This window comes from Talpa occidentalis, unplaced genomic scaffold, assembly GCF_014898055.3.
Source record: "Talpa occidentalis isolate TD23 unplaced genomic scaffold, MPIMG_talOcc4v2.1 talOcc4.13, whole genome shotgun sequence".
NCBI classification, from domain to species: Eukaryota; Metazoa; Chordata; class Mammalia; order Eulipotyphla; family Talpidae; genus Talpa; species Talpa occidentalis.
Window position 1 is genome coordinate 58,589,020 of NW_023601322.1, and position 69,431 is coordinate 58,658,450.

General features: G+C 51.2%; 2 protein-coding genes across 7 annotated transcripts; one reads left to right on the forward strand and one right to left on the reverse strand.

The window, feature by feature from the left end:
- The first annotated feature begins 2,562 nt into the window (after window positions 1-2,562).
- CD74 (CD74 molecule) lies at window positions 2,563-11,483 on the forward strand. 2 transcript variants are annotated; one of them, XM_037508943.2, is made up of 9 exons: window positions 2,563-2,832; window positions 6,774-6,946; window positions 7,122-7,201; window positions 7,676-7,738; window positions 8,505-8,600; window positions 8,846-8,933; window positions 10,095-10,286; window positions 10,728-10,790; window positions 11,083-11,483. In XM_037508943.2, exons 1-9 carry the CDS (start codon window positions 2,756-2,758, stop codon window positions 11,091-11,093), a joined length of 843 nt encoding a protein of 280 aa, XP_037364840.1. In that variant the 5' UTR covers window positions 2,563-2,755; the 3' UTR covers window positions 11,094-11,483. The 2 variants fall into 2 exon arrangements, with proteins under 2 accessions (XP_037364840.1, XP_037364841.1); XM_037508944.2 differs by lacking the exon at window positions 10,095-10,286.
- Window positions 11,484-12,587: 1,104 nt separating this feature from the next.
- Window positions 12,588-50,835, reverse strand: TCOF1 (treacle ribosome biogenesis factor 1). Of its 5 annotated transcripts, none has more exons than XM_037508941.2 (26): window positions 50,682-50,835; window positions 48,032-48,087; window positions 45,825-45,967; window positions 42,693-42,766; window positions 41,826-42,006; window positions 41,129-41,202; window positions 39,325-39,417; window positions 37,416-37,601; window positions 36,997-37,212; window positions 36,663-36,872; window positions 36,346-36,531; window positions 35,982-36,236; window positions 35,711-35,896; window positions 30,707-30,844; window positions 30,022-30,228; window positions 27,692-27,805; window positions 23,291-23,477; window positions 22,104-22,240; window positions 19,528-19,641; window positions 19,095-19,233; window positions 18,450-18,532; window positions 17,927-18,107; window positions 15,072-15,620; window positions 14,360-14,457; window positions 13,722-13,763; window positions 12,588-13,056 (listed from the first exon to the last, which is right to left on the reverse strand). In XM_037508941.2, the coding sequence occupies exons 1-25, from the start codon at window positions 50,787-50,789 to the stop codon at window positions 13,737-13,739; spliced, it is 3,942 nt and encodes a 1,313-aa protein (XP_037364838.2). In that variant the 5' UTR covers window positions 50,790-50,835; the 3' UTR covers window positions 12,588-13,056; window positions 13,722-13,736. The 5 variants fall into 5 exon arrangements, with proteins under 5 accessions (XP_037364838.2, XP_054550237.1, XP_037364837.2 ...); XM_054694262.1 differs by having other exon boundaries at window positions 12,588-12,970; window positions 18,993-19,233; XM_037508940.2 differs by having other exon boundaries at window positions 18,993-19,233.
- Window positions 50,836-69,431: the final 18,596 nt, after the last annotated feature.

The window sequence follows — 69,431 nt, forward strand, 5'->3', positions numbered from 1 at the left end:
GGGGCTAATGAGGATCCATCAAAATTCCTTGAAAAGATTATTCAGACGTATACAAACCACACGGATTTAAATCCAGATGCCCCAAAAAATGCTCGTGTGCTCACTGTGGCGTTCATCACAAATAGTGCTCCAGACATAAGGAAAAAGTTAGCAAAAATAGACGGCGTCACAAAAATGAGTCCGTCCCAGGTAGTGGACTTAACATTTAAGGTTTATAATAATAAAGAAAACAGAAAAAAGGACAGGAGACCAAAACCTGCGACTGTTTTTGTACAAAAAGAGCACAGGCCAGGGTATCGGGAAAACAGTAATGGACAGAGACGTGAACCCCTAGGAAGAAATCAGTGTGCTTTCTGTAGAGAAGAGGGACATTGGAAGTACAGTTGTCCCAGGTTACAGGGCAGAGGCAGACGCAGTAATTCCAGAGGGCAAAATAAAAGACCGAGGACACCACGACAGAATGATTCACGTAGGGGTTACAGGAGAGAATATAGGAGGAGTACACAGAACCAGGAACCAAGGAAAGAAAAAAAAAAACAAATGTCAGCACAGACTAGAGGCTCAGATAATAATAGGGAATACAAACGGGGAAGAAATCAAAAGCCCAACACAGAGGACAGGAGACCAGTGATAGCACAAAATAGGGTCTCAGGTGAAAATAGAAGGAAATATAGACAGAGTAAAAAAAATCGGGAGCCAAGTGTGGAGAAAAGGAGACAAATAATAGTTCATGGAGAAGGTTCAGATGAAAAATAGGGGTGCCCAGGGGTTCCACTAGATCTTAAACCCATCAAAATAACCCCCTCGGAGCCCCGGGTAACCCTCGCTGTGGGGGATCGCCTGATTGATTGTTAGGGGAAAAATTGTTAGGGGAAAAAGGCTGTCCCAAAGCTAATTCCATACAGGCTTTGTGGACTCCACCCCCACCCCAGTGTTAGGGGGAAAAGGCTGCCCCAAAGCAAATTCCATACAGGCTTTGTGGACTCCACCCCCACCCCAGGCCAAAGCCAAAGACACTGGGAACTCTACATCCCATCACCACCCAAGGGAAGGTGGCTGGGACCTGAGGGTGGGGTTAAGCAGCCAGGTGGATACAAAAGGCAGACATGTGGGCTTTGGGGCTCTCTCCATTTTGGGGCCCTCGGCCAGCTCGCGGCGTCCGTCTAGCTCTGAGAGTGACTTTGGGTTTCCAGGTCGTCGGATCGGGTAGGACGCATTAAAGACTTTATTTCCCTATTTTCTCCCTGAGTTGTACATTTTCCTTATTTCTTTTTCTCTTGTAAATAAACTTTTTATTAACCCTTTTGCGTGTGTCTGTAGTAGAGTATTCATAAGTCCCTTTAAAGCGCGCGGGTGAGGACCCACAGCCAGGAACCCGTTTAATATCGGGGTTGCTCTATAACATATGGATATATGATTTCATTTGTCTTGATTATCCAAAGTATCTTATAGTAAATATTTGAAAAAACTCTTTCATTACTTGAGCATCTCCTATGCTACCAGAGTCTGTGCTAGATGCTTATTTAATGTAACAGCCTTTTCAGGTTAGTATTGCTGTCCTTACTTTACGAAGGTGAAAGCCAGTTCAGAAAAGTTGAGGGACTGATTGAGGTCATATAGATAGGATGATTCCAACTTGGATTTGACTCAGGACTGATTGCATCAAAGGCCATGTCTGCCCTTCCTCCCCCCAAAACTCTTCAATTTTGAAATCTGGAACTCACTGAATTTTAGAACCACAAATCTTTAACTTTAAAAAAGTGAATGAATGTAAAATTTAAAGCAGACAAAAGCTATAAAGTATAATAAAAACAAATATGGTCTACGAGCCACAGTGAGAAATAAAACCCTGCCAATGCTGTCAGAGCTCTGCTGATTAGTCTTTCCTTGCCCCTTTCTCCCTCTCTTAGAAGAACACTTTCTCCTGCCTTTGAATCATTCAATTTGGGAATCAAAAGGCAGAAGATCAGAGTGGTAAAAACAGGCCACATCACTTCCTGGATGTATAAATCTGGGCAAGCGTGTAGCCTCTCAAAGGCTTGGTGTCCTTATCTGTAAATGGAGTTAAAACAGTCCTCAATGCACTGCCGGAAAGGTGAAATGAAACAAATCCTGTAAAACGGCGCACACACTGCCTGGCACAATGGTGGCAGATAGTACTACCAGCACCTCAGAAGGTGGACTTCAGAAATTCTCGCCTTGGAAGGGAGCAGAGCGAACAGTGACTTCAACTTTCCTCCTTGATTTTGAGATGACCTAACAGACTAGAGAGAAGGAGTTGGACTTGGCTAAGCTCACCTAGGTGAGCAGCCCCTTTTGACACCCACTTAACCCTGGGTGAGCAGGAGGACAAACAAAGGAATTTTCTACTTCAAAGTGATTTCCTGTCTGGAGTGTGAACACACTGGTCTGTTTCTCCAAACATCCAAAGAGCCTTATGAATCCAAAGGTCTGCCTGGGAACAAGTGATGAGGACCCTGGGCAGCCAATGGGAGTGTGCTGGCCTTTCTACCTGCCGGGGGTGCTCCCCCTCCTCAGCCTCCCTATTAAAGGCAGCTTTGCCCAAGTGGGGGTATTTCCAGCTTCGTGGCTTTCACTTCCACTTCTACCAAGTGGGTGGAGTGGCCTCCTGTGGACCAATCAGATTCTTTCTGAGACCCATCTTCAAAAGTGAACCTCGGGTCCAGGATCCCAGATACACAGGGAGCAGCCACAGCAGCAGAAGGTGTGGGCAAGACCAGAGGCCAGACAGACCATGGAGGACCAGCGCGACCTCATCTCCAACCACGAGCAGCTGCCCATGCTGGGCCAGCGCCCCGGAGTCCAGGAGAGGTATGCTGAGCAGCAGGCAGGTGCCGGGGCCCGGACCATGCAGACAGACCAGGGAGGCGCGCTAGCCCAGAGAAGGGGGACAGGTCAGGGGCTGGTTCTAACACGGCTGGTGATTTAAGCCAGTCTCTCGCCCATGCTGGGCTTCACTTCTTCCCCCTGTAAAATGAGGGAACTCCTCCAGGGTCGGGGTTCGGACTCCCTTTGCATCATGTACTTGCCTTCTGAAAATACGGAGAGCGTCCCAGGGGCTCCCTCGTTTCACTTACTCTGGGGCTTCCAGACCCCTCTGAAGCTGGACCATGAACCCACATCAGACACCTCGGACCAGATTGGGAAGGCTGTATGGATCCTAGACAGAGAGACAGAGTTCCTCAAAGGGAAGCACCTCATCACAGAGGAGCTTCTGCCGGGGGTGGGCGCATGGGTTGGTATCAAAGGTACTGGTGTTGCAGGTGTCTGGAGAGTGCCGGAGCTCTCTGCTGTTACAGTGTGCATGGAAAGAGGTTGAAGGGAGTCAGGAAAGTGTGGAAGGTGTTCTGCCTGAATTCCTACAAGGGGTTGAGGGCTGATGTGGGGGATGCCCTGCCTGTGCCTCCTTCTCTTGAAGCAAGAGCTCAGTCCCATCCAGAGACTCTGGGCCCCTTCACAGCCCCAAGATGGCCTCACCCATGTGTTTCCCTGAAAAAAGAGGGGGGAGAGCTAGAATGCGCTACCCCTGAGGCCCCCAATCTCCAACAAGTAATGTGCAAGTTACAGAGGCTTAGAGCTGTGATGTGAGCTCTTGGCAGGCAGAAGGGGGCTTGGGAGAGACGCTCAGAGATGTGAGGTGGAGCTGTGCCTGGGGCACTGGGGCACGGGTAACCAAGTGTAGACCATAGGCACAATGGCCTGTGAAAACCCTGGGGAACCCCATGGCTGGAAGGGCCACCCTCATGAGGCCCGGATTCTGGTTCGGTTCTGCAGTTGTCTCCTGTGACTTGGGTAAATCACTGTTTCTTCTCTCCCAGTAACAGAACATTCACAACAGTGGTTCCCATTTGCTGTGCTGTGCCCTTGTAGCTAGTTATTAGCTGGACACAACGAAATGCTGAACTCCATACTGTTCTCATGATAGCCCTATGAGTCTCATAGGTAGCCCTTTTGTTACTCCCATTTGACAGGAGACTCAGTGGTAAGAGATGATCCTGTTATCACAGCTAGTGAATTTGAAGCCAGGACTTGTCTGATTTCAGTTTGAGCTCACTGTACCACCTGGCCCTTTTAGAGGCACAATTTGAAGGGAGGGGAGGTAGGAGCCCTCTGAGCTCAGGCTACCAGTGAGCAGCAGACCCAGCCCCGGTGCCCGGAGAACATACCCCTCAGCACATCCCTGTCGGCTTTCCCTTTATTCAGTTCCTTCTCTAAAACTGCTCCCACCTGTTCTCAAGCCATTCCAGACTGGAGCCTGTTTTGAACCCTCTCCTAAACACTTCTACCCGGCAACACATGTGTCAAGATTCCCCTAGTTCTGGTTGGCTCCTGACTTTGAGCAACTGCTTTTTTTTTTTAAATTCAAGAAGGAGGCGGGGTAAGGAGGAAGTGAAGAGGGGTGATAAGGGTTGGCTCTCATCCAGAGCCAGGGGACAGGATTCAAGATGCATAAAGAGGAAGGAAGCCAGATGTTAAAGCTAATTATTAACTCCCCTGAGAACAGCAGCGTGACCTGTGGAGTGCTAAGCACACGGAGGAGGAGTTCCCGGACGGTGTGGAGCCAAGTGCTGTGCCCTTGTGAGCTTCGGCAACATAGCTGGCCTTCAAGTGGACAGTCTTACCCAGTGACCCAGAGAGGCTAGGTGACTTTGACTTGTCCTGGCCCAGCTAAGGAGGTGGCAGGACCAGGATTCCAGGGTGTTCAGTCACCTTCACAGTGAATCTAGACTCGTTGTCCTTATAAGAAACTGAGGTTCAGAGAAGGTGAGACACAGGGCAAGCTAGAAATTAGGCAGTTTTAGGGACAGTGCAGGAGGGGACCTCTGAAGAATTTAGGGAGGCTTCAAAGATAAGGACAACCAAGGGAAAGTAACCCATTCCACTAGGAAAAACAAACATGCCAGGACCAAGGACAACTTTGTTAACGCTGGTCCTGGTTTCCTTCAGGTGGTAAAGGGAGGCGGAGATTGGAGAAATGGAGAGTGGTTTAATTTATGGACACATTAGAAGGGCAGCTGTTTAACTTCAATGCAGGGATGCCCATCCAGAAGACTGGGCCATAAATTTAAAGATGCAACAAATGGGGAAAGAGAAAGCTGTTAGATAAGGAATGTGAAGATCCCCCACTCAGTAGCAAATTAAGTGAGACAGCCGAAAACTAACCAATCACAGAGAGACTGGTGGAGCTTTAGAATAATGAGGGAAAAAAGGTCTATATTCCCTGAGACACGACTCCACTTTGGCTTCCTTGCCCCTCCCAGGCCTGGTTCCCTGGCCTGGTTCCCTGGCCTGGGAGTCCCACTTTATTTCTGCTCTTTTTCTCCTCAATAAACTTTTTCTTTCTCTAAACAAACCTGCCTCTTCTCGCTTGCTTGCCTGAGCGTCTGCGAAGTTCCTGCTGCAGCTTCGTGAGACACCAACCCGTGGGGGTCTAGCGGCTGGGACTCAGCGCTGCCCCTGCAGCCTGAGATCCGTTCCTGGCTGGGAGACTAGGCCTGACAATTCCGGTATCAAAGGGATGCTCTCCCCCAAGTCCTGGTGGGAAGAGGTAGAACTGGTACTAGACAGGGCACAGGGATGTGGCTAGAGGTAGCAGATTAAAGAGCTTGAACCCAGGCAAGACCAGGCTTGGGTAGACTCTGCACTACCTTACAGGCCAGGCTACCTCTGTTCCCCCCGAAGGCCAAAAGTGGGATTTCTTCCTCTTCCTGTCTGTCCTCTTTTCTCCACACAGGGTTTAGCCTTCTCCCAGAATAACAGTCCCTTAGTGGGGCCTGGCGTGCAGAGAACAGGGGAGAGTGAGCTGTGCCTGTTCTGTCATGAGCCCTGAGGCAGAGTGGAGCCCTCGCAGCTGATGGTTTTGGGGAGGTTTGGGGAGCATGTGGACAGGTAACAGTATGAGGGATGGAAGTAGCCTGTCCCAGGATGCTGAGTTCCTGACCTGTTCCCTCCCATCTCAGTTCAGGGGTGGGTCTATTTGGACCCCTTGGAAATGATTAGGAAGAGAGACTGCAAGTTTAGGAAGCTCCAGGAGATCCTTTTGCCTAGGAACTCATGACATCACAGACATGGCTTATTCTCATTGGCGCTCCACTCAAGCTAAGGAAGGGATTTGCTCATAGAGGCAGAGTCTGGGGAGAGGATGTGCCCCCAGAAGGGGTGGTGCCTGGTCTTGCTCCAGCCTAAGGTTGTCCAGGGCCCCCAACCCACTTCTAAAATGTCTAGCCCTCACTTCTCTTTTTTCAAGTAGGTTGCAGGCTCTGTGGTCCTGTTCTCACTTCCTTTTCTCCTCAAATCTGATTTCACTGCTGAGGGAGAAGTCAGAGAAGAGACTACTAGTTGGAGGGTTGAGGATGGGCAGGGGGATTAAGAACTCCTTTCTCCCTAAGGGCAGCCCTCAGCTTCGGAAATTCCACGGCAAAGGGAACCCTAGGTAGACCTTCCACTGAGCCCCTCATTGCACAGGCGATGAGGTCCAAGAGGACAAAGCCTGACTTCTCCATGCAGCATGAACCCGGGGTAGCTCCAGATTCCTACTAAGGAGAGAGATTTAGGGGCGGCAGGAGGGAGCCAGGGCCAAGTCATTGAGTGGCTTGTTGACAGGCATTTACTGTTTGCACACAAATGTGTTTGTTAGGGGTAACTTGGGGAAGGTTGCTAGAAATGGGGAGTCACACTCATGCACTCCCAGATGCCCTTGGGGCAGCCACCTCTGTGGACCCTCCTCTGACCTCTCTCCCCTCCCCCTGCAGCAAGTGTAGCCGTGGAGCCCTCTACACAAGCTTTTCTGTGCTGGTGGCTCTGCTCTTGGCTGGCCAGGCCACCACGGCCTACTTCCTGTACCACCAGCAGGGCCAGCTGGACAAGCTGACAGTCACGTCACAGAACCTGCAGCTGGAGAACCTGCGCATGAAGCTTCCCAAGTGTGAGTGCCCCACTCCACTCTGTCCTGACGTCCCCACTCCACCATCTCCCCACTCACCCAGCTGGGTCCACTGTCCTCTCCCTCTGCTCTGGAATTGCAGCCTCTCCTCAGGCCCGGGATCTGAGTACCCTCTCCTGGCCCTGGGCCACACTCACGCTGTACCCCTCCCCCACAGCTGCCAAGCCTGTGAGCAAGATGCGGATGGCTACCCCCATGCTGATGCGGGCACTGCCCATGGAAGGCCTGCTCCAGGAGGTAAGGACTGCCCCAGCGGCATGTAATCTGGAAGGGAGATGTTGAGTGGAGGGGCAGGGAGGACAGAGGAACCTGGAGAAAACCAGCTGGGGCAGAGGCCCTGCCTGCTGGGGAGGACAGGGCCCACCACAGAAAGAGAGGGCTCCCAGGGCTGGTGGTGGGGTAGGGGTGGAAAATAATTTTTTGGTGGCCTCTTCCCATTCTCAAAGCCTTTGATATCATATATGGATGACATTTATGTTCACAAAAGCCATCCACAAAGCCCTGGGCAGGAAGTTTATGCAGATTTGATCACTAAGGACACTGAGGCAGGGAGGTGAAGTGACTCAGTTGAGCTCTCCAGTGTGGAGGTGGCAGAGATGGGCCTATGGAATCCTCAGGGCGCCAAACTCACCCAGCCCCCAGCTCCTGGCTCCAGTCTAGGGTCTGTTCTCTGAGGGCCAGTGTTGGTAACCTTGCTCCTTCCCTCCACAGCCCATGAAGAATGCCACCAAATATGGGAACACCACACAGGACCATGTGATGCACCTGCTGCTGGTGAGTAGGACCTGCCGAATGACCTTCCTACCCTTACAGGCCCCGCGAAGCTGTGCTCCCAGGCCATCTCATGTGGAGAGTCAGTACAGGCTCATTGGAATAGCGAAGGAACACAAGTGTGGCCTGAAACAGTACCTGTTCAGCCCATGGCCTCACCTTACCCGCCTTTTTGAGCACTTGAGATGGAGAAATGAAAGCCCAAAGCCTGGAAATGACTTGTTAAATGAGCTCTGTTTTTTCTCTCCATTTTTTTTTTTAACTGTATGTCCACTGTGCCAGGCACTGTGCAAGGCTCTGGGCTCACAATGGGGAGTGATCAGACCCAACTCCCAATCCCATGAGAGTCCCAGGTCAGCCTGAGGGGACAAATAAGTGACCAGGTGATGAGAGACATGAAGGGGACTTTGTGAGGAGAGAGGCAGAAGACCCAACCTACGTGTGTGTGTGTGTGTGTGTGTGTGTGTGTGAAGGAAGTCTTCCTGGGGGAGTGGAAACTGAAAGATAAGAAGTCTGTGGGGAGAAGACTGGGGGTGACTAGCAGAGCTGGGCCTGGAACCTGGTCTCCTGACTCCTTACTTGGAATCCTGCAGCAGGACAGCTGAAATGCCTCCCCTACCATCTCTGCCCCCAATTCCATTGTGGCTCAGGTCTGGGGCCTAAGATTGGTGCATCTTGGGTCACCCCTCAAAATGGGAGACCAGGGGAACATTTCATCTTGCCTTCCAGGTTGCTCTTTTTTAAACCTTGCTGTTCTGCTACCCCACAGAGGTCTGACCCCCTGAAGGTATACCCGCAGCTGAAGGGGAACTTCCCAGAGAACCTGAAACACCTTAAGAACACCATGGAGGGCCTGGATTGGAAGGTTTGCTGTTTTTCCTGTACTGTGCCCTCCTGATGTCTAGGGCTGGGTTGAGGGAGGTGGGGTGTACTCACAAAGCCGTGACTACAGAGGGTGCTTGGAGTTGAGGGACTACCTTAACCAAGCACTGGGTGATGAGATGGAGAACCAGGCTGCAGTTGGACCCCAAGATGCTGGGCCTGCCTGGACCTCCTGTCTGTCCCCAGGGCCAGGGCTAGAGCCTGATGCCCTGCGTCTGTCCCAGTCAGATCTTTGAGAGCTGGATGCAGCAGTGGCTGTTGTTTGAAATGAGCAAGAACTCGCTGGAGGAGACACCCACTGAGGCTCCTACCAAAGGTACCGGGAGTGGGGGCCTTGGGGTTCAGGGCTTCTGGGAGCTCCCTCCGTGCCTCCTGGAGGTGGAGAACCCCCTGATCCAAGTGCCAAACTCTCCCAGTCTTTTTCTCATTATCTCTCCTACCTGTTCCTCCTGGGTTAGCTGCCCCCTCTCCCTGTTTCCCTCCTGCCTGTGTGCGCCCAGGGTATAGCGGTTGCCTGTCGGGAGGCGGTCTCCCTTTGGAGGATACCACTCTGCAAGTGGGCCTGGTGCAAAAGCCTTGAAACATCCCAGACCTGAAACATCCCAGAATCATCACAATGACCTTCCCCAGCCCTGCACTCTGCAGGCTCAGGGAGGTGGCTCGAGGCCCCATCCTGCAAAGGCTCTGGGGTCACAAGCCACCATGTGGTGCCAGTCTCAGTGGCCTTCAGGTTTTTCCATCTTATGAATAATGTATATTAGAATTTTTTTTCTTTTATTTCCTTTCATATATTTTTAACATCATTTTTCATTTTTATACAATGTGTGTATTTTCATCTCAGGTATAGTCCCCCGTGAAATTCCCACCACCCATTCACCCATGTATCACCCCCATAGTCCCTCGTGCTCCTCCCACCCCTCTTTTGATCCTACTCCCTTATACTAGGATTTTCACTCCTATAATATGTGTTCTCATCCTGGTACTAAGGTGCCAGGTGACTTTGGGCATCTCTTCCCTCAGGGCTTGTCTTAGAGAATCAAGAACTTACCCCGCTGCCCCGCTGTGGGCCTTAAGTTTCTCCACCACTACTTCATAGACAGCATCTTCTCCACCAATTCCCAGAATCCCCTCTACAGCACCCCATTTCTATAGCGATACCCCTGGTAATGGGAGCTCAGACTTACCAGGTACAAGTTGATTTTCTCTAGAAATCAGAATAATAGGTGCCATTCCAAACTTCATTGGACATTTGAGTGTCACAAGAAATCAAGTTCTGGGGTGAAGTGGTCACACAGCCACTCACCTCCTCTTAGATTTTGGGCCTTGTTGGTCCAGGCCTCAGTTTCCATATGTAGAGCGAGTCTAGCCAGTTGGGCGTAGGCATCGGCAGGCCAGAATGGTGGTGGCTCCCTGCTCCTGCCGAGAGCCTAGCCTAGAGCGTGCTCACTCACTGTCTTCACCGTGCCTGTCGCTGCAGCACTGACCAAGTGCCAGGAAGAGGTCAGCCACGTCCCGGCCGTCCACCCGGGCTTGTTCCGTCCCCGGTGCGATGAGAACGGCAACTATATGCCGCTCCAGTGCTATGGCAGCATCGGCTACTGCTGGTGCGTCTTCCCCAACGGCACCGAGGTCCCCCACACCAGGAGCCGCGGGCGCCGTAACTGCAGTGGTAAGCAGTGGTGTGGTGCAGGGAACGAGGAGCAGGCAGGCTCAGGGACGAGGTCCCTTGTGGTGCACCCAGGTCACTCTGGCGGCAGTTCCTGGGGAGCAGCCACTCCATCCTCCTGTATCCATCCAGCACTCCTCTGTGTGTCTGTTTTCTCACACCCACCCTCGTCTCCTCACTCATCCTCCAGTCCTTTCATCTGACTCCCCCATGCGTAGACCATCCACTTAGGCATCCAGTCCACAGACCCCCACTTCATTTTATCCCCCTTCCCTGGTCTGCCCAGCCAGTGCCCCCAGCAGATGCACTGCAGTAGGCACCGTCCCCTGGGGCCACTGTACCAGGACTAGGCTGTGCTAGGTGGGGAGTCCTGGCTCCAGCACCTTGCTGTTGTGAGCCAGGGGCTGAACTACAAGTAACACGTGGGCTTGTGCTCCTGTGCAGACCCGCTGGAGATGGAGGAACCGTGGTCTGGGCAGGGAGTGACCAAGCAGGAGCTGGGACTAGGTAAGGGCCCCCGTAAAGGGATGTTCCCCAGCAGTGCCTAAAAGGGGGCTGCGCGGGGCCTGGGGGAGGCTGATTCCCTCATGGGCGGACACCCAGAGAGCCAGGCTTTACTCCAGCCTCCCTGGGAAGCCCCCTTCACAGATTAAGGACCAGTGTTGGGGTACAGTGAGGCCACGCTCTACGATGGTCAGTGCTTGCTCCTGGACAGTGGGCAGCGGAGGGTGGAAGTCCTGGGATGCTGGGAAGTGGGACAACAGAGGACTCCAATCCTAACTGCTGCCTCTCTCTACAGGCCCCATGTGAGAACCGCAGCCAGAGATTAGCTTCCAGCCAGCCGGGCATGACCACAGCTTCTTCGCTCCCTTAACCTGACACCACAGCAGACCCCCACTCTGCATACACACATGTCATGGACATGCACAAATGCTAAACATGTGCACACTTGTGTGCTTACATACACACACATACACATACACACACACACACACACACACACACAGAGCTTTGAGCTCCAGGTCCTCAGCTTTTCACCCAGTTTAACTGGAGTAAGAGCCACCTTCTTCCTCCCTCAGGAACCACCAGCCTCCCTCCATCTCCTTCTTCTGTCAAACCCCAGTTCCCCCCACCCCTTCACCAAGCTTGTCGCCAGCGCTGAGGGCCTCAGCTTGTGTGAGAATAAAAGGTAGTAAGTAGAAACACCGTCTGTTTCTTTACAAGGTGACTGAAGACCCTGAATCCGTGAGTCTGAGAACATAGCCCAGGGAGCCAGACTCACTGGGTTTCCAGTATAACATGCAGGACTCCTTACTTCTAATAAGACTCAGGCTCTGGCCTACAGTTCTTTAAGCACCAGCTCGTGTCGGTGACTTTCAGCAACCCCCGCCACCCCATTTCTACATTAGGAACAGCATGAGCAGGATGTCAGATGGCACACAGCCCTGGTGTTGGGGCTGCTGGGAGGTAGGGCTGTGGGGCTGCAGCCATGTCCTGAGGGATGACTGTGCTAGGAAGGAGCCTCTCTGACTGCTTCCTTAAATTTTTGAAGAGCCCCAAATCAAGTTTAGTGAAATTTCTCCATTTCTAACTGAAGATTTACGGTGGGTCACTGAAGCCATTGGGCCCCCTCCTCTGTGGCCTCTGTTCTGACCAACATGCTTACTAAGGAGGGGAGCTCTGGGAACATAGCCCAGGGTTAAGGCACAGATGGATGCCAAATTGGCCCGCAAGGCCTCAGCCCAGCTTGCTCTTCCTGCACAGCCTCTTGCTGTCTCCAGCAGAAGCTCACGGCCTTGGAGAGAAATCTATCTCCATGACCCCAGATGCTCTTCCCTGGCCTGGGCCAATGGAGGCCTATTCATTGTCACCAGATGTATCTTTCAAGTGCATCTGCTTTTTGTTTTCATTATCACAGACTCTTCCTCCCCTGGACATGAGGGCAACTCAATCCAAAGTGGTTTTCCTATTCCTGCTAAACCTGCCTCAGCTTTATCCACCATGTGCCTCAAGAGGGCTGCCCCCCAGTTCAAGTCCTAACTCCAACAGGCTGGGAAGGCCTCTGGGTATTTGCACAGCCCACCCCAGGATCGGACAACAATCACAACCATGTTTGAGCTTAGAGGAGACCTTCTGCAGGAAGCCTCCCTCACCCCAATTCAACACCAGGGCACTTCGCTGAGCGAGCGCTTCCATTCACACAGCACCCCAGAGTCTGCATGGTCACACAAGCAAATCCCGAGCTGTGGTTTGTCCACCTCCAAGTGTCAGCCATATTCCCTTCCAAGGAGAAGTCAACAGCAAAACTTTTGCCCCAGATGCACTGGGAACTTGCACTTTTCCTTAACAGTCTTTTATTTTCTGAGTTCTTACAAAAAGCCCACAAACAACATGGGGAAAAACTGACAAAAGGAGGACAGAGCCTCAGCTGGAGAGAGGGGCAGGGACGGAGCTGCAGGACACAGGCGGAGAGCCCGAGGCCAATGGGCACGGAGGTTCTGTTGGGAGAGGGGCAGGTCACTTAAAAAAATATATATACTGTACACATCTCTATGAAGTGTCCTGTGCTGGGACAGAGGTCAGGTGCGGGTTGGCAAGCAGGATGAGAGAGCTGGGCGTCCTCCTCTGACCAGCCCCCCGCAGGGCTCCTCGCTCTCTGCTTGTGCATCGAAGCTGGCCATCTTCTTCTGGGGAGGGACGGAAGGTTAAAAATTCAATTCCAACTCATAGTCAGCAGAGGCAGGGGGCTGGACACCACTTAGCTAAGAAATCCCTGGGGAAGGAAACAGCCAGATATGATTTCCTGACCTTTTTCTCCAAGGAGAATGGAATCAAATCAAATCAAAATCTGATGTCCTGGATGCAGGGAAGGGCATTAACTGACCACAGTGGACACTTAAGCGCCGACTGTGTTCTGGGAAACGGGCCGAGTGCTCTGGTGCTGAGCTTCACTTGACCCTCATGGCAGGCTGTGTCACCCCCACTCACAGGGGTGGTGAAACAGGGTCGTGTTCAGTGAGGCAGAGCACCTAACCCCATCACACAGCCCCTCATCCCCCAGCACAGATGTGCTGGAATGGCTTATCTTGAATGAATCATCTTCTTTTCTGTGAGTAAATGTCCTCAAGTTACACCTCACAAGGAAGCACAAGTCACAAACACGAAGGAACAAGCTGAACCCGACAGCTCAGGGCTCACCTCATCTAGGAGACACAACTGCGGTGCCCACTCAGGGATGGCCACTGCCATGACCGTTCTGGACCCTGACTGCCACCCTAGTCCCGGGTCTCGTCCCACTGACCTCAAAGAGCCAGGAACAACGGCAGCACCCCCTCCCTTGGGGTCCTCTACTAGCACCTGGCTGGTGCCCTGGGAACTGCCCTCCCATCCTCACCAGGGAGGGGCGGTCAGCAAGGGTTCCCAGACCAGGACGCATACCTGATGCTTGTGCCCTCAGAGAGCCTGCTCTGCCATCTTCTTCTGTGAAGAGAGAAGAGAGGTTCATATAGAGAGGTGTCTCCCCCAGGACAGATGTGGGGTATACAGGGAACCCCTGAGGGAGGAATAGTGCTTACACGCCCTGGAGGAAGGAGCCAGGATGTGGCAGCCATAGCTGTTCAGCTTCTCTGAACACAGCCAAGGCCCTCCGCCATGCAGGAGCATCACCTGTGCACGCGGGGCTGGGCCCCACTCAGAGGGCAACACTTGGACGCCTTAGGGCAGACAGTGTGCCACGTTTGCAATGAAGTTCTTGCCAGGAGGGCAGCAGGAATGTTTCCACTTGCCTTGTTCCCAGGGTCTCCCCTTCTTTCACCTACCCCCACTACATCCTTCCACCTCACAGGCCAGACAGGCCACCTCCTGGCTTCCATGACAGACGTCATCCCTCCTCATGGTGGTACATGCCTGCTCTTGTCATGAGCAACAATTCACGCTCCCTCCCAGCTGGACCCGGGGACTGGCGACGGGTAGGGAAGCAGCTCTGGCTTGCCTGGCTGCAGGCTGATGTGTGTGGGATGAGCCAAGAGGTCGGGGTTCCTGTTTTTGGTCTCAGATCCCTCAAAAACTCACTATACCTTTTTCTTCTTTTTTTTCTGCAATAGTGAATCAGTGTCTTTACTTGAGGCCTTTTTTGCCTTCTTCTTCTTTTCCTTTTTTTCCTTGTCTTTTTTTTCTGTGGGAACAAAGTCAACTTCCTAAACAACAGATGTTAACTTTAAGGGGCTGGGGTCAATGTCAGGAGACACAGGGCATGTCTCTAGGGGTCAAACTCACTCCTCCCAAGGTTGGGCCCCTGACTCTCCCCATACCCTGAGGCCTGCAGGTGCCTGTACTACTTCTCTTGGCCTGAGAGTCTCTGGGAGCCAGAGGGATTTCTGCCCCATTCATGCACAAGCTGGCCTGGTACTATTTTCTTTAATTCACTTTTTAAAAACTTCTATATATTATATATTAAAAAAAAGACTTCTACCTTTAAAAAGGTAGTATCACCCACTGCATGCAGCTGGGTGAGGGCTAGGCCAGCCCCCTGCACACAGAGCTCGCAAAGGGAAGCTTCCACTACTGACGGACCCTAGTGGCTAAGGGCTGGGTCCAAGAAGCCTAGCAGTGCTGGCCATGGGCCTGGGACACAGTCCTGGCTGTGTGAGACCTGCCCCTCCATGACCCTGCACAAACTGCCTCTCAGCCTCTCCCTTCTGTGTGGGCCAAGGGTCACCCCTGCGCGATGGGCCAACAGTCCTCAGCATGGCCTGGGACTCATGCTCTGGGCTGCAGCAGGCTACTTACTCTTGTCAGATTTCTTTTTTTCCTTCTTGTTCTTTGAATCACCTGCGTCTCCACCCTCCACCGTCACCACCCCCAGTTTTCCTTCTGGCTTCTCTTTGGCCCCTTGGGAGCCAGGAGACTCCTTCCCCTTCTTCTCCTTGATGTCACCACGTGCTCTGTCTCTCTTGGGTTTCTCTTTGGGAGTCCCTGGGGTCTTTTCTGGGACAGTGGTCCCCTCTCCACCTTCCCTGGACACCAGCTGCTTTTTCTTCTTGCTCCCAGGGGCCCTGGTTGCCGTCTGGTCTCCTGAAAGTTTCCGCTTGCGGCCCGCTCGGCCCTTCTTGCCACTCTCTTTGGTGGCATCCATGGCTTTCTTCCTTTCCTGCTCCAGCAGCTCTGTCAGGAACTTCACCACTGAGGCCTGTATCTGAGCCTCACTCAGGGGCCAGGGCTCACTCAGGAGGCGCTGGGCAATGTCACTCTGCAGGGCCAACGTGGAGGCCTGGAGGTTCCCTGCTCCCTTCTTGGGCTTCTGGGGCTTCTGAGGGGTGGTGCTAACCTCTCTTCTGCCTATGGAGAGAACTTGTAGTCACAGATCTGGGAAAGTAGGGGGACAGACCTCTTATGGTTTAAGAGCCCAGGGGATCCAAGGACAGAAATGACAGGAGCCTCCCTGGTGGCACAGGTGTTAAGCTATCAGCAGCCACTGTAACATGAGTTCGATCCCAGGCCAGGGAGCTGACCCACATGGTACGGCAGACCTCTCCTATCTCACCTGCTGCTCCCATCAGCAGTTTATTTCAGTAGATCTGCCTGTTCTGCTCCCCACTGTCTCTGGTGAATCCCTGCCCCCACCGCTGGCCTGTATGCCAGTTCTTGTATGCATAAATAAATCTTGAAAAAAAAAGAAAAAGAGAACTCACAAGGGACAGAAAGGAAAGTGAGGCCCAGCAGTCACTTTGCGCGTCCCCCCAGCCCCACCTCCTTGCTCACACCTTTCCACCACCTTCTAACAGAGCTCTGTCCCCTCATTCAAAACTCAAGTTTGAGTTGGTGGTAGAAAATGACTCCAGCAAGTTAACAAAAAGGCTGGAAATCTAGCAATGAAATGCAAAGGTCAGATAGGAGCAAAGTGGTATTGTGTAATCATAAGCTGGGAGACAGAGGGCCTGGGGGCAGGTCTGACCACCACCAAGATGCTCTGTGACTTAGCTCTTCCGCTTCTGTTTGTAAAACAAGGTGTTACAGCAGGGAGATCCCCTCACGGTGTACAACTCCTTGATACAAGCAAAGGCCAGGCAACCGCTTAACGCACGCCCAACTACACACAGTGGGCCCAGCCCTGCCTTCTGGGGGTCCAGGTGGCTAGGGGAGCGCTGGGTGTGGAGTACATGCATGTCACAGCTGACTAAGCAGGTTTGCCACCTGCCAGAGTGACTTCTGTGCAGCCTTTGTTTAGAATATTCCCCAGGGCCTCCCCTGGTGGAGCAGGCGGTTGAGCGCAGTGCTGTGAAGCTATCTGCAGGGTTTGATTCCGGCCTGCTGGCGAGGGTCCACATGGTGCAGCAGACCTCTCCTGTCGCGCCTCTGCTCCCCTCAGCAGTGTATTTCGTCAGTCTGCCTGTTCTGTTTCTGCTCCGTCTCTGGTGAATCCTCTCTCCCTCTCACGAATCTGGCCTGTATCCTGGTTCTTGTATAAATAAATCTTTAAAAAAAAAAAAATATTCCCCACCTCTGTCTGTGCTCCTTTGATTACTGTGTGCTGACTACATGTATAAAAATTCCCTCCATTCTAAGAGATGTCCCTCTTAGACATCTCCCCGGGGACCTGCCTCTCACAGAGCATACTAGGAGCAAAGTGGGCAAAGATGTCTTACTGACTGGCACCAGCAGGTAGCAACTGAAGCCGAGGATGGGGAGTATGGGTTGTCAGCATGTGTCCATGCCACCCTGACCTGCCCCAGAGACTTGGGCAGAAAGGGCCCAACTCTACCCTGGGCTCACAGGAACCGAGCGTCATACCAGACCCTGCTCTACCTCATAAGTTGGGGCTGCTCCCTGCAGTGGGAAGTGGCTAAGGCAGACAGGCAGGGCACATGGCGGCGGGGGGGAGGGGCGAGGTGTCCTAGGACAGGGAGAAGCCCAGTCTAGTCCTCTGGGATTCCTGGCAAGGTCAGAGGTTGGCTGGAGAGGAAAACCAAGGAGGGCACAGTCTGCCCTGGCAACCTCTCTCCCCAAAGCTCACCTCTCAGCTTCTTGCCTGCAAATACCCTAGAACATCAAGGCTGGGAAGCCCTAGAGCTTTCCTGGGGTGCCTGTCTGATAGCTGAGCTAGCACCAGCAGAGTAGGGGTGCCTGTGGCCCCAGGCAGTGATCTGAGCACACCAAGTCAACCTTTCAAAAACTCATGGCCACCATCTCCACGTGCCACCCCTCAACATCCACTGCCTCAACCACTGTGAGCATGGCTGAGACACAGAGGCCAGAGTTCATCAGGTTTTAGAGCAAATCAGACCATCGCTGGGTCTTTTATAAGATATGAAGATTCTCAACTTGGCCCCCACCCTTTTTCTGTGCTATCCTGCCCCACCATAATCGCATTTGCTGGGAAGAAAAGCTGCAGGGAAAGCTAGAGAGCCAAGGCCTACTATACAAACCAAAATGCATTTCCTTTAGGAAAGTGGTCACCCAACCAAAAGCCAGACAAAGCCACCTGGTGAGAGGTCCCCAGCCACCTCTGAGGAGGCCTTGTGGCAGACAGGAGTAGATTCACAGGACTATTTCTGTGGGAGGAAAAGAGGCCTAGTATCTCTGGGTCACTGACTTGCCCTTTTGTGTCCTGTCTGGCTGTGTCCTTGCTGTGGACCCTGACTTACCTGTTTTAGGGGATATGGTGCTTGCTGCTTGTTGGGGCTCCAATCTCCACTTGCCATCAGGGGCATCTCTAGTGGTTGGAGTAGAGGAAACCGAGGGGTTGGAATTGGGCCTGGAAGTGGCCTTTGAAGCCTGGGAATTGGCCGGAGTCTGTCCAGGGGTCACAGAACCTGAGAGGAGAGACTGAAGAAGCCCTTGTGAAGAGGGGGGGATGTGGTCCTACCCAGCCCAAGCACATGGTCCATTGAGCGCTGTCCAGGGACCCAAGAGGGGGTCAGAACTTCAGCGTGGAGCAGGGGGCACAGAGGCCCAAAGTGGGCAACCAGCTCTGGATGTGTACCTCCTGTGCTGTTTTATTCATACACAGTTTAGATAGGCCCATTTAAAGAGGGCATTTCTTACTCTGAATACAAACAGTGAGTTATAAGCACCCTCCATATACAGAGGGTAACTTGGACGTGGGAGGTGGGTGAGAGCCTGGTCCCGGCCCAAGCCCCGAGTTGCCAGCTGCTACCCTGCAGTTACCTGGGAAGGTTCCACCACCTCATCATCACTGGACTCTGATGAGGTTTCCTCCACCAAGGTCTCCTTCCTGGAGGGGGCTGGGCCTACGGAGAAGCACAGGGGTCCTGCTAGGGCCCAGTTCCTCCACATGCTCCTCACCCTGTTCTCCCGCCCAAGGCATCACCTGCTTCCTGATCTTCCCCCGACCACTATTCACAGCATTGCAGGCGAGACTCACAAACACCAAAATTTGTTACAGTCCCCAAGGTCCCACGAACATATACCTGCTTTCCCATGCAGTGGGGGGCACAGCCCTGGGATTCTGGGGGACAGTTATGGAAGTCTGATACCAGGAAGCTGGGAGTGGTCATACATCAGAGTCAGGTCTCTGATGTCATCTGGACAGACTTCCTTGTGGGGTGGTGATAGTGGGGAGAATGAGGCCAAGCATGGGATAACTAGGCCAAGTTGCAAAACAAGTGGAGATACAGAGGGAGGCTGGTGCCACTGGGCCATCTCTTCCCACCTCCAGGCCCACCCAGACTTTTCCTGTGGGACACTCACCTAGCCTCTGGGTCAAAGGGGGTGCCTGCCCTGCCTCAGCATTCGCCTCACTCCCTGAAGAGCTGCTGTCCTCACTGTCTTCTGAGGTCCCAGAAGCCTTGCCTTTGGCGTGTCCTGAAGGAGCAGCCGTGGCCTTCTGGACTGCAGGAATCTCAGGCTTCCTGAGCTTGCTGGTGCTTCGGTCCTGCACAGGCGTTCTCTGGGGACTGGTCACAGGGTGCACACCCACAGCACTGTTCATCTAATTGGGCAAAAGGAGAAAGAGTAGAAGGAAAAATTAGGGGAGATAAGATCTGCTTACTGAACACCTGAGTCACACAGGCACTTGTCAGGTGCATCACACACGTGACCTGCTTAACCTTCCCAGGACTCTTAGATGGGGTCACCGAGGCTGGGGAGGTAAGTCCATGAGCCGAGGTCATGGGCAGGTAGTGTGACACCCAGCTTGGCCTTACCTGGGCCCTCCCTACCCTCTGTGCTCTCTGACCATAATTCCCTCCGGGGTGAGGCCTGGCTCCTTTGGCTCCCTCCTCACCCCATTTGAAGATGGGGTCGTGGAAGCTGAAAGCTGGGTCTCACTGGCTTTCTGGGCAAGGACCTTCAGGGCAGCCTGGGTCAGCGGGAGGTTGGCTGGGTTCCTCTTTGTCACCTGTGGACAGTCAAAGGCAGCCCTGAGATGCTGGGCTCTTGGGATACCCCGGTGCCATGCCCTGGCCACAGCCTGTCTGGCTGGAGAAGAAAGGGACCTGTATCTACAAAAGAAGCCTCGGGGCTGGAATGGTGAGTGACCAAAGGGCCGGAGCCGCCATTTGGGTAGAAAATGCCAGGCTTTGGGTTTATGAGCTAATCACATGGTTCCCAGAGGGCCCAACACAGCTCCCAGGTTCAGGAAGGAAGCCCCACCACTCAGTCTGTGCTGACTCCGGGGACAAGTCTCTAGCCTGGGGAGCCGCAACAACCTCAAGTCTCCCTGGTATCGCTCCCGCTTCCCACACCAGCAGCGGGGGAGAGAGAACTCAAAGAACTGGGCTTAGATTCCATGAAAACCACCTGCTCCCTTCCCCCCCCACTGGCCCCTTATCCCGGCCCCTGGCTGCTTCTTCCAGCCCCCCGAACCCCAAACACTTTCATGGAGGGTCCCTGCTCTAGCCCCCTGCTTCTCCTGCTTCAAAGCTGCCTCCAGAGGCCAGTTCCACTAGTCCTTTCTAAAGCAGGTCACCTTTTTATTCTCTAGTTTATATGGTTTCCTTCAAAGCACCCACCAGTTGGTGAGTACTTGTGATGCTGTGATTTATATAAGAAATATATATTTGGTCTTTGTCCTGTTTCTGGTACAGTGATCCTAAAACTCTGGGAATTTTTAGGTGTTGTGAGTGATAAGGAACCTCTTGCTATGGGAATGAGGTGCCTTCGGGAAGTACCTAAGGATGGGGACTAGTTCCCAGAGGAACCAACCATGGGATTGGAGGGTTGGAACTTCCTGCTCTGCCCATAGCATCTGGGGAGGGAGGAGGGGCTGAAGGCTGAATCAAGTGCCAATGTCCAGCGAGGTCACCAGTCATGTCTAGTGAAGCATCTGTAAAAACCCCAAAGGAGGGGCTTTTCTGAGAGCCTCTGGGTTGGTGAACATGTACTAGGAGAGGGGGTTCATGAAAGCCCTGCCCCCCAGCCTCGCCTGTTACGAGCCTCCCATCTGGCTGTTCCCGTGTCTCCTCTAGCATCCCCTTTTATAATTAAGCAGTAATCCAGTAAGTAAAACGTTTCTCTGTATTCTGTCAGCTGCTCTACCAAACTAATTAAACCCAATGAGGAGGGTCTTGGGAATCTTGGTTTACAGCCATCTGGTGAGAAGCACAGGTTGCTGCCTGGGCTTGTGCCTCTAGTCTGAAGCTTGCTGGTGTGGGCACGTTCCCCTGACACACATGCTGCCCTTCTAGTACTTTGTGTAGTTTTGGTTTCCTTGTGTAATGGCTGCCTCCTCACTTGCTCAGGAACTTCACAAGGGCAGGGGCCCTCCCTGTACCTTCCATGCCTGGCACAGAGGCTCAGTGCTGTCTGCTGGCCGAATGGCCACGGAGACCAGTCTAGCTGCCCTTGGCACCCGCGTTCCCAGCAAGCTCTTGCTGGGTTGTAGCTGGTGATCAGCCCCACTGTGCTGGGGGGGACCCAACTCCAGGCAGGCTCCAGGTCTCTCCTGCTCCCTCAGATTGAAGGGGTGGGAGCCATGGGCACGACACAAACTGCTATGGTCCAAGGAGCCATGGTGGGGGATGAGGGGACTTGGGTTCTGGCCCTGCCTCCTCCTGGACAAGTCTTGGTCCTCTTATTGAGCTTAATAGAGCTGATATGCTCTTGTTTCATCTTCTGAACAATGAGTCAGTAACTATCTGACCAGCTTTTAGATTTAGCCAAGGACCAAAATGAAAGTGCACAGAAAACAGCAGGATAGGGCCTCCCTGGAGGCGCAGCAGTTGAGTGCTGGGTTGTGAAGCTCCCCGTAGCCTCTGCAGTGCCAGTTCAATCCCCGGTTGCTGGCCAAGGGTGCCACATGGCGCGCAGACTTCTCCTGCCATGCCTGCTGCTCCCTTCAGCAGTGTACTTTGTCAGTCTGCCTGCTCTGCTCTCCCCTCTGGCTCTGGTGAATTCTCTCACCCTCCTGCGCTTCTGACTGTACCCAGTGCTTGTATAAATAAATAAATAAATCTTAAAAAAAAAAAAAAAAAAAAAAAAAGCTTAAAAAAAAAAAAAGAAAAATGGCAAGATAGGCTAAGACTGCAGTCGCTACTGTGAATGCCACAAGGGGGCAATTTGGGTGTGTGGCATTTCAAAATTGGGAGAGAACCAAAAACCTAAACAAAAGCCCAATACAGTTGAAAGTTGACCAGGGATTTGGAGAAGCCAGGTTCCTAGGTGACTTCTGACAACTCGAAAGTTGGGAGCCCAGCACCAGAGCTGTGCCCAGAGGCCACGATCAGCTCTGGAGGAGGGGCAGCTACCTCTGGGGAGTGGCTGAGAGGAATGACTTCCAACCCACAGTTCTCATCAGCAGGGGTCAGCCAGAGAGACCCTCACACCGGCTGGCCTACACAGCCCTACTGGTACGCCAGGTACCTGAGCAGATGGTGTCTCCAGCTTCTTGCCTTCCAAGGCTTGACCAGATGCCTTACTGCTGCTGGCCCCGCCAACTCCGGCTCCGAGGACGTTCCTTGGGTGGGCTGTGGGCACCGTCACCACATTGGTTCTAACAGCTAAAATGGAGTGAGATGGGGGCACGTCAGGGCCTCTGCAGTTATTTCTTCAGTGTCCTGTCTGAGCCAAGCAGCCACTGCTTCCATGTTACAGAGACCAGAGGGGCTGTGGCAGTCCAGACTTCCACCTTGCCCCCCCAGCCCAAAGGCCTCCATGATATTCCCCTGCCCAAGCTGGCCAGACAGTTACTCCTGAGCAATGGACCACAAGAGGCTCATTTACACCATGTTCAATGCAGCAGGCCTAACAGCCAAGACCCCGCCTCCAACAAAACCCCAGGTTCCTCCAACATGCACCAGCCTAAGGAAGCCAAGGGGTGTCCACCCAAAGGATTCCTGGTGGCCAGCAGGAACCATGCCGTAAACACACAGGTCAAAGATCACCAAGTACATGGACAGCATGGTCTCATTCAAAACACACAGGTAGTATCTTAGGTTTCCATAACATTAAATTATGGCAATGAGATTACAGGTGGTATTTTTTCTTTTGTGCTAATCTAAATTTCTTGATTAGTCTACCAAGATCAAGCATTATTAACATCCTAATGAAGAGTCTTACAGTCACAATAGTGGTACTATTAGCCGTATTTTTTTTTCTGTTGTCACTGGTAGAATCACATATTCTCATACATCAAAGAAATTCCAGATCTGGTCCTCTTCTCCTGTTGATAGATGGACCCTTCCCTACAGGATCAGTTTAGGGATGACCTAACCCCCTTTCTATGCCTACAGAAACAGGAGCCCAGAACTTCAGCACTCCCCAAATTAAGGTAGTTATTACAAAGCTCTTTCCTAGATTGTAAAATCTCATGCAGCAAAAGAAACCCCGGCGAATGTTGCCCTGGGACAAGAGCTGAGCCAGCTCCCCACAGGGATGAACAAATGCGGGCCCTGAGCCCTTCTGACCACAGCTTGCTGTGTGACATGGCCAGCAACCTCTCCCACCTGGAACTCCATGGAGAGGGGGTGGCTGGTAGTCCCCTCAATCCAAGCCTGGCAATCTGGCAGTTGCCAAGGGGGAGTCGGTCCTGCCTCAGGGCCCACGCTCACCGGGAGTGGAGAGCTGCGTGGCGGGGATCACGTCCTCATCCTCGCTCTCTGAGGAGGAGCTCCTGGCTGTATTCTCTGAGGCCCGGGCCTTCCTCGGGGTGCTCGCAGCCTGGGCTTGCGTAGAGGTAGCCGCCGGGCCAGCTGGACTACGATTAGGGTCGACAAAAATCAGAGGGGGTTTAATCACCTTGAAAAACAAAAACAAAACATACCCCCCCAGTGATTAAAGGTTTGGCCAGGGGAGGGGAGACAGGCTGGGGTAGGGCTTTTAAGGCAAAGGGTCCAGAGTTCAGGATAGTCAGATAGCCAGAGGCCATTCCAGCTGCTCAGGGCGCTCTCAGCTCACCCCCAGCCCATGGCCTCTAAGAACGTGCACAGCACTTCACAGCTCACAGGAGCCCTTCTGACCCTCCCCCCACCCCAAATCCCTGAAGACAGTGGTATGATCCTCATGGTACAGATGGGAAAACCCACACATCCAGAGAGGGGAAGATTGTGGCCTGAGGTCACACAGCCTGAGAGAGTGTAACTCAGCCTCCTGCCTCTGGCCAACTTCAGAGACAGATGACTGGTGAGTGTGGTGCTAGAGAGGTCGCCTGGAGAGGGGTTCACTATCCAGGTGCCCTACCCCCAGATCTTGGTGCCACCTTCTAAGATGGAACCCAGGACACAGACACTCAGATCCATCGACCAGTATAACAAAGTGTATGGCAAAGATGCAAGGCACTAATGATCCTGGGAAGGGTGTGGCCCTTATGTGAACATACCAAATACAAAAATGACCATTAATGAGATAATCACAGAATCGGCACACTGACTAGGAAGGTTCCTGTTTTAGGTGTGATATATGTTGTGGTTGTGCTTTTTTAAAAAGAAAAGCTCTTATCATTCAGAATTGCAAAGCAAGATCTGGTGGAGATGAGACATGTAAGTCAGGCTTCTAAGTGGCCAGGAATGTCGGGGAACTCAGTGGAGGGCTTGGATGCAAGGGTCACGAGTCTGTCATTGCCCAGCAGGGGTTCTTTATGTGATTCATCTGGGAGACTCTCAATAAGACATTGCAAGAAAGACAAGAGCAGCAGCAGTGCCCCCTGGTACTTCCTGGACCCGGTCATGCTGGGAATACAGCCCCAGCACCAGAACAGGCTGAGGCACCGAAGGGTACCTGAGCGCAGTGTGGCCACAAGCCAGAGAATGCTGGGTCTAGTTCCTATTCCCAAGGTCAGATCCTGACCAAGTTCTGCTCCCTTTCTGGCTAGTATGAGCAGACATAGGGCAGTAGTGGGGAGCTGACTGAGGTCACTGTCTGGTACCCGGGTCTTTCCCAGCACAGCACCCTGCCTACCTCCTGAGCCCTACTCCAGCCTGGCCCCCAGGGTCTATGAGAACACAGGGAAAAGCAAAAGAAAGGGGGCCCTGAGGCTGAAGCTCTGCCCTTCCTACCCCTGCCAAACAGCCTCCCCCGCGGCCGCTCTGATCTGCCACTTCCAGAGCGTTCCTTCCCACGTGATGAAACAGAGAAGGATGCAAAGTGGGAGAAAGCTTACAGTTGAGGGAGGGGGGGGATCTATATATATGTGAGAAGACAGAGGAACAGATTGTCGGGGACAGAGAGAAGCAACGAACCCACTGAGGCAAACAATAGCGTCTGGGATGTTAAAAGCAGCTCAGCAGCAAAAGGCGCCACCTCCTCATTCCACCAGCCCACGCTGGCCCACCGGCCTCTGGGCTGTGGGGGTGCAGGAGCCTGGCTGTGGAGGGCAGAGCACAAGGAACCCTGGCTGTGCCCCGGGCGTGGAGTGTGCAAAGGTGGGCCAAACCATCTAAGGGCGTGGGGACACTTGCTTCTGAACGCTGTCTGCCACTGTGGCTGAACCCCTGAGCTTTGGAAGCCTTTTCCCACCTGTTGAACAGGCCCTTAATTATCCCAGCTTGGGCTCACTCATTGGGGCGGCTGTTGCCACTGCACAAGGTCACGAGGCAGAGTACATGCAGGGTGACAAGGGCCTCCTTCTGGGATTGGTTAGAGAAGACCCATCAATAGCTGACATGGCGGAACGATTATGACTGAACCTTGGCTGAGTTCCCAGGAGGTACTGGGCAGTGAGGCCCTCCAGGAATGCAGGGTGGCTCTAAGCACCTCCTCAGGACTGCCTGGGGCTGGTGAATGGACCCCAGGCCAGGCCCATCCCGGAATACCCAGCAAATTGGTGCCAGAGCCAGGACTAGAAGTTGGTCCTGCATGCACTAGCTGGGAGAGCCTTCTGGGAGCGCCTTCCATGGCTAAGCATGCCAGGCCTCTTGATTTAATGCTCCATTTAGCTTCTTATAGGTCTTCTTTTCTCTCTTGGAGGGTGGAGCCCAAGTCTTTTTAATTTGGTGCCTAGCCAGGGCCAGCAAACAGGGCTAAGCCACAAACCATTGCCCTGAAATATCTCTTAGGTGGGGAGACTGAGGCACAGTAAGGGGGCCTGGGAACAGAGTCAGTATCCACTCTGCCTCCCAGTTCTGCCATGACCCTGGCATCCGTCCCTTCCCCGACTGAGGGGTTAACAATAAAAACATAGCGAAACTTGTCAATAGAGAAGAGCCTGATAAATGCATAATGATAATAATCATAATTAGTGGGCTGGGGATTAGGAGCTAAACCCCCCGTTAGGAGGAGGCTGCAGCTTCCCCAGGCTGTGCGTCTTCCCTGAATCCTCCCAGGGAAAGCATAAACTGCTGACTTTTTTCCTCTTTCTTTTTTAATAGGGATCCAGAATCTTGGGGACTAACGTACCAATTATATGGTTCAGTTTAAGCATGATGTTCATTTTAATTGTGTTAGTCCGCCCCCGCAGAGAAGGGGGAAGCGCCCCCTCCCTCCCAGCTGTTTAGCTCCTGCACAGTGAAGAATGCAGTCTCCTAAAGTCTCCAGAGAGCCATGGCAAGGCCGCTTTCCTTTAAGAAGGGGTCAAGTCAGAGCAGAGGTGGCGTGGGCTCAAACCCCAGGTCAGTCCAGTGCTGGCAGTGTTGTGATACAGGCCTCACTCCCTCCTCAAAATGGGAATAAATGAGCTGCCCTCAAGGGGATGTTACAGGGATTAAACAGAATGCTTAGGACCCCCCCACAACCAAAGAAAGGGACCCCTAATATCAAATGGAGCTGTTCCTCACTTCTTCAGACTTGTGTTATTGAGAAGGGACCAGCAGGCACACTCATTGCTGGAGTGGGCACACAGCATCTGACCCACTGAGAGCAGATCAACACCAGTGTGACATGTAGGGGGAGATGGCTGAAGTGACTCCACACCGCTCTTCTAGCCACAGGACCCAGTGTCACAATGAATTGAATGAGAGGGCTTCCCTGCACCCCTGATGGTGCAACGGGTTAAGTTGCAGTTTTGTATCCAGGCATCCTTGTGAAGCCCAGGCATTTCTGGCAGATGGCACTGCCCTGGGTCCTCCGGCACCAAGCTCCTGGAAGCATTTTTTTCTTTCCTTTTTAAAGATTTATTTATTTATGCATATAAGAACTGGGGTCTAGGCCAGGGGAGTGGGGAGTGAGAGGATTCATCAGAGACAGAGTGGGGAACAGAACAGGCAGGTCTACTGAAATACACTGCTGAGGGGAGCAGTGGGCAAGACAGGAGAGTTCTGCTGCACCATATGGGTAACTTACTGGCCCTGGAATTAAGACAGCTGTAATAGGCCCTGGTCTTAGGGCAGCAGTCTGGGGAGATGACCAGGGCAGGTAAGCAGTGCCGTGATGTGCCACAGGTGCTGGAGTGAGGGCCTTGGGTCAGGCCCGGGGGATTCTGACCAGCCCTGCAAAAAGGCTCCTGATGCCCAATTGAAGGAGAGACCTAGAGGGAGTCAGAGGCTGGCACCTGCCCCTTCTGCTCCTTATAGGTCATGGGAATTTGGGGAGATCCCTTCAAACCACAGGGCTTGATCCCTAGCACTGAAGGGGCAATGCTACTTGCCCTCCCACAATGGCAGCACTCCGGCCAGGCTGCTGGAGGGCAAGGTGGAAGGGTGCCTTAGGTTTGCACAAGGAGACCAGAGCAGGGGAGCTGGTAGTGGGAATTTCTTAGCTCTTTAGATGCTGCTGCAGCTCTGGTGTGCGTGCATGGTGGGAGGACCACCACCCTGCCTGCTCCACAGACATATCCAGGCCTCGGCATAGGGAAGGGCTGTGTTGCAGAGCCATGAGTGAAAGAGCCCAGCGCTGACCCTACACTATCGAGCTCTGGCGCCATCCTCACAGTAGGTGAGGATGAACGTGTCCAAATATGCAGAACGCGCTCTGGAAACTGGGAAGTGCTGTTTACACAGGAAAGATCTGCCTTTGTGCCCCAGGCCCACTGGCCCTGCTGTGTGTCTACAGGGTCCTCAGAGAGAAGAGGAACCACCCACCTGGCTCGCCGGAAGCTCCTCGTCACTGCTTTCGGAGGATCCCTCTGTGTTGTTCTTCTCTGGAGGTGCAGAAGCCAGAGTCTTGCTTCTTGAAGTCTTAGAGTTTTTCTCCTTCTGAGGGGACAAGCACGTGGAGGGGCATCAGATGAGAGGGACCAGGACTGGGGAAGTCATGGCTGGTAGGAATGACCCCACACATGCTGGCTCTCCAGGGAAGGCCTCCTATATGTCCACAGGAGAGCTGCTTCCTGCCAGAGCTGACTCTGAACTTGAAAGAGATGTAGGAGTCAGACACCACAAAACCCTGCTGTTGAGTGCTGTCAGCCAGGCTTCTGATGGAGGGTGCAATGGCCCAGGACATCTCACACCCGGCAGTAAGATTCCCAGCTAAAAGTGGGAACTGCCAGCCGCTCCTGCCACACCGGCCATAAACAAGTAGGTAGGCTGGCCAGGTGGGAACTACAATCAGGGGTCAGAAGAGAGCAGTGAGCAGCAGCTTGGGGGAAGCCAGGGCTGAGGTGGGGGGGGGGGGCAGCACCTTGCGTCTCACTGGCTTGAGAGTCCCACCTGTCACTGCTCAGCCCAGCCCAAAGAAAGGGACCCAGGTTGCCGGAGCACCCAACTTCTCCAAAGAAGGTTGAAACTAGATCCTAAGTGGTGTTATTTCCCAATTTTTAAATGGGTCAACTAAAATGTACATTATAGTCTTCCTTGCTAATAGGACCAACTCTGTTTTGGCCCCCCCCCCCCCCCAGGATGTGGGGAAAGTGGTCTCTTCTCCCAGTCAATCACGGGAACTGTGCGTCCTCATGATTGAGTGGCGTTGGGGGAAGGTGGAAGGAAGCCTTAGGTTTGGACAAGGAGACCAGGGCAGGGGAATTGGCAGTGGGAATTTCTTTAGGAGCTGCCACAGCTCTGCTGTGACAATGAGGCAGGAAGAACATGGGGTCCCTAATGATGCTGAGCTGAAGGAACCCTCTTGCTATACCCTTCCCCTGAGACTTCATGAACTATGAGATAATCCAGCCTCTTACAGTCTAAACCCTTGCAGACTGGGTTTTCTCCTGCAGATGAGGACATGGTGACCGACACACGCTACCCATTCAAAACTTATACAACAAAAGAGTCGCACAGTCCAAGGCATGGCTAGGCCTCGAGCCCCAGTCTAGCATTTAGGCCTCCATAAATGTCACTAGGAATAAGCAACCAGAAATGACTGGTGAGACTGGTCTTCCTTCAAGCTCAGCTCCTTGATCTCCCCTCTTGAACTGCACAGTCCAGTCACCTCATCTCACCCCATATAGTATAAGCTCTGTGAGGGCAGGGTTATCTTTAACCCTTCATCTCTCTCAACAAGACAGAGTTGGCCTGATACAGCAAAGGCAGAGGTTAGTGTACGAAGTATTTAATAGATACATTGGTGTCTGTTTTACACATGAGGAAAACAGAAACCTAAGCAGGTTGGAGCTTAGCCTGGGAAAGACTTCCAGCTTCCTTAGGACATGGAAGATGTGGCAATATGAGGTAATGGGTCACTAGGCCACACTGGCTAGAACCAACAGGGGCTCTCTCTCTATATGGGGCAGGGATGCTCCAGTTTGCTCTCCTGACACCAAGGCTCAATGTCAGTGTATTTACCCCGGTGTGTGAATCACTTCCATTACAAGTCTGGGCCTGCAAGAACTAGAGTCTGTACCTAGACCCCTGCAGGACATAGACACCTCTACTGCCTTCTGCGAGCAGAGACAATCATCCAGCTGAAAGTGGGCTCCTCATTCCTTCTCTCTCCCCACTCCCCATGCTGAGCTTGCCATGGGGGGAGGGGGGCACACTGTGAGGATCCCAGGCCTGGGTGAGGGACTGACTCCCTCTAGTGCTCCAGGGGCTTGTGGGACCTGTACCACAGCTCACAGCTCTTCAAGAAACTGTTTCTACAGTGTCTTTGCATTCTTGGTCTCATCTGGCCTGGTGGGAATGGCTGAACTAGTCCCGCATGGGGTTGGTATGTCCATTTGTCCTGGGGAGGCCTCGGTGGTAAGTGCCTTATGATACGTCCTCAGGGAGGACTTGGTTTGGCAGCTTCTTACAGTGCTCTTAGGTAAAACCTTAGGAGACATGTAGATGGTGTTGTCTTGTATTGGTCACCATGTAGATTCTGTTCTACTTCAGCCTGGTGCCCCCTCAGGGATAGAAGCTGGGGGCAGGGTTCTTGAATTAATCCTTAATGTGGTCTTTCTTTTCCACCTGGCCCCGAAACCATATTCTGACTGATAAGTGGGTGGCAGTGACTGGGAGCCCAGGTCTGTAGCTTCTTCCTCACTAGTCCTCACCTGGGCTGGGGGTACAGCAGCTGGTGTCTCCCCTTCGCTGTCTGATGACTCCTCGCTGCTGCTCTCTGAGTCTTTCTCTTGTTTCCCAGTCTGGGCAGCTGCAGGTCCTGTCTTCTGAGGAGGTGCTGGGCCAGCCTCTTTTCTAGGGGACCCTTTGGCAGGGGCTGAGGCAATTCTGACTTGCGGGGTATTCCCTGAGGGCTTTGCCTGGATTGAGAAAAACAGAATCAGGACAAGGAATCCAGAAGGATGCTGGAGACGTCTGGGCACACGCAGAACAATGTGTTGGGCAGCTCCTGGCACTCAGGGGAAGCATCCCCACCCTCCTCAGGCCTCACTTGAGCAGGCAGTGTCCCTTCACTGCTCTGAATCCTCCTCTGGGCCCCTGACTGGCCCTAGCTGGGCCTGGGTTGCTGCCTTTCCCGCAGCTGGTATGGGCACTTGGCCTCACTTAGATGGCACTGCTCTGGGGGGTTATGGCTGGCGGCTTTACCTGAATGGTGAGGAGGTTAAGCACTGGGGATGGAATAGACAGCATGCTTCCTTTTAGGTTAAGCTCCCACCTGTGGTGTGATGGTGGGGAGATTTGCCTGCTCATGCAGGGTCCTTCTCCAGGCTGGGGTCACTGTTTAGTTCTTTTCTCTCCCCCATTCCTGGCACCTCCCATGGCTTCTACCCCACTTGCCTTGGCTGGAGACCGCCAACTGGCTTGAGTGGCTGCAGTGACCACTTTTCCGGCAGCTGCCACGGCCTCTTTGACTGAAGCCGCTTTGGTGGAAGCTGGGCTGGCTTTGATCTGAGGAGTTTTCAGGGAGGCCTTCATCTGGAAGGAGAAAAGGAGTTATGGAAGGAGGTGGAATGGTTAGTTAAGAATGCTGGTTCTGGTGTCAGATGCCTAAGTTTGGATTCTGGCTCCTCCATTTACTATGTGAACCTGGGCAAATCATTTGACCCTACTGTAACTCAATTCCCTGCTCTGTAAAATGGGGATAATAATAAGGCCCATCCACAGGTTTACTGTGAGGAGTAAGTGGGAGAGTCTCTCTCTCTCTCTTTTTTTTTTTCAAAGATTTATTTGTGTGAGGTTTCCTTCTGCTTATTCTAATCTCAAAAGATATCCAGGGAGGGCCTCCCTGGTGGCGCAGTGGTTGAGCGCTGGGTTGCGAAGCTGCCCGCAGTCTCTGCAGTGCCAGTTCGATCCCTGGCTGCTCCCCGGCCACCGGAGGAGGGTCCCGCATGGCGCGCAGACCTCTCCTGCCGCCCGCTGCTCCCCTCAGCAGTGTACTTCGGTCCTTCTGCCTGCTCTGCTCCCCACTCTGGCTCTGGTGAATTCTCTCACCCTCCCGCACTTCTGACTGTACCCCAGTTCTTGTATAAATAAATAAATAAATCTTAAAAAAAAAAAAAGATATCCAAGGAATCCCCAAAATGCCTGCAAAATCTAACGCAGACTTTGAGAGAAAAGAGTAGTAGGGTAAAATTCTTGACAGAATGAGATTCTTGATGGGAATGTGAAAGTGAGTTCTGCGAATATGAAAGAGAACAAGGAATTTGGCAGCATCTCAAGGTTCTTGCCTCATTCCGGGAAGTCATCTGATCAGTGTCAGAAGATAACCACCAGAGCTGGATTCCCTCATCCATGTAAGTCCAAGTGAAAATAAGAGTCATTACTTCAAGAAAGAGAACTGCCTATAAAGCATAATGTGTGTGTGACTAAGAGGAAGGTACTACCAGGATAGCATTTAAGTTCCCTAGAGAGGAGTCATGGTTTTTTTTTTTTTTTTTTTTTTGTGGGACCCTTGCCGGCGGCCAGGGAACGAACCGGCGCAGCAGAGGCTGCAGGCAGCCTCACAGCCCAGTGCTCAACTGCTGCGCCACCAGGGGAGGCCCGGAGTAATGTATTTTATATACAAACACAAACCAAAGACACCAAGTCTAACTTCACTTAATAAATATTAATATATTTAAATCAGAATCAAAGCTGAAATCATAAAAAATGTTTTCTAGTCAGAACAGGGTTAAAGTAGAAGTCAACATAAATAATCCTCCACATCTAGAAATGAACCTACTTCTAAATAGCCCATGTTTCAAAACCCAACCCAACCCAGCCCAGACTCAAATAATAAAAATTAAAAATACATTTTAAAATTCAGGGTTGACACTAATGCAGTGTTAAGGAAATTCACAATTTAAAATACTTATATAAGGGCTAAAATAAAAAATTTAAGATTCCACCTTAAGCTAAAGGTGGAATCAAACCCCAAAGTAAAGGAACATAACAGACTATTACGAACAAATTTATGGACAACTGAGATGAAAACAGACAAGTTTCTAGAAAAGCACAAATTAACTACACAAAATTATTAAAAGGCACAAAATACAAACAAACTCAAGAAGAAAAAGTGTGAGTAGATCAGTATCAATAAAAAGAAATAGATTTTAGTAATTATTTTATTTATTTGTTTGTTTGTTTTTTTGTTTATACATGCACTGGGTACAGTCAGAAGCGCGGGAGGGTGAGAGAATTCACCAGAGCCAGAGCGGGGAGCAGAGCAGGCAGAAGGACCGAAGTACACTGCTGAGGGGAGCAGCGGGCGGCAGGAGAGGTCTGCGCGCCATGTGGGACCCTCCTCCGGTGGCCGGGGAGCAGCCGGAGATCGAACCCGCGCCTCAGAGGCTGCGGGCAGCTTCGCAACCCAGCACTCAACCGCTGCGCCACCGGGGAGGCCCTAGATTTTAGTAATTAAAGCCCTCTTCCCCTCCCCCCAACAAAAGCCCAGACCCAGATAGCTTCATGTTCAATTCTATCAAGAATTCTATCAATCCAATACAAACTCTTTCAGAAAATAGGGAATACTACTACTGAGCTCATTTTATGAGGCCAGTATCACCCCGCCACCAAAGCCAGACCAAGACATCACAAGAAAATTACTGACCAGTATTCCTTATGAACACAGATACAAAAGTTTTGAAGAAATGATTACCAAATTGAATCTGGCAACAAATAAAAGGGAGTATATATCATGACCAAGTGCAATTTATCCCAAGAATGAAAGGCTGATTTAATACCTGAGAATCAATTAATATGTGATATTAATAAAACAAAACAAAAAACTGTAAGATTATTTTGGTAGAGAAAAGTATTTGACAAATATCTAACTACCATTCTTAATAAAAGTTCTCAACAAACTGGAAGATGAGCACTTCCTCAATCTGATAAAGGGAATCTATAAAAAACGTACAGCTACCATCATATGTAATAGTCAAAGACTGAATGCTTTATCCTAAGATTAGAAACAGGCAAGGATATCTGCTCTCACCATTACTATTCAACACTGTACTAGAGATTTTAGCCAATGCAATAATGCAAGAAAAAGAAACAAGTTACTCAGAAAGAAAAGGAAAGCCACTAAAACTGACAAATATAACAAAGTCACAGGATATAAAATCAACATACAATAGAAGGTCAGGTTCAGAAGGCACCCCAGTTTCCTAGGCCACTGGTCAAACACTGATAGAACATCTTTCCATTCTTCTCACACAAGGGTTGCCATCCTAGGGCATTTAAATTCTGAATAGTCTTTTTCTTGAGTCTGGCACATTGGTTTTCCAGAATGAATATTTTGTCTTTGCTACTTTTAAATTTATTTCAAACTTTATCTCCTAAATTGATGGTTTGAGTTAGCTGGGTGCCTCTGAGCAGATCAGACTATTTGACTCCTATCAGATCCTGGCAATGCTGAACAATAGGGGATCCAAGTGTGTATACTTTTGAGGGTGAGGCCATATAAGTTTTCTCATTTAATCATCATAAAAACCCCATAATGGAGGCATAGTTATTATCCTCATCCTTCCATGAAGGCAAGGAAAAGGAGGTGTCAAACCAGACTCCCGTAAGCCCTGCCTATCTCAGCAAAGGTGTGTCAAACCTCCTGAAGCGAGGAAAGTACCATCTTCTGAGACAGTAGGCTATAAGGTAGGTCCCTAGAAAGGGATCAGTGGCTCTATTTTTTTTTTTTTTAACACTTTGAAAGGAAAGGTTTATTAGGAAAAAGGGATAGAAAAAGAGGTGCCTGCATAAATTCTATTTTTCATGCCAAGAAGGTAAAACCTTAAAACAACCATTTCTGTGCCTGGAGGAAGTAGAAAAGGTAGAAGCTCCAGAGGCAGGCCACCTCATTGGCAGACTGTGCTGGAACAAGTCACCAACATCTCCTCTAAGGCCAACCTTCTTCCTCCAGAAACCAAAGGAAATGAACACCCAGCTCATGGTACAGGTGGGATGCTCAGAGAGGAAGGCAAATATTTAAATGCTTGGCACAATGAAGCACTGTCAGGCACTGGTCTGGAATGTGTACGCATTCTGGAAAAAGGATAGGGGCCTGCTGGACTAAGACTCAGTAAGGGCCCAAAGTTCAAAACCTCAGTGAAGGAATCACAGGATTGTGAATCCACTAGCCAAGAAAGAGGGGGGGACAAAAACAAAACAAAACAAAAATCCATAAAAATGTGTGCTCAGGGCCTCCCTTGGTGGTGCAGCAGTTGAGCGCTGGGCTGCTAAGCTGCCCACAGCCTCTGCAGTGCTGGTTCGATCCCGGGCCACCAGCAAGGGTCCCACATGGCACGCAGACCTCTCCTGCTGCACTTGCTGCTCCCTCCAGCAGTGTATTTCGTCAGTCTGCCTGTTCTGTTCCCCATTCTATCTCTGGTGAATTCTCTCACCCTCCCACGCTTCTGACTGTACCCAGTGCTTATATAAATAAATAAATAAATCTTAAAAAAAAAAAAAAAAAAAAAAGCGTGCTCAGGTACAGGGGGAAAAATAACTAACTTCTGAGTGGTTACTGAAAAACCAGCGACAATTAAAAATAGTAACAGTGGGTAGGTGAGTGCAGGGAGTGAGCTCCTCTAGGCTGGGAGATTACTTTGATTCTGTTCTACTTCAGCATGGTGCCCCCTGAGGGTAAGAGTTTGCCATGTGCAGGCCCTTGCTGGATGTGGGGGGTTTACATTCTCCACCCTGTTGAGTGTTCATTTCTGATTCACAGAAGAGTGAACAGGCCCTGAGGGATCGCATCTCTTGCTAGGACACAGTGCTGGGACCTGAAACCCCTGCCACTCTCCCTACCCTATTGCCCCCATTCATCCTACCAGAATGCTCTGCTTGGGGCAATTAAGCAGGTCTCTGAATAGGTGGGCTTCTCTGCCCGGAATGCTGTCCATAGTCAATTCTTATAGCCCACACTAGATGCTACTTCCTCCAAGAGGGCTTCCCTCCCAAATGCCTCCTAAATGCTATCCCTAGCCATACGCCATATAACCCTATTCACACAGTCTGGAATCACCTATGTACATGTCCATACTACCCACTGAGGTGAGGGTCTCCCCAAAAGCCACCGCCACAGGAGACCCAGACAGGGCCCATCTCCCAGCACCAAAGACGGTGAAAAAGAGCTGGAGGAGAGCATGAAGACTCTCAGTGGGAGCTCAAAAGGCCATCCAGGAGACCCGACAGTGCTGATGGGCAGAGAAGACAGAGTGGGAAGTCTGGAAGAAGGTTGGGTGGAGGGAGCCCTGGATGCTTTTGCACATCCCGGGGTAAGAGCAATCCTCGACAAACCCATCCTTGGGGTTGCCACACCTGTCGGGGAATTGATGTGGCGTGGTAAACTGGTGACCCGAGCCTCACCTGGGCTGGAGTCTCAGTCTCCTCTTCACTGTCCGATTCCTCCTCACTGCTTGTAGATTCTTCATGTCTTTTAGCCACTGAAGGCCCTGCCTTCCCAGGAGGTACTGAGGCTGTCCCTTGCCCCAAGGGCCCCTTGGTGGGCACTGAGGCAGCTTTCACAGGGAGGCCTCTCCCTGCAGTCTTTACCTGGAACAACCCAGAAGTGTGCAGGTAATGGAGAGTTCAAAAAACGATGGGGGGCCAGCCCTGAGTCAAGCATGCTGTGCCTCACCTGTCCCACGGCTGTGGCAGGAGTTGTTTCTTCCTCGCTCTCTGACTCCTCACTGCTCGAAGAGTCCTCCTCTACTCTCTGGGTGGCCCTGATCACGGCTGGGGATGACGAGCAGGCTGGAGCAGTTGCTGCTCCAGCTTTCCAGGGGGCTGGAGTGCCCAGTCGCACTGGTGCAACCTTGGCAGAAGTGGGGGTGATGGGTGTGCCCTTCTTTGGGGAGGCCTTGGTCTGAGGAGTTTTCATAGCTGGTTTTGCCTGAGGGGACACAGAAGTCAGACACTGGAGAAGGATAAGACCCCTGCCCTGGGGTCTTATCCCACAGGTTCAGGATCAGACCGGGCAACAGCCCCTCCCAACACCTCACCTGGGCTGGAGTCACAGCTGTGGAGGCTTCCTCCTCACTGTCTGAAGACTCTTCCTCACTGCTCTCCAAGTCTTCTTTGGACTTTTTTGCTTTAAGCTGTGTGGCTATAGGCACTGCCTTCTGCAGGGGCCCCTTGGTAGGACCTGAGGCAGGTCTGACTGGGAGGATTTTTCCCAAGGAGTTTGCCTGAGTGAGATATAAGGGGTCAGGGAGGGAACCCAAAGCATGGCTGTGTGCAGAGATGCAAGGGACTGAGAGGTCAACAACCACAGAGGGCAGATGTGAGGGAGAGAGTGCCCTCCTGGCAGGGGCCTTACCTGGGTTGTGGCCACAGCTGCTGGCGCCTCCCCCTCGCTTTCTGACTCCTCACTGCTACTCTCTGAGTCTTCCTTCTGCTTTCCAGTCTGGGTCAAGGATGCCACAGACCCTGCCTTCCCAGGGGGTGCCGGAATATGGCCCTTCCCTGAGGGCCCCGCGTCAGTGGTTGAGGCAACTCTGGCTTGGGGGTTCTTCCCCAAGGGCTTTGCCTGGGAGTAACAAAGAACAGATCAGAGAGGGCCCACAGGGGAGCATGTGTGAAGATAGGAGGTGAGGAGGGCAATTGGAGGGCAAGGTGCACAGTGGCTCGTGTATCACATGTTCCAGCCTCACCTGAGTTGGGCTCGTGGTTGGGGGCACAGCTACCGGAGACTCCCCCTCACTATCTGACTCCTCAACACTGCTGTCTGAGTCCTCTTTCTGCTTCGTGGCCTGGGCAGCTGCAGGCCTTGTCTTGCCAAGTGGCATTGGAGGGGCTCCTTTCCTAGGGGACGCCTTGGTAGGGGTAGAGGTTGCTTTAACCTGGGGGGTCTTTGCCGAGGGCCTTGCCTAGAGTAAGAAAAACAGAATAGGGGGTAGGGGTGGAGGATGTCCTGAAGGTGGATTTGAGGAGACATAGGACACCAGACGAGAGCTGATGCCACCACACAGCAAGAAGGGGCGGGAGTCTCAGCACACAGGAATGGAGAACAAATCCTCGGCAGGCCTCTGGGGCAGGGGGTTAGGCTTGCGTGGCCCCCCCCAGACCTCACCTGAAGAGGGGTTTTGGCAACTGGTGTCTCTTCCTCACTGTCTGACGACTCCTCACTGGTGCTATCAGAGTCTTCCTGTGGCTTCCCTGCCTTGGCCTGGGTGGGTGCAGGTCCTGCCTTCCCAGGGGTTCCCTTCGTAGGACCCAAGGCAGCTCTGACCTGGACAATTTTCTCCGAGGTCTTCACCTAATAAAAGAAAAAGGGCAGTGTGCTCCCCGGTTACTCCTATTCACCTTCCTGTGATGCCTTTAGGTTTATAAGACCCACCAGCTTCTCTCCTTACCCACACTTTGAATGGTATTCAGGACAGGAGGCTCAGCTTCACACTCTATCCTGGGCCCTCGCATCCCCTGCCATTCCATCTGTCCACCACCCCTCAACAGCCCTTATCCTCTGGTCCCAGACAGAGAGCACTTCCTTAGTAGCTCTCTTGGGCCCTGCACTGTCCACCTGGCTATGCCTGCACAGGGATCGGAGGAAGTGAATGTGACATGGAGAGGAAGTCCCAAGTGAGGAGGGAACAGAGGAAGGTCTGTGGGACAGCAGGACTCCTAGGAAGTTTGACCTGGCCTCATGGGCAAGGTCCCCAGGGCTTGGTCTCAGCCTCTGGTCCTGGCCTGAGGGCTTTGGCAGGGTGGCTGAAGGTCCTGTCTGCTCTGGGAAGGTCACCAACTACTCAGCCCTATGCAAAAATCAGCGCTCTGGTCACTTGCCTTCCAAAAATCTGCCTGTATGGAGGGAAGAAGCCTTCAGATAAGCTGTTCAGCCTGCACCTTTTCAGAATTTTGAATTCAACAGAGAAAGTAGACGTGACATAAACATTCACACTTGGCTCCTAGAAATGGATGCCAGGAGACACTGGGTAGACCTTAGGCACAGCAAGACCGACTGGGGCAGAGGAGAGTGGCCCTGCAGACAGGGTCTCATCAGTGATGACCCTCACTCCCTCGCCTGCCCAGGGCCTCGGCACTTGCAGCACTCCCTTGCCCAGAATGACCTTTCTTCCAAAACTCCACACGGTACATGGATCCTGCCTCTCCTACTTCTGGTCCCAAGCTTTACTATCTCCTCTCAGGCCTATCTCAACACCGCTTTACATGGCCACCTCCCACATCTCCTGCTTTATTTTCCTCTAACATTCACTACCAGTGAATCTTACTGCAAGCTTCCCCTCATTCTTCTGTTGCGGGCCTTGGGGGGAACCGCCCCTCCTGGCCTCACCTGGGTAGGCTCAAGGCTGGCGGCAAGAAGGGAGGTGATTTTACCATTCTGTCTGACCTTCCTCTTCCTTTAATGACTCCCACATCTTCCCAGGCTCCTGGCTTCCCCTTGAGGCATGCTGAAGCCCAGGGGTCTCAGTAGATGGAAAGTAACCAGATCCCTGTTCATAACAAGGTCCAGATTTGGCTGAGAAGGTAGAGGTCCAGGTAATTAAAACTTCTCAAGTCCCAGGACTAGCTGGGAGGACAATGGCCACTGACTAAGGGAGAAGCGATAAGGGGAGAAGTTACTGACAGTGGGTTGCAGGGCCTCACTCTCAGAGAAGCCATTCGGGGTTCTGCCTGCCCAAGGAGTTTCCAGGGCATCTGAAACCAGCCCAACTGCTCCTATGCTTCAACTTGTGCATCCTCCTCCTGCTCCCCAATTCCCAAAGCCAGTACTCCCTGGCAGAGTGCTCAGTACAAAACTACTCTGTCTCTCTCTTGGGGGGTCTACACGAGAGTCCCAGGCTGCTGAGGAACTAGGGGATCCCAAGGGATATATCTCCCCAGGCCTCACCTGGCTGGGTGTCTGCATAGTGCCCCTGCTCCTTGCTCTCAGACTCCTTGCTGCTATCTGAGCCTTCCCCTGGCTTCTTGGCCTTGCTGGTTATAGTCAGGGCACCTTGGACTTGGGGAGTCATACCCACCTTCTCAGGGGTTGGTGCTGCTCTTTTCCCTGGAGACCCCTTGGCAGAGGCTGGTGAGGCTTTGACCTGGGGGTGTTTTCCTGAGGGTTTCTCCTGGAGCCAGAGAGGATGGAATCAGGGAAGGAATCAAACCCTTTGCCCCGAAGGCTACAAGATGCTAGATGATTTATACCTCAGGCTACTGGATCCTCAACTACCTGAGACATACTACTTTCATACTCATTCTCCAGAAAAGGACAAGAGGCTTAAACGTTTAGCCACCAGGGCCAATGCTGCGAGGCAGAGCTGTGACTGGAGGCCACATGGGCACGCCTTTCAGGGTAGAACTCTCAGCCACTATGTCCCCTGCCACAGCGTGCACCCAGGGTTGGCAAAGAGGGCCGCCTGGTACTCAGGGTCAGCACACAGGGTGGCTGGGCACCCAGGGTCAGCAGAGGGGACCTTCTAAATCAGGAGAGCTCATCTTTGCCCCTTCTACTGCAGTCACCACAGTGGTTACCCTGAGGGACAGGACCTGAACACCAGTATTGGTGAGATAAGTTGGGTACATTCTTTCTTGCACTGGGCTCTTCATTTGACTTTATAACTCAAACATTTCTCAGGCAGACAGCTCCCCTACTTTCACCTGTCATGGGGACTTCACCTGCCCCTGGGTTTCTGAGGCAGCTATTTCTTCAACCTCAAGTCCCCCTTCACTGTTGCTGGACCCTGCATACCACCTACCTCTGGCCCACCCAGGCTGGGCTTAACTATTCTTCCTTGGGTCCTGGGAGGAGAGAACCCAGGGCATACTTATGGGTGGCTGGCTCTAGGGCAGAGCAGGGAGCAGCCCACAGCCAGGCCCAGGGGGAAAGGAGTGAGGGCTTCACTATCACGGTTCCCAGGTGAGGCGGAAAGAACCATGGGTGCCGGTCAGCTCCTCCCTGAGCCTTGCTGCTTGCCTACCGCATGGTAACCTTGCCACTTGTTCCTGGGCCAGCCACCAGTGTCTCCTGCCAAACCTCAGTGGTGGCACTACTTTTATTTTACACCATCCTCCAATCCAGATCATGACCAGTGATCAGACCACTATCCTTCTGTATCTGGAACCCTCCTCAGGTCTCCTAGGATAAAACCCCAGTTTTTCCCAGTGGGTCTCAGAGGCAGGCAGAAAATCTGACCCCTGCGCTTCTCATCTGGCATCACATTCCCCTCAGTGATGAAATTACACATTGATGCTGCTTCAAAGCTCCAAACGCCTTGGCACACTCCTGTTACAGGCCCTCCCTATGGTTTCCTTGATGGTAACTGTCACAGTTTGAGTTAAACTGAGGGAGACCTCCTGTCCCCACAGCAGTAGGCAGTCCATCATCTTGTGGCTGTATTCCAAGTAGGCCGCAGCCACCCAGAGAGCAGAGACTTCTCCCAGCTCGGAGAAAAGGCCACAGCCTCAAAGTCCTACTGCTCTCCGGTCAAGTGCCAAGGCTGGGCATTTATCAGAGCAGAACTCTCAGGGCTGCTGCATCCCACGAAGGAAAGCCATGATCCCACCCAGGTACTGCTCATGAAGCTCTTCTGACCCTGGCCCCCACATCCCTCCCTGGTGAAGCTCCCAGGCATTCCAGTGCCATCTGCCTAAGAGGCCTTCCTTGCCTCACAGGTGGGATGTGTCTCTCACACCCAGAGTACAACATGCAGCTCCTGGCTTCTCGTCTCCCTGGAACACTTGCTGACTGAACTGGGCCCACTGGTGTGTGAAGACTGCTCAGGGCTCTGGGAAGGCTAGAGGTGTGGAGAGCAGCTCCTGAGGATGAGTGGCAATTACCTCCACGTCTGTCTCATCGCTGGAGCTGGAGGTGTCCTCACTGGAGCTGTCGGCCTGGCCTGTTGATGCCATTCCTGAGAGGTCAACAGAGAGGGCACTGAGGGTCACCATTTCCAGATGGCCTTTCCCTCCCAGCACCACAATCCTCGAGTCCTAATCAGAGGGGTGCTGAGCACCCAACCTTTACATGCAGAACTTCAGTCCACCCTCTCTTGAGCCTCACAGCTGAGATAGGTACCACTCATATCATAGGGTCCTGCACACATGAGGCCCTACTAAGGGCTATTAGAGGTTCTGACACTCACGTACCAGTACCTGATGGCCTAGAAAATCTCTACCTGCCATCAAAGTGAGGTGGGCAGGGCACACACCTACTGTATGTGAGAAACTGAAACAAACCCAGGAATGGCAGTTTGGTTTCCAAGCCTCCTCAGTGGGCCCTGGACTCACCCGAAAGCAATAACCAGAGAACACTCCATTACCATGGGCAGCTCAAACTTCCTACATAAAGCTTACGTGCCCATGCAGCTGACCCTCCCTTATGGGAGGGGAGGATATGACCTAAGGTGGAGCCCCTGCTGTCATGGAGACAAACCTCTGAGTTCCAGAATGTCCCAAAGAGTGATAATGCAGTGCCCAGGCCTGCCTCCTCAGCCCAAGCTTGGGGGTTTGGTTCCTAGAGGTGGGAACTTCTTACCGGGCTTGGCAGTGGTTTTGACGGCTGGGACGCTGCCCTCCTCCTCAGTTTCTGAGACCAAGATGGTATTCACTGAGGGCTCTGGCATCTTCCTGGTGGACTTTCCAGAGAGGAGCTGGACCACTGCCTTCCCAGAGGCAGGGTGTGCTATGGAGTTCATCATCTGGCCACCTTTCTTTGCCTATGGAGAATGGGAGGGGCAGACACACACTGAGGCACCTGGAGACCTACCACCTCCCGGCAAGGTGAGCCTGGGTCAATCACTTATTCAAGTCTCTGCCAAAGTGGGGCCAAAACTGGTACCCCTGCTCAGAGGCCTAGAGGTAACCTGATTACAGTTCTTGGAAATGTGGTAGTGGCTGGCTAAGTAACAGTGTATTGTAGGTGCATTATTTATTTCATAATGACTTTTTTACATAACATTGCTAACACCCCAAGCAATTTCAGGGACACACGCCTTTGCATGCCTGTAATACTGCTTTACAGTTTACCAGAAAATGACATTCCACTTTCTAAGCAGTTCCAGACTAGAAGATGCTTTCTGAGCTTTCAGATCCACAGGGATCTTACTCACCATAGTGTCTCCACAACCTCACAGTGCCTGAACTGCATCGGTAAGGATTTGTTGAAGCAAATGCAGGGATGAGGAGGAAAGAAACCATTTACTCTAGGTTCATGATGGCCCCAGTAGTCCAGAGAGAAGGCATCATCCTCACTTAGCAAAAAGGAAACTGAGGCCCCGAGAGGTGAAGGGACTCAACAGGCTGAGACTTGAACCCAGGGCAGCGAATTACCCACAGCCCTGTCCTTCCCTGCAGGGTGCTTCAACATCCACAGCTGACAGGTAGGAAGGTGGCCCCCACTCACCTTGGCTTTTTCTTTCATGCTTGATGGCAAAACCACTGACAGGGCTGAGGAGTTGCTTGGCGCTAGTCTCGGGGCTGTAAGACACAAGCACTTGCTGGATGAGCCAGATGAGTTTTTCCTCAACAAAGAAAAGCAAATAGGCTTCAGCTCATCCAACAAGAGACGTGGCTGCCAGGTACTCACACGCTGGATGAGGCTGAACTCAGGCTCTCAGGGATGCCTCGGCCGCACCCACCAGGAGCAATGGAACAGTGAGCTGACAGCCGCGTGTCTGCATCCCCAATGGATTCCAAAGTGGCATCTGAGGCCCCAAGGAAAAGGGCTGGCTCACAGCCCTGCCCCATACTACCATGACGGTGCTGTAGAACTCTGGGGGTGGCGGGGGGTGCTGTTCTAACAGGTCCCCACACTATAGTCTGCTCAGGGAGAGTCTAGGGCCAGGGGTCAGGCTGTCAGCCTCCAATCCACACAGAAAACTGTGCAGAATTTAAATAGTTTTTCAGTGAAGCGGTGGCTGAACCCTGAGACTTGGACCTGGTTAGATGTTGCGATTTATAGATTGGTGGTGCTTTCACACTAGGGTGCTGTCTCCTGAGATCTCAGAGGTATGAGGTTAAAAAGGACCTGCGTGGGCCTCCCCGGTGGCACAGCAGCAGGTTGAGTGCCGCGCTGTGAAGCTGTCCGCAGCTTCTGCGGCATGGGTTTGATTCCCGGCGAGCCAGGGATATACCCACATGGCGCGGCAGACCTCTCCAGCCTCGCCCGCTGTTCCCCTCAGCAATGTTTTTGGTCTGTCTGCCTGTTCTACTCCCCACTCTGTCTCTGGTGAATTCTCTCACCCTCCCACAACTTTGGCCTGTACCTCAGTTCTTGTATAAATAAATAAATCTTTTTTTTTTAAAAAAGAGGACATTGCGGAGATGAATGGCTTGATCTAGTTCTTTTCCTGGACAGATACTGAATGACCAGGTCTAACCATCATCAGTCTGATTTCAAGTGTCCCCTGGGTCACCCTTGCATTGAGAATTATCCTGAAGAAAAGCCAGACACTGTATTATGCTGCCCACAGACACTTCAGTTTCTCTCAGTGAGGACTCCTTTAAGAAGCGTAACCATCATCACAGCTTTAAATATCCACTGACTAGCCAGTCAGTATATATTTTTATATTTTATGTTTTATATCACAGGTGTAACTGTAACAGGGTGGTCCCCAGGAAAGAGGGAAGTTCCAGGTTCCCTGCCCCACCCAAGGGAGGGTGGAGCTGAGCAGGAAGAGGAGAAGCTGCAGAAGAGACTGAGGAAGGAAGCAGGATGGAGCCAGGAGACCTGGAGGAGGCGCATGGAGCCTAGAGACACGTGAAGAAACTGCGCTTGTCCTTTGGTCGTGGACTGGGTGACACAGATGTGGGTGAGACCCGTGGGGAGGTGACAATGGCAGCTTTTATCTTGATGTTGATTTTGCTCTTTTCCTTCTGGGCTTGTCTGATTGTTTCTGACCCTTTGCTGTGGGTCCCCACTGGAAGGTGCTTTAGACTCATGGCAGGCTTTGGGGCCTTGCTCTGGGCCAATCCCATATGGATGGACTTTTACCCACGAGGGGACGGGTAACTTTGGGTGCTTCATTTAGAAACTAGACTCTTTGCCTTACCTGTATTGTTTCCTAGTTTTATTAAAGTTCCTTCCCATTAAAGTCTCCTATGTTTTGTGTTGATGCGGTGGATGGCAGAACCCATTTAGAATAGGCAGGTTTGCGGGGTTTGAGCTGCCCCTCTCCCTGTCCTATAACATAACCACATGTAGACGTAAGCACAGGTAGATGCGGCTGAGGACCACTGAAGCCCTTCCAGTAGGCAGGGCGCGGGTGGGCAGGAGAACTGAAAACCTTCCATTTTTCTTCTATATGCTTTTGGACAGTTCAAAATAAACTTGTATAGCATATTCTTTAAAATACTAAGCAATATATATATATATATACATACATACATACATACATACATATATATATATATATATATATATATATATATATATATATAACGTAGCAATACAATTGCAAATATTGAAAAGAAACATGCTTAGGAAAAATGAATGGAAATATATTTTGTCAAATTACAGGTGGCAAGACTATAGGTAAATTTCCCTTGCCTTTAAAAAAAGTAATTAAAAATACTCTAGAACGAACACTTCATAATAAGTCCTGTATTTTTCAATTAGAAAACATTTAAAAATGAAGATGTGGGCCTCCCTGGACGCACAGCGGTTGAGTGCTGGGTTGCAAAGCTGCCCGCAGCCTCTGCAGTGCCGGTTCGATGCCCGGCCGCCGGGCGAGGGTCCCACATGGTGCGCAGACCTCTCCTGCCGCCCGCTGCTCCCCTCAGTAGTGTATTTCGTTGGTCTGCCTGTTTTGCTCCCCTCTCTGGCTCTGGTGAATTCTCTCACCCTCCCACGCTTCTGACTGTACCCAGTGCTTATATAAAAAATAAATAAATCTTTAAAAAAAAAAAAATGAAGATGTTACCTTCTACATAAACAATCCAATAACACAAAGCAGAGCCGAAGGACAGCTGCCCTCGAGTTACGAGTGCTGTGGGAAGCACAAGGAGCCCCGAGAACCCAGAAGGAGGAGCGAGCCTCCCATCATCCAGCTGGTGCTCTGAAGCCAGAGTGGCCAGGACAGCTCCCAGTGTGCATTTCCAAAAAGGCCCACAGACAATCACAACTCTCCAAGCACCCCCCAGGCCATGCAGAGGCTGCTGCCTCTGGAATCATTCCAGCAATTCTGAGAAAGCGGGCATCTTTCCATCTCTATCAGAATCACTGGGAAGCCCAGAGAAATGCAACACCAGGGCCCCACTGCAGGGGCTAACTGTATGTACCTCAAATTTGACTAGAAGGCCCATTTGGTTTTCTGTTCACCACTGGATCCCCAGCACCTAGAAACACTATGTTTGCATAAGGCGGGGTCCACAATGCACTGAGATAGATGTGGAACCCTCTGGATCTTTCCTCTGACAGGTCCCAGTCTCCCAGTCTTCCTGACTCTGTTCCCAAGAGTCAGGGTAGACCTGGGCTGAGTTCCCAAGAACCAATGACAGGGGCTTCCCCCCAGGACCCAGAACACAGGGATCTTACTAGCTTTAGTGGTCTCGGCTTCTGCCTCTTCCTCCTCCTCCTCTGAGCTCTCTGAGCTGCTGATGGGGTCAGACACCCGGGTCTTCTTGGCCTGCAGAGCCGCATCATCCTCTGCCTTCCGTTTCTTGCCAACCTCTGAGGTTCTGCAGAACAAGGGGCACAGGCTGTACTGACTGGGAGGCCAGCACAACTCCAAGAAATCTGAAAGTCTTTCCAGCATTCTCAGCCTCCCCACATCCCAAGGAAAGGGGAATCTAAATGACAATGAGAACACAATATAGATAAACTGCTGTATTTTGCATTTTTACTCATTTTATAAAATGTCTTCATAATTGTCTATCCTCAAAATAGTCAGGAAGTGGTTCACTAAAACTCTAGGGGCCACCCCGGTGGCGCAAGGGGTTGAGCATCAGCACTATAAAGCAATCAGCAGCTATTGCAGCTTGACATTGATCCCCAGTCAGGGAAGTGACCCACACAGCGGAGCAGACCTCTCCTGTCTCGCTCGCTGCTCCCCTCAGCAGTGTTCTGCTCCTGTCTCTGTAAATCCTCTCACACCACCACACCGCTAGCCTGTACCCCAGTTCTTGTATACAAAAATAAATAATAATAATAAAAAAACCCAACCCTCTAGGAACAGTAGCTCAGTCACTAAGTGGTACATTCTAGCACCTGCAAGCACGTCACAGAAGCACCAGTCTCCTCTCTCCCCTCTAGAACTTTCTGGATGAGATACCTTCTTCCCAGAGGAGTCTTCAGGCCTTCCTTATCCTTCAGGCCTCAACTGCAACACAGCTTCCTCAGAGAGCCCACTTCCCTATACACACCCCTGCTGCCATGCCACTCAGATTCAACAGAACATTTCTCTCTATATTTTGGTGATTTCCCAGCCCACTCCCCACTACATAGTAAGCCCAGGGAGGGGAGGGTTGGACACAGCACATTTCAAATGAACAAATGCACAACCAAGTGCCTTGCAAGGGTCAGTCAGTCTGGGGCCCTGGTAGGACAAGCAGAAGGCCCAGGCCCAGAACTTTCAAGTATCATTTCTTTACCCCACCCTCCTGCCCCACAAGTGACACTGGATCTGCCCCGCTCCCTAGCAGAGACAGATGCTGCTTAGCCCCCTTGTTCCCCGATCACTTTTTGGGAAACTGCCTATGAAACCAGGTTTCGCTGGTTACATGGGTCAATTTATGCAGTTTCTCTCCTCCCAAAGAATGGAAGCTGCACCAGGGCAGTCATTTTTCTCTTATTTGTTCCCAGCTATTATGGAGAACAGTTCTGGTTCACAGTAGGTGCTTAATAAATATGGGGGAGAGGGGCGAGAAGTGCTTCTGATGGCAAGTTCGAGCATTTTATTTACTATTATTTTTATTTTACAGATAAAGACACATGGAGGCCAAGTTTGTCCAAGGTCATAGAGCCAGTTACTAGGTTTGAACTTTGGGGGACCCTCTAAGCTAAGCTGTCTCTGGTGGATCTACTGTGTACCTCCGCTACTAGTACCGCCTTATGCCCCACCAAGCTCTCACCGGGACACTGATATCCAAGCCCACCAGTCCTGCCATGCTGGCAAAACCGCACCACTTTGTTTCACCCCCCCGCAATGGCTCCCAAGCTCTTGGGGCAGGGACACAATTTCTCACCATAGAGCACCAGCCACTGCCAACTGCCCAGTTGCACTGTACTGTGCCCACAGCTGCAGGCCTCAGCAGCAGCAGTTCCCTGCAAGACACAACCACCCCCCACGCCTTGCCTCCCTACATCCATCACCATGTTCACGCTCCCACTCCTGGCAGTTCTGTCAAAAGGCATCTCAGGGAAGACTCCCTCCACCCCCAAATGAGGGTACACTAACCTGTTGATGTGGTTTTGGCACCAGACATCTCTTTTTTGTAATCCTCCCAACATGCCTAACTGCAAGATGAGAGCCAGGAAAGAAGAGACCATGTGACATGTGGCAGGCATGTCAGAATCGCTGTACTTAGGGCAGACCTGGCATTCAGTAGGTTTCTAATAAGTGTTTATTGATGGAATGACTAACAGATGCTTTTATCTCTTAGAAACATTAATTATGGGGCATAGTGTCCTTGCCCCCCATCAGACCCCCAGACATGTGACCTGGCTTCCTGGTCATGAGTACCCTTATTCCAAACTGATTGCTTGGAGGTTCCTCTCCACACTCTCAGCCCCAGTGGACTTACTGTTGCCAGTGTGTGTAGATGTCCAGAAGGGTGACAGGCTGAGTCAGGAAACTTTTCTGCAGAAAAGTAAAGTGAGAACATCAGAATAAGGGTCCTCTCTGAGCCCCTCTCTCTAAGATCTCATGACATGCAGAGACTGGTGGTTGAAAAGAGGGTCTTTTTGCTGTGGGAACTATGTCTGCTTAGTCTTGCTGTACTATCCAAACCTTCTGGAGACCAGCAAGACAAGCATTTCCAGCTAAAAGCTTTTCAGACAACATGCTGAAAACATGGAGCTGGGATGTTCCAGCCCAGCATTTATTTGGCCCCCAACCTCCATGGCACGCACTCTTCACACTGGCTGCAGTTCAGGGCTTTTTCCACCCCTGACCTTCCAGAGGTCTTTAAAGGGCAGGTTAGTCCATCTCTCCAGGGCAGTATGAACCACAGACACAAGGCATCCAGATACCATGACTGCAGTTCATGAGTCCGCTAAGAAGAGCCTGGACCAAGTGGTGGCAGTCCCTTGGGAAAGCAGAGGAAATAAAGTGGACTCCACGCCTTTGGAGTTGAGGCCAGAGGGTCCAAATGTCAAGAACCTGGGGTGGGTGTCCAGTGTCCCAAGGAGGTTGAGTAAACAATGTGGGGTGAGGGCAACAGAGTGTAAGGGTCCAGTATGAAGTCAGACAGAGCTTCTTGGTTAACTGGCTAAGCTAACCCCTTTACCTCTTTACTTCAGGTTCCCTGTTGATAAAATGGGGATAATAGTAGTGTCCACACAGCAGGTGACCAAGTCTGAATGAGATAATTCAGTCAGAGGCCAGCACAGTGAGCCAATAACACTGAGACATCAAGTGTGAGCCTCACTCAATTCCACCCTGGGCCTGCTAGTTCCCTCCCTGTCCCACAAACGTGTTACCCAGCCCCAGAGACTGTTACCCAGTCTCTGTCAGGGTCTCTCTGTCAGGAATGCTGTCTCCCCTGCTAATGATATAACTGGCTCCTCATTTCCTTGAGGTCTCTGCCTAAATGTCACCTCTCTGTGGGGCTTCCTGACTACCTTTTTAATGATTGAACCCTGACATTCCCTCTTCCCCATGCCTGCCTTACTTTTATAGCTAACAAACACCTACCATCACCTGACACAGCATATCATTCACTTTTTAAAAATATTTGTCATCTGGGGCCTCCCCGGTGGCGCAGCGGTTGAGCGCTGAGTTGCGAAGCTGCCTGCAGCCTCTACAGCACCGGTTCGATCCCCGACCACCAGGTAAGGGTCCCACATGGCGCGCAGACCTCTCCTGCCATGCCCGCTGCTCTCCTCAGCAGTGTACTTCGGTCCTTCTGCCTGCTCTGCTCTCCACTCTGACTCTGGTGAATTCTCTCACCCTCCCGCACTTCTGACTGTACCCAGGGCTTGTATAAATACATAAATCTTTAAAAAAAATATTTGTCATCTGTGTGCCCCTGCTAGAATGTATGCGCCAAGAAGGTACAATATTTTTGCCTAGGCAAAGGTGCCAATGAAGATGGGTACTGCATCCTGTCCTGCCATTCCTTGTTTCCCTCAAGACGTTAAGTGATATAACTAGTAGAGGGCAACTGAGGTCCAGGGAGGTTTGGGCAAAGTACAGATGATGTCTTAAACCCGTTACCCGTTAGTACCTCCAGAAGGTCCTAAAAACAATTTTTAGGACAGAGCTTAGAAGGGGATATTAACTAATCAGTTGCCACCTCAGTAGTTAAAAAAACCATCAGTGGCTTAGCACTTGCTCTTTTAATAAAGACCAAAGGGCCTGTGAGAGGACTCCTGGTCCCAGCCTCTTCCCCATGGTGTTCTATACCCTTGCATTCCACACTGCAGCCACAGTCCTCTTTCTGGAGATCAGAGTACACACGTTCCCTCCCCTACCGGGCATCTGCACCTTTGGAAAATTCTCCTTCCTTCCTTGTCAGATTTCAGACACTTCCCCCAAAAAGCAGTTCTGATATCCCTTGTCTGCCGCCCTTGTCTTGTCCCCCCCATGAATGTAGTGTAAAGTACTTTTACTTTCACATTTCTGATGTATGTCTGTCTCCCCAATTAGATGTTAAGCTCTGGAAGGGATGGGGGACATGCTTACGGTTCTACTGACCACCCAGAGCTCCAGGTTAACAGTTGCCCAGTGGGTGAATGAACTAAGAAATGACTACCACGAGTTCAAATCCCAAAGCTGAGAACTGCTAAGAACCTGGACTACAAGTCAATGGCAGGGACACAAGCGCCTTCTTTGAGGCTCTCCCCCCCAGGGCTAGGCCAACTCACCCCTGAGACTCGCAGCCACCTTCTAGCCCTAGGGGGCCGCGCCGAACCACGTGGCTGAGGCAGGTAACTTAAAATGCAGATCCACCAGAAAGAGGGTGGAGGTAGGGGGCGCGGGGCTTACGAAGGCCTGTGGGAACCATCACAGATCCCGGCACGCCCACTGCACTGATGGGGAAACTGAGGCCCAGAGAGCCAGGAGCCGCGGAGCCCGGGCGCAGAGGCTGCGGCTCATTCGGGCCCCTGGCCGCACCCCGGATTACGGCGGGATCCCACGCTCCTCGCCGCCCAGACCGTCAGGGCAAGGGGGGCGGGCCGCAGCTCCCCACCTTCCGCACGCGGCCCTCGCACGCCGTGGCGCACGCCTACCTGGCCGCTCTGTTCCTTCACTTCCCGCGCAGCGCGCACGTAGCCCGCCTGGAGCAGATGCTGGTAGATCAGGGGTAGCAGCTCCCGCCGCTTCCTGGCCTCGGCCATGCCCGCAACTCCCCGCTCACCTGCACGCCCCCCTCAGTCCTAGCCCGCCACTTCCCTCGTGCCCTTAGACCTCGCGCGCCCCACTTCCGGCTCCTCGTTCGCCCGCCGCGCGGCTCGCCGGGAAATGTAGTTTCAACCCCGGAAGTGGCCGGCTCCACCCCCAGCGATGGAAAGGGCGGGGGCTCGGAGGGCAAAAAGACCGCCTATTGCCTGGGGGCGTGGCTAGGACTGGACCCGCCCTCTGGGTAGGCCAGGCTATAAAATGACTCTCAAGTTTTTCACATTTGCTCCTGGAAGGGATTTGTCTTCCATTTTAGCTCTCTGAGACCGAGTGGGTCTTACTCATCTCCAAACATCCTAATCCTATTCTCTTTCTAGACTCGAGCTTCCATTTACCCACTCATTTATCCATTTTGCATATTTTTAGAACTTATGAACCTGGCAATATTTGTCATCTGTTGATTCATTCATTCACTGGTTGAATAAATCCTTATTGAGCATCGTACCTTGGGGTAGCGCCTGGCTAGAATGGGGGGTGTGGGGAAGATGAATCAGACATGATAGCTTGCCCTCGAAGCTCACAGGCAGGAAAGAGACAGTAGGTTACCAAGCAACTGTGGTTCTATGCCTTATGTGTGTTGTTGGGGAAAGGCCTGTGGGAGCAGGGAGGGGCACCTAGCCCCCAAGAGACATATAAGCTCAGACTTAAATATGGAATAGGAATTTGTAGGTGCAAAGGAGAGCACTGGCATCCCAGGAGAGAGTACCGAATGGGTATATAGGAGAAATCACCCTGGCATAGGCTGGGGAAACCCAAATAGAAGCCAGTCTGTGCTGCGCTGGGCTATAGGCAGACTTGGGGAGAAGAGGGGACAAATGAGGACACATAAAGTTGGATCAGCTGATGGGGTCTATAGCAACCCTTCCTCCCAGCCAAGTGTGCATTTTGTTCCAAGGGCAGTAGATTGTCTCTAACTGGTTTAAGCAGACAATCCTTAAACCTTGGGTTTTTAAAAGATCACTGTGACTGGAGTGTGGAGAATGGGCTTGCGGAGAACAAAACTACTTGACGTGAAGCTGTTGTAGTGGTTGAAAGGAGGTTGATGGAGAGGATGAGAAAGTCTGGGGAATATGTGAATCAACTGTTCTTGCTTTCATGGACCTGTTGTGAATCTGAAGATAGTATGAACTATGGAAACTTTGCTCTGAAAAATGTGAAAGATGCATCCAATGCATCCAATATCATGGGCGTGGTAAGCACATCCCGCAGGTCCCTGGCCCTCCTAGGTTTGAGAACTGCTGCTCCTGGCACCAGGTAAGCGAATGAGTGAGGAATCGGGAGGAAACTAATCCACCTTCAGCCACTTAGCAAGTATTTATTGAGCGCCTCTGGTGGGGGATGAAACATTCTCTGCCCTAATAGAGTCCATTGGGGGAGACACATGCTAAACCAACAGTCATAAATACATTGCTACAAACAATGAGTAGGTGTAGAAAGGAAAAAAGAGGTGTTTTCTTACAAAATAGTATAGTATTTAAAAGCTAAGCTAGAGTCACTCAGCCTGGCTTCAAACTGTGGCTTTGCCTCTTATTAACTAAGTGATCTTGGGTAAATTACATAACTTCTCTGTGTCTTAGTTTCTTCATCTGTAAAACATTACAGGATTGTCTTGAATTTCTGACAATAGCGCTGTCTATGTATGCATGCTGGCCATTATTATGAAAACATTAACAGGAAAAAGGGACATATCTTTGCTCAGGGGTTAGGGAAGGATGTCCTGAGGAAGTGATATTTGTGATAAAATATGAACTCTGTGTAGGAGAGAATGGAAGTGAGAGAGAGAGAATGCTGGGCGGAGGGAAGAACCTGTGCAAAGGACCTGTGGCAGAAGGTAGAGCGAAGAGAAGAGGTCAGAAAATTCCTTTGTAGCAGAGCCTAGAGGGAGAGCAGGAGGGTAGAGAAGTGTAGACATAGAACATGGGCAAAAGGCAGATTCCACATGAAGGACCTTTCTCTTATTCTAAGGGTGGTAGGAAGACCCTGACAGTTGGCAGCACCAGAGGGAAAAGGTGACATTTGAATTTTAATATGTCCTGTGTGAATGCCCAGTGGAGTACTACATGTATGAGGAGATGCAGGAAGACAAGTTAGGGTTAAGAGTATAGGGGTTACTTGTGGCAGTGGAGTTGGGGAATTGTGGAAGTTTCCAGAGTTATCACAAAGTGAGATCATCACAGAGATGTGTTGAGAAAGAGGGCGCATCAGGATGGATTTTGAGGTTTCTGTGCAGGGGCAGGCAATGAGATGGGGACAGCTGAATAGGACTATGATGGGGGTGAGTGAGGAGGGGAGCTGTGGGGGGTCACAGGAAAAGTGCAAGTTCCACTTTAAACATGTTGAGCTTGCAATGTCTTTGAGACACTAAGTGCAGATTTTGATGAGGCACTCAGAAGTGTTTGGGGTCAGCATGAAGATGGGGTCAGCAGAGACAGGGTCACTGAGGCTGTGGACAAGGGCAGGATTGCTCAGGAAGAGCAGGAGAGAGAAGAGGTGGTGGCCAGGGTGGTGCTCTGGGCACATCAACAGGTCAGGGATGCAAAAAGGAGGCTATGCCTACAAAGGCTGAGAAGGAATGAACAGAGAGGTAGGAAGAAATAGAGAAGGGTGGGCACAGGACAAGAAGTCAAGGGAAGAGCCGATGAGACTGCTTTGAGTTGGCTAGTTGGCTGGAATGAGGATGGAATGTGGGCTTTGGTTCAAAGACAGGTGTGGGGAGGGCTGATGGCTTCAGGGAATGCTGTTCCAGGGGCATGATGGAGGGAGTCCGATTCGGGTAGCAGTGGGGCGGGTGAAGGAGGGATAAGGAAGGCAGTGTTTCTTTTGAAAAGTTTTTGTATGAAGGGGAGGAGAGAGGAGAGAGATGTCATGGTGGTGTGTGTGTGTGTGTGTGTGTGTGTGTGTGTGTGTGTGGTTGTTATAAGGTGCAGGAGACCTGAGTTTGTTTAAAGGCTGATGGCAGATCAAAGGGAGAGATATTAATTGAGGGTGTAGGAAATTGGGGAGACAATCAGCGAGGGATGTTCACAAGCATCTGAAGGGGATGGGATCAGGCGTGTAGGTGGAGGGGCTGGTCCTGGAGAGGAGGGATGACTTCTCTTGAACCAAAAGAAGGAACAAAGAGAGGATGAGTGCAGATGTAGATGTAGGTTTGTAGTGGGATGTTAAGGGAGATCTCATCTTGAGCTTCTATTTTTTCTGCGAAGTGGGAGGCAAGGTCTTCTGCGGAGAGCGAGGAAGAGGTGGTGAGGAGTTTGAAGGAGGGAGGAGAATGAGATTCAGAGTGCTGAACAAAATTGCCCACAAAATCCCCAACTGTCTGACAGTGGCAACATCCCAGTTGAGGTTGGTGTTGATGACCTTCTGTGTGTCCGGGCCTGTCCTGTACTACTAGGCGATGCCCCCTGATGTGGCTCACCTACCCAGGTACAGACTGGGGAGAGGACTTAGTGGGGTTTATTCAGGCCTGGGACTTTGCCAGCTACGTGGAAAAAGGGGCACAGGATCTAAAATGTGGGCAAAAGAGGTCCCCGCCACTGGACCCTGTGAAGGTGGCTGAGGAGGGAGGAAGGTAAAAGTTTTCAGGGAGAAACTAGAAATCTCCATGGACTTGGCCACCAGGAGGTCAGTAACCGGGCTTCTGAGCCCAGGAAGGCGTGGCAACTGGAATTGATGCCGATGCCCAGCTTACTGACTGCAAGCTGAACAGGCCCCTCACAAAGATAACAACAAGGTGATGAACATACAAATCATTGTAAGAGAAAGATTGTTTCCACCCCTGCAAGAACCAATTTTCTCACCCTCGGCATTGTGATCTCCCCACATAAGGGGAGATGTGAAGCCTTAGTAGAATGTGAAGCCCCCAGAGGCAGATCTGTGGCTGTCTGGTTGGCTGCGTTACCCCAACCCCAGTCCTTAAATGGAGAGAAGATGGCAGAGCACTCACCACCAGTGTAGGCCTGGAAATTAGAAAAATGGAAGGTTCTGAGAAGGTCATGGAGAAGGAACTGGGTCATGCGTCCTTGGCTGACCTTGGAAGACATGGAAAACTGGTATTAAATTAAAAAGCAAAAACCAAACAAAGCCAGGATGGCCTAATATCTTCTGTCTAGCAACACGTTGTTTTGTTTTTGTTTTGTTCCTAATAAAATTCATTTTAGGCACTTAGACTTTGTCCTCGGCTCCTGGGAGGCTGCCTCTGCTGTGGACAATTTCTTTATTTCCTTGATTTTCCAAATCATACCCTTCACTGAATTGCCTCGAGGCCCAAGCACAAAATTAAAACATTAAACTGATAAAATATAACATGGCAACAATTAAGACAGCAGCAAACAAAACAGTGCTTAAAAAAAAAAAAAAAAAAAAGCTTCAGAGCATTTTTCTACCAGTTAGAAAAAGATGTCTTTGTTAGTGGTAGAAGCCAGAAACTCCCAGACCACTTGACAGGGAGCGCCTTTTGGAGAAGGACTTGTCTTAGCCCTCTTGAATCCTGGAGAGGACACAGTAAGGACGTGAGTGGAGGTAGGGCTGTCAGCAGGAGGGAAGGAAGCTGTGCAGGTGAGGCTCTATACTATTCTTCTCCCAGCAGGAGCGGCTCCTCCACAGAAGTAAGGGATAGCATGATACCCGGGCAAGGGCTCTGGGCCAGGAGTCAGAAATGACATTTTGGGCCGTCTTCTGCTGTGTGATCTTGGGCCAGTCTCTTGACCTCCCTGATCTTCAACATTTCTTTTGGTTGGAGTGGTTGGACAAAGGCCCTTCCAGCATTGGAATTCTCAAGAGAGGGGCCCATCTGAGAAAGTGACCTTTACCCTCAGGCCTAAAGATGGCCCCACCATCTACTGGAATGATAGGGTCTCCCTGATCCATGTCACTTTTTAGTGGGCTCCCTAACATCCTTACCTCTGGAGGGATGACAATTTCTCTTTTTTCTTCAATTTCACTGGAGAGTTTAAAGATTATAAGAGGTTAATAAGTTATTGCTGAAGTAACAAGTCAAACAATTCTTAGGTCTACAGAGTCAAATTAATCTTTCCCTCCCTCATATCTACTCCCCGCCCACTTCCCCCCTCTCCAGCCTCTCCTTTCCCCAGACAGTCTTAGGGGGCCTGGTGTGAGATCTCTTCTCATCCTGCTTCTGCCTAGACAAACAAAGACATTATTCATGAGCTTGTAATCCTTCTTCCCCTCTCCCTTAATCATCGCTCAATCTTTTTTTCACAGAGGGGATCATTCTAAGCACACAACTCTGCAAGTCGATTCTTTCACTTAATGACACATCACAGTCATTTCTCCAGATGTCTGGATCTGCCCCAGCCTTTTGAGTAATAGTAACAGCTCGAATTCATGGAGTTGGTACCGTGAGCCGGCGCTGTACGACAAGGCTCCCAAGCAGCAACTCACTTAACCCTCAGAACCCCTCATGCAGCCTGTAAATGGTTATCAGCCCTGCTTAGCGATAGGGAAACCGAGCTGCAGAGAGATCAAGGCTGGGGCCATGCAGCTGGCAGGTGGCAGGGGCTGTGCAGGGGCCAGCTGCCAGAGTGCTCTCAATCCATCTCTGTAGGACTTTGGCTGACAGAGGTGGGCGAACGCGATCTGGGTTATTCACTTTTTGTTTTTGCCTAATACACCAGTGTTGCTGCAGACATCCCAGTAAATACATCCTTACAGACTAGGACTCTAATTTTTATGGGCTGGAATCTGAAGTGGGCCAGAGGGGATGCCCGGCTTTATTTAATAGCTAAGTCCAGATGAACTGCCAAAAGGGTTGTAGCAATTCAGTTTTATCAGCATAATTTCATATTGAAATGGCTTCATTTATCAGAATTGGAAGGGTTCTTGAAAAGTATGGAGCCCAGGTCTCCCCTCTAACCCATGAGGGATCAGACCGGAGGTAGAAATGGACTAGTGAGGTCCTCAGGCCTTAGAGGCAGAACAGGCGTGTCCCTCTGCACCTGGACCATTGCCATGTTGCTCTGCCCTCCAGGCTGCCTCTGCCTCTGTCTTTCCTGACCAGTCCCCACACTGCCTTTGGTCTCACACTTTTCTTCCAACCAGCATCTGACACTCAAGGACTCCCTTCCATGCCTTTTGAACAGTCGCCTTTTTCTTTCTTGAAACGTGACTACCCCCTATTCACCCTTTAAAGCCAAATACAAATGCCACATCTTCAACAGAGCCTTCCCTGACTATCCTGGCTTCTCCCTAGGCTTGGTCATCCCTGTTTTGCATTGCCCAGTCTGGCCCTTTCCAGAGGACACACATCATAGAAAGACCTGCCAGGAGGGGGCAGTGCACAATCAAAGGACGTTCTCCCCAAAGTCAAGGTCACCAGGATGCCTGATCACAGGTCTTTTGGTGTGCACCCCGAATCTGTAGTGTGGAGCCCATTGGGCATAGGGGGTCCCATGCATTGGTGTGACCTGAGGCCAGCCTTCCCTCTCCAGTCCTCCGTCTGTATCCCTGTTGACCATCAGGCTGGCCCCTTCCCTGTCTCTGTAAGCGTGGTGACGCAGAGACTTCAGGAGACACATAATGGCCATTTAAAAATGGAAATTGCTTTGTATTTATTTTAATGTGTATTAGACAAAAAATAACTAGCACATCAAACCTGTTATTTCACAGATATTATTGCTTAGGATGGAGCTCAAGTTGGCATTCAAGTAAAAAAACAGTGAGTCAACATAAAAGAAAGTACCAATTAAATAATAGTAACAGGAATACAGAGGTAAATATTGGTCTACCTTTGAGGTGCTGGAATTCTGTGACTTGGGTGACTTCTTCCCTTGCCAGAGGGGGAGGCAGTGGGGAAGTCCTGCCTGCCCCATAGCCAGGGTTCTGGGCCTGAGGTGCAGGGGTAGAATTGAGCAGATGGGCCATGTCCCTGCCACCAGACCCCCCTCCACCTGTGGAGGGTACGAGTGCTTGCCCCCCTCCCTGCCTTCCTCCTCAGCTTCCCTTCGGTTACTAAGGAGTGGGAGGCTGAGAGGGGCCGTGTTCTGGAAGCTCATCTGCTCCTTCATTCTCACCCAGCACCCTGCTCAGCATAAACTATTCATGGTGATGATTAACAAGGTACAGGAAGCCCGGGGGATGGGGAGAGAAACTGAGTGTTGTGGACAGTTTTCTCAAATCCATGAAGGTCCAACCTGGAATGATCGTTGAATGGTTCTTGAACTGGGCTGTGTATTGGAACCTGTGATTCAGTAGAAATATAGAACCAGAGCCTTGCTTGGAGTATTCCCATCAGGGGAGCCCTGCTTCTGTGTTTGTAAAGTTCCCCAGTCATTCCTGATGTTTCTAGATTGGGAACCACTATGTTAACCCATACATTCCCATGCTACCTCTCCCAAGGATCAGAGAGGTCGTGTCAACCCCCAGAGTCACCCAGTGTGGGTTCCTATGAGCTGGCCACTCACGGGCAACTGTGACCTATTTGCTATCTACAAATCACAGCAGAACATTCCTTGACTACCTACGGAGTATAGTCCATATCGCAAGGCAGGCTCAAGGATGCCAAGGCCACTGTTGACCTCATTACATGACTATCTCCATGGCGGTCTCACGATAACGTTGCCTGTAATAACATCATGTTTTGCTGGTGCAACTGTCTTTTGACGCATAGACACAATGTCCCCTTCCCTCTCCCTTGTAAAACTTTGTCCCCCATTCCAATCCCACCCTCCGGACCCATTTCCTCATACCATTGTTGCATGATAAGCTTTTACTGGCCTGTATGATTTCAATAGATGGCACAAGAACTTCTGCTCAAGTAGTAGAGTCTTGCCTTGCAAACCCCTCCACGACTCTTGTGTCCTTCATCGCGTTCCTGTCACAAAGCGGCAACAAAGTTCCTATGGCAACAACCCAGCAGACCTCTTGAATCTCAGGTCTTCCCACCCCTGTCGCTCTAGTCTGTGGTTAGCACAGGGAAAGCCACTGACCTACATGGGGGGTTTCTTGGAGTTTCCTTTGTCTCTGAGCTTATCAAGAACTTTCTACAGAAGACAACATGGTCTGTAGCTGCTTGTTGGGAAGGCTGCAAGGGGGGTAAGGGGTTCAGGGGGATGGCAGTGCAGGTGTGGCTGGGAGACAAGGCCTCCTCTCTGCAGTTGCCAATCTGAACAACTAGGCAACTGAGGGCAGGAGTCATTTTGGATTGTGCCACACATAGTTGGGTTTTCATCAATTTCCAGGACCCTTCATGAACAGAATCAGCAGCAGGGACTCGGAGGTATGTTCCAGAAGGAATTTTCTCACAGTGATTAGTGACCTGGGAGACAACTGACTTGGAGCAATTATTCAGCTCCACTTTTTTATTATAATATATTTAACCTGTGAAAAATATAGGGACTAGCACTCACAGCTCTCCTTTCCCGAGCCTAGATTGTGAAGTGAGACATCACTCATAAATAAGAACTTCTCAATCCATTCCCCTCCCTTCTGTCCAGAGAGTGTCACTCCTCGCTCCCTGAGGTGGATGAAAATCATTCCTATATGTGTTTTTATATTTATTCTACAGATGTACATGTTCACAAAACATCTAAAGTATCGCTTTGCAGATTTTTAAAAGTTCCCATCAATGACATAATATTGCGTGTGGTTGTCTGCACTATGCTGTTGTCATTTAACATTTTGTTTGAAATGTAGTCCCTTGAGTGCAGGGCTCCAGACAATCAGCCACCATCCTCATCTGTTTCTTCCTGAGTATATACCCCATTAACTGGTCTGCTGTCCTGCTAATGGACATTTGGGTTCTTTCCAATTTCCAGGCCACACTGCCGTGAACGCCATGGCCTATGCCTTCAGGTGAGCCAGAAAAGGTCTTGGGCTTCTTCGGCTTCACCCACATCTGAAGGGCTGGTGAGTTGCTGTCCCCCCCCCGTCCAAGGCTCATCCTGCAGTTGTCGGTCCTTGGAACTTGTGCTGCTCTGTTGGAGACCAAATGTCTCTCAGGTGTGGTTTTAATTTGCATGTCTGATCAATGGGACTGGGAGGTTTTCATCATTTTGCGGGGTGCTTGGGCTTCCAGTCCTGTGACTTGCCTTTGATTCTCGGGCCCTCATTTCCGTTGGGCATGTCTGTGTCTTCCTTATCTGCAGGAGGGCACACTCACCCTAGGGCTGTCCCCAGGCTCCTGCCACCCGTGCCTGTGTTTTCACCTTACTTTTGGAGGCTTTCCATGCAGAAGTGTTTTACATTTGAGCATAATCTATAGCGTCAATCTCTTCCTCCAGAGCATGGGCTTCTACCATCTTCCCTAAGCCAAGGTTATTTCACTGTGGGGGGTGGGGGGTGAAAGAGGAATCGGCTAACGTGGGCTAAATTCTGACTGTGATGTTCAGGCCGGTGAACTAGGGGATAAGTGCTTTTACTCCTTGGGCTCCAGCTTTTTCCCTGTAAAGCAGGGGTAAGTGTGGTGTCCAGCTCTAGACTAAGTGCAGTCTCATAGCAGGGACGCTGCAGGGCTGGAAGGAAGAGGCAGAGGTGGTGAGGGGAGCGGGGACTCGCTGAGAGCAGCTGTCCCCTGAGACCCATCCCAATCTTGCCTGACCCGAAGCAATCAACACAGCCTGTTCCACTCTCCTAACTCCAGCTCGCAGTGGTGCTGGGCCTCTGGGAACTGGACACGGGAACTCTCTCCCTGCCCCTTCCCTCCCACCACAGCCCTGGGCCCTCAGCCTGTGTTCTGTGACTTGGTGGCAGAGATATGAGTGGAGTGACTTCCTGATCTCTCCGGGGAGGGGGCACACACACCATGGCCACTGAAGGTACCCATCCTCATGTAGCAGGAGGCTTGGGGGTGCACCTGAGGGTTCCAAAGTAAATATTTGTCTCGGGAAAAAAAGGGGCACAAGTGCCCAGTCACTTTAACTCAAATGTGACCCCACACCAGCAGGTCTCTTGAGGCCACAGCAGGGAGCACTCCTATTAGCTCCAAATATTTTCCCCCGGACACAGCACCCTGGTGGGGCAGGATCAAGATAGGGGTGGCATGGGCAGAACCTTTGGGGGTTGGCAGACTTTTGGACAAGGTCACAGACTCTGTGATCAATAGGGCCCAAAGACGCTTCCCATTTATTGAACCCAAATCACTCCATCCCCACACTACAGCACTGGATGGTGGTCAGGGGTGTTGTTCACAGTAGAAACTTATTTCTGGAGGAGGTGATACATATGCATGAAGGGAAATGGGAGAGGTACAAATAGGATAGAGCAGAGACAAGTTAGGTCTCAGACTTCCCAGGAGGAAGCAACATTACCGAGAAGATACACATGTACATATTTACATAACACTGACAGTGGCCCAGGATGCGCTGCACGCAAACCCTGGCTCTTTTTTCCACCCCATCTTCTCTCGCTCATATTTAGGACCTGGAGAACAGCAGGCAGGAGTGAATGAAGAGTGGATGGACGAGAGGATGAGGTGGTGGAGGAATGAATGGCATCACCCAGGTCTGGGCTTTTCTCTACTAGTTTGAGACTCCTCCCTGACCTTGGGAGGCAGCCTCTTCTTTCAGCGTGCTGCCAGAAGTGGGTGAATTTGGGCCTTTCTTGACCCTGGCGCAGAGCCATAATGGGGGAACTAAGTGAACCTGGCAGCTGAACAGCTAAATTGTCATTTCCACCAGCAGATGGTTTCCAGGGAAACTCAAAGAATGTTAGGACTAGGAGGAGTTTCGGGTGATGTGGAAGCAGTCTGACAGAATCTCTGATGGGGGTGGGAGAGGGTCCCCACAAGTTCTTTAAGACTTTAATTGTTTTATATTCATTTCAATGACAATCTGAAACAATTAACAATTATATTTTTGGCTCATCTGTATGTCTGCCTGGTAACACTGCAGAGCCACACGGCTATAACGGTGTTAGTGTTTGTATTTACCATCTCATCGGTGCCGGGATGTTCAAGACACCGCAGCCCCTGGAGAAACAGTGATTTTCATGTAGATCAAACTGAACAGGTTCTTATGTTGTGTGTCTGCAGACCGTAAGGTCCCTGGACAGAAGCTTAGGATGGTTATGCAATTTTTTAAGGCATCTGGTATTACTCAGGCATGAGAAACCTGGAGAGGACAAAAGGGCAGTGGGGGGGGGGGCTGGATTCATGTCCTGTCTCCCCTCTCTTTGGCTGGGCCACCATGTCTCTTCTGATTCTTCTGCTTTAATTTCCCCATCAATAAAATAGGGATCAAGATGACTTCTGCCCAGGATATTATGAAAGCAAAGTGAGATAGTGAATGTGAAAGTTCTGTCTTGATAAACATGTTAAAGCTTCTCATTTCCTAAAGGAGGAAAATGAGGCCTAAAGAGGTAGAAAGGCTTTTCCAACATCAATTATGGGCAGAGCTGAGCTGGGAGTTGGGCTCCTGACCCCACCTCCGGCTGCCCCTCATTGCCCTGGCCACCTTGGCCACTAGCAGTAGTGGTGTGATTCTAATTCCAGTAAGTTAATAATAACACCTCAGGTGGGGCCTGTCACTATTTGGGCAAACATACTATCTTTATTTTTATTTGCTAAAGAGATTAAATTAAGGAAACCAAACAAATAACTGAACACACTGAATTTCTCCACAGCTATACCTCTTTCCCCAGAGCAAAAACAAATTCCCTCTCAGGTGAAAGGTCAGACGGGAGGCCCTTGGGGACAGAATACCCACCCCAGCCTGACTGCAGCAGCCAGGCTGACTCACCACTTTGCCGGATGGAATGTCCACTGAGCCTGGAGTGTGGGCTTCATACCAGCACCTGCTGCTCTGGGGGACCCAGTCTCAGGGCTGGGGTTACCCAGGGCAGGCTGTGAGCTCCGAAAAGCAGGATCCAGGTGTGGTCACCACTGTTTCTCCTAAACTCAGCTCAGCACCCTGCACGCAGTAGGCTAGCAAATGTCTAGAAAATGCCACACAATGTCTAGAAATGAACAGATGATTGAATCAGTGCCCACACCATGTTCTTTGTGTTTAAAGATTTGGAGGGGCCTCTCACAGAGTGTCTACTCACAAGTCCAGGTTGAAAACCAGGAGGTCAGTGGTCAGGGGAGGCTTCTGGCCTGGTTTCGGGTAGCAGGCAGGAGAGGAGCAGTGAGTGAGGTGGGTCCGAGGCTGAGGTCAGACACAAGTTGACTGACTTGCTGTATCAGCCTATTTGCTAACCGTCTTCCAGTGGCAGGCTCTGGGCAAGATGCTAAGATTCCTAAGCAGAGAAAATTCTGCCCCACCCATGACCCTCCTTTTTCTCTGGCAATGTTCCCACAGTGGGGAATAAGAGCTAAGGCTTTGGGATCCAAAGGAGGCCAGCTCAAACCCCAGCTCCGCAGTGACTTCAGCCAAGCCACTTCTCTGTTTCCATTTCCTCCCCCATCAGATGGGATGAAGAATAGCAACTGCCTCTTCATTTGGTAAATAAGATTACAGCCCTTAGGACACAGTATCTGGCACAGATCGAGCGCTCAGTACCTGCTATCCAGCATGGCTCCCTGCCCTGTCCTCCCACTCCTGGGCCCCGGTTGCTTCTCTCACCCCACGGGAGGAAGCGGCTCAGAAGGGCATCTCCAGTCCAGCATGTCAACTTATTTATAGTTGTTTTGTTACTGTGGCTATTGGGGTTGTTGTTTCTACCAAGAACATCGATGCTATGAATAAACTTGCTCATTTCTCTTGGTGCGTGTGAGCAAGAGTTTCTCCAGGGTATACATAATAATAATAATAATAGCAATAATAATAATAAACAGCCGGAAGGGCAAGGGCACAGAGCGACCAGAATGACTGCTATGGAGCTAGAGGGAGTCTATTAACCTTTTAGTTGCTGGATCAAGGGGAGTTTGGAAGGGTCCCCAGGGGAAGAACTGAGGCAGCCCCCACACCGGGGTCATACAATGAAGGGGTAGGGGTGAGACTTGGAATGGTAGCTACTTGCCAACTGGCATGAAAGTGTTTCAAATTTCTAACATTGCTGGGGTCAATGGGAAGCACTGGGGTCTATATTCCCAGAAGTGGAATTGCTAGTTTGTAGGGAAAGTGAAGCATCAACTATATAAAATAATACTCAATTATTTTCCAAGTCACTTATCTCCACAGATACCTCCTCTTGCAGCAAGCAACCAGGCGATTGCCCACACTTGGTGTTATTGTCGGGCTCATTATTATTTTTGCCAGTCTAGTGGGCACATCTCATAATGGTCTACACTTGGATTTCTCTGAGTTCTAATGAAGTTGAGTGTCTTTTCATGATTATGGGCCTAGAGCTACTTGCTGAGAGAAACGGTTTCTCTGACACCACAGAGAACATTCTACCACCCACCTTGAACAACAGCCAGGTTGAATGCTCAGAGCACTGGGTAGGGAGCCGGGAGGACTGGCCTCAGCATGGCCACACCCTCACTCTGTGATGCTGGGCAAGGCATTTGCCCTTTCTGAGCCTCGGTTTTACCACCAGCTGAGTTGACAGTCTCACTCTGCTCATGGGCAGGCAGCTAAGAGATCAAATGAGATCATGAAAGCAAACATGCTTGGGGACTGAAAAGTCCTGTACCAGGCAGGGATTAGTATTCTGTCTTTGGAAACAAGTTAAGAAGGTCTGGAAGCCTGAGGGAGCAGGAGCAGGCAGCCAGCCTCCTGGAAGCCACATCCTACCTCCCAGGCTTGTGGCCTTCCTCCCTCTGCTCCCCATCCAGCCCCCGATACCAGCAGGGAAGGAACAAATCCCATTCACTCCTGGCACATATGCCATAGGCACCTTGAAGGGCTTTGGGACCCAAAAGTCAGGCCTAGTGCTAGACTTTGAAGAAGGCCAGACCCTGGGCATCCGGTCCCTCCCTGGCAGGCCTGCTGCTGCAGAAAGCTGGCCAGTGGCCTTGGCTGCTGGGGCCCAGACTAGAGAAGCAGCAGCACCTTGGGGTCATGACTCTTCCCTCTGTTCCTTCTGGTTTCACGTTCCTGGCCTATTCATGGGAGGAGAGTCAGCCGACCAGATGCTTCTCAAAGCATGTACTGAGGGGCATACCCCTTTGTGGACAGTGGCTCACGAGGAGAGGAAAGATTCTCTGGTCAGATCAAAATGTTGAGTCAAATTGCTTTTGCAACTGGCATTTGCTGAATGTGCAGGGCCCTGGGCTAGGAATTTTGCAAGCATATTCTCATTGACTCCTTACAGCCACCTTATGAGGCAGGCACTAAGACTTTGCAAGGTTGAGTGACTTACCCACAGTCACAAGTCCATCAAGAGTCATGTTTCAACCCCGGGCAGCCTGTTTCCACATTGCCTTCCTTAACCAGGTTGAGTGAACAGGATTTGGTCACCCATTGACCGGGGGCCTGGGGGACGGGAGGAAGATCCCGTAAACTTCCTCTGATTCAGTTCAGTGTCAGTGGCGACTGGTGAAACGACACAATGGGAAAAAAATCCCCACTTCCCCTTTCAGAAGGTCAGGTGAAGAGTGGAAGCACAAGGTGAAGGGAAGGGAGGTCTCCCAGAGTGGTTTCTTTTAAGCCCAGACTCAAGGGACCATCGAACACATGAAGAGGGTCAGAAAAGCCCCAGGCAGAGGGAACAGCACGTGAAAAGGCCAGGCCCTGAGGGAGAGGACACAGAGTCACACACAAGGTGGGCTTAAGGGACTGGGCATGGGAGAAAGGTCAGCAGGGGCTGCTACCCAAGGTGGCTTTGGAGCTGGGCCCAAGGAGTGTAAGGATGTTGAAGATATACTGGGGGACAGTGGGCTGCAGGCTGAAGCTGGAAGCATGGGAGGAGGAGGAGGTGGGGCAGAGGGAATGGTGAGAACAACCTTTGCTTTTGAGGGGGTGGGGTTCACTGCTAAGGTCTCTTCCTGTGCTGACCTTCTCAATTTCCCTGGAAGGAAGGAACATCTCCCCATGGCCCCTCCACCTCCAAATATTCCAAGCAGGAAGGAGCAGGCTCTGTTTTGTCAACGCAGCTTGCAATAAAGAGTCTCATTCAGGGAGGCAAACAGCTGCTTGACTATTAATAGGCAGGGGCCTCAGCCACAGCCTGCTGGGAGGGCTTCGGCATGCAGTTCTGGAAAGGTGAATCGGTTCCTTCTGCCTGTCTGGATTGCACACCCACAGTGGGATGATTGGCCAGGTGATGACTTCTCAGTCACCCTGAGCCTTGGCTGGGGCCGCTTAGAAGGTGTGTGGCATGGTCTGCTGGGACCCTGACCCTCTCCCTTCATGCTGGACCCAGCCAGAGGGAGAGAGAGCCCAGAGGATCCTGAACTGGCCAGAGAAACAGACATGCTTGGGGCTGGGGGTCTCTCTGGTTGGGATCTCCACAAATACTCGCAGGGAAGATCAGGTACCTGCCCTTAAGGAAGTCATGGAGAGATGAGATTTGGGTGGCTGGAGGGTGCAGGAAAGTAGCCTAGAAACAGAAGGATTGAGGGAATAAACTGGGGAACAGAGAAGGTGGAGATTGAGTCTGGGGTCAGGGAGAACCTCTTTATAGCATCCTTGGTCAGGAGCCAGACGAGGGATGAGGGGAATCTGGTAGTTCCATCCTGAGAGGGGAAGTCCCTGGGAAGTCTCCAGGCTTCTCTGCCCACTGCCATAAGGACACATGACCTCTTTTGTGGCCAGTGGATCCTGCATCTGAACAAGCCTGTGGAGAGCATGGCTGGGAGCAAGCTGATGGAAACCCCACAGGCACCCTGGCCACACCGAGCCAAACCCTGCAGTGCTAGCTGCTCCATGGCGCCTGCCCAAGAGAGCGTGGGGCTCACAGGCTGGCTTTGTTCCCCCCTCCCTCTCAGGTGGCTGCTTCAGGTGGTGGCCACTTCAAAGAAGCCCCATTTAAAGCAGGGCCTTGCCTCAAGTTTCCTAAGGGCCCTGTCCAGGCTAATGAGATCATTAAGAGGTTCCTTGTTAAATGGGTTTAAATAGAGTTTGCCTGTATGGCCTCTGGCTGAGCCCTGCACCCTGGGTGCGGTTTTGGTTTTTTTTTTTCAACTTAAATTTTAACATATGTGTATTTATATGTACTTAACAGCGTGTTTGAAAGTGTAGGACCTGGTCTCAGACCACTGGGATGGACTCCTGGCCCCTCTGCCTTCTGCTAGTGTGACCAATCACTTCTAGTGCCTCAGTTTCCCCTCCTGGAAAAGGGAGGCTAATTGCCCTGCTGCACTGCTGAATTACGCTGTAGGACCCCTCTCCTCATCCCCAGAAATGCTGGTGTCAGGAGTGTTCTAAGTTGCTTAGAAGAGGCAGCCCTCTGTGGCCTGCCTTGATCCCTTCTCAGACATGCCATTTCTCACTCTATTCACTTTAGACTATTATCCATGTTGGAACATTCTTTCCTTGCTTAGCCTTCTTTCTCCTGAAGGTCTCCCCAGATCTGCTCGGGGCTCATGCTAGTACTCAACAATGGTGCCACTGCTTTGGACTGACCCATCCTGCCATTGTTGGCTGTGAGCTCAACAGAACGAAGACTTGCCCCTGTTCCACACCGTGCCCCCAAGGCCCAGAGCTGCACTTAATAGTTTATTTATTTATTTTTTAGTTATAGACAGATATTATTTATGTAATTTTTTTTTTCTTTTCAACTCAGTGTTTTCCACCAATTTGGGGTACAAATTTTCACAGACTTCACAATCTTTTGTTTAGATGGTTGCCTTTGTGGGAGTCTTAGCAGCAGTCATTGCTGTCTTTTTAGTGTATGTGTAGCTTCTCTGCTTTCTTGGCAGCTCTGATAGCTTATTCTCATTGAGGCTTTCTAACTTCAGGCTTCTCGCTCCTCTTGGCCATATCAGCAAGAGATGCACTGGTGGCGGCCGCTGAGATTGACTGCACCAAGTGTTCTTTTCGTTTTAATTTCTTCCGACTCTTGCTTTTTGTGTTTTCTTCTGTAGAGAACAGTCCAGTTTATTTGGATTCCTCTTGGAAAGAAATGCTGACTTGCATTTTGCATTAAGAAGATCGAAAACCTTCCTGTTGGCCTGGTGCAGGGCCTCTGGTGACCAGGGTTCGATCTTTTACCTGCTGAAGCCACTCAGCTGGAAATTCATGGCTGTGGGTGGAAGCGGGGAGGGAGTGGATGAAAGATTGCAAAGAGCTGTACTTAGTAGTTTCTTAACAAACCGCTGTTGTTAACTTATATAGTTCATTTGAAGGGTCAGGCAGCCTCTGGTCTTCTCCCTGTCTTTGGCTATTTCTTCACATTGCTCTGTCCTCTGTCTCACCAGCCCAGTCTCAGAAGCCTGCTGCAGGGCAATCTGTACCAGGAAGAATGCAGGATGGGCCCAGAACCAGTGTGAGCAGAGTCCACTGGAAGCAGGTGGACATCAAGAACCCCAGCCTCTGGATGAACCCTATCCCAGTTCACCTGGGCCTTTGCCTGAGAATAAGGTGTAAATTTATAGAACATTCCAAGCCTTTGTGATTTCCCCCCAGAATCCCATAACATTGGTGTGTACTCAGTGTCCAGTTTGATGAGTTGGTAGCACCCTGGTGGGCAGGAGGACATGGAAGCCAGGTATGGTGCCAGCTCCAAAGGGGAGGTCTCTAGGTCATCTGGCAGGCTGAGCAGGAGCAAGGTCAGGGTCATTACTGAAGAGGGAGCAACACTTTCAAATCAGAGTGTGTAAGGAGTGCATACCTGGGAGGTAGACTAAGAAAAGTAAAGTTGGGAGTGGGATGACCCAGGGAGAACTAGGGTCAGCTTTGAGAAGAGAGTAGAGGCCAGAGGTGGGGACCAAGCGTGAGCAGAGTAAACCTGTATCTAATTTGTGCTAGCAGGGTGAGATTCTCCCCACAAAACCAGGAGCGTCTCAAAGAGAGAGACTGTGGATGCTTCACATATGTGTCCCCCAGATTGCAGAATGGATCTCAAACCCATTCACATAGACAGCATTGAATAGAAGAGCTCTGTTTCCCAGGTTCTTGAAACTGGTGATCATCTTCCTCCTCCTAATCAAAATAGGTATGGTTTGCTGCACTCTTCTGGTGTAGCAGGCACTGTACTAAAGACTCCACGTCTATCATCTCCAGGACTATTGGGTCCAAGTCAACAGGAGCTGGACCTGTTCCTGCTCACCATTGCACCTCGGGACCTAGCACAGTTGGGGTTGGGATAATTCAGAAGAAGCAGGTCAGCTAAATACAGTTGATGCCAAATGAGTAGTTATTGAATGAACAAGTGGTCTTGAGTCTATCCGTATTTTACAGATAAGGGGCTGGTTCTCAAACAGGCAAAGTAACTGAGTTCAGCAAGTGGGATGGGGGAAGTGAGGATTTGAAGCTAGGTCTGTCTGACAGTTCAAGGGCTGGCATAGCCATTATCTGAGACCGTGCAATCGACATGTGACTCAAGGACCAGTGCCATCAGCATCACCTGGAAGCTTGTTGAACGCAGATTCTTAGTTGTATCCCTGGCCACTTGCATCAGAATCCCTATTGTAACAAGATATCAGGTGACTTGGATAGAATGTGTGCGAAGTCTGTGTTCTCTGTACATGTGCCTCCTCCCACCTTTTCACCCCCACAGCCATGAGGGGGTCTATGCCCTGGCTGCCAAGCAGCATCAATCATACTTGGCCTTCAGGTCCTTTGTCCTTTGCCATGAGACTGCTG

Coding starts and splice junctions, on each gene's coding strand:
- TCOF1 (XM_054694262.1), bottom strand. CDS start 50,789: ATGGCCGAGGCCAGGAAGCGGCGGGAGCTGCTACCCCTGATCTACCAG. Junction 36,873..36,996: donor CAACCACGAGCCCAACTCAG/GTGAGGCTGGAA, acceptor TGTTACTCCCAG/GCAAAGCCCTTGGGGAAGAA. Junction 13,764..14,359: donor AGAAAAAAAAGAAGAAAAAG/GTATAGTGAGTT, acceptor CTCTCTTCACAG/AAGAAGATGGCAGAGCAGGC.
- CD74 (XM_037508943.2), top strand. CDS start 2,756: ATGGAGGACCAGCGCGACCTCATCTCCAACCACGAGCAGCTGCCCATG. Junction 2,833..6,773: donor CGCCCCGGAGTCCAGGAGAG/GTATGCTGAGCA, acceptor CTCCCCCTGCAG/CAAGTGTAGCCGTGGAGCCC. Junction 8,601..8,845: donor TGGAGGGCCTGGATTGGAAG/GTTTGCTGTTTT, acceptor TGTCCCAGTCAG/ATCTTTGAGAGCTGGATGCA.